Source organism: Myotis lucifugus, unplaced genomic scaffold (genome assembly GCF_000147115.1).
Source record: "Myotis lucifugus unplaced genomic scaffold, Myoluc2.0 scaffold_52, whole genome shotgun sequence".
Lineage (NCBI taxonomy): Eukaryota > Metazoa > Chordata > Mammalia > Chiroptera > Vespertilionidae > Myotis > Myotis lucifugus.
In genome coordinates, this window is record NW_005871100.1 from 996804 (window position 1) to 1058209 (window position 61406).

Consider the following 61406-nt stretch of genomic DNA (forward strand, 5'->3'; position numbering starts at 1 on the left):
AATGGCGGAGTGTGACAGTTATCTCTCTGCAAGAGTGATTTCATTCAGGCACATGCTTCCCAGTAAATATTTGTGCATATATTGCCTTTAGATTGTTCCTTTCCATCCCCTCAAATCTCTTTTAGGAGAAGGAGGGGTATCAATTATAGGAAAGGATATATTGCAACTTCTTTGTAAATGGAAATGGAAGGAAAGAAAGAAGGAAGGAAACTAAGATTTGAGTTTCCATGAAATGGAAAAAATTCTGTTACATATTCTCATTGAATGAATTTAACTCTGTCAACTCATTAAACAACCATGTGAAGTGAACATTACTCTGTTTTGTTTTGTGGTGGTTTTTTTTTCATATGAAGAAAGTCCTTGCTCTTTAACACAGTTACCATTTAGAAGAGACATGATTTAATTCCAAGGTCATGTGGATTTTGAACTCCCTACATTCCACTTCATAAAAATAAGACATTTAAAGAGGAAATTTTTTAATTGCCTTCTCATATGATGAGTCTGTACATGAGAAATAATGACAGGAAGAAATGGAGATGCCGGTTGAGGCACACAGGGAGGAAGAGGCAATGGGTTCCCCTCACCTGGGAGCTGGTTAGAGAAGCAGAGCCTCAGGCCCGGCCCAGAACTATTGAGTGAGAACCTTCAGGTCAGCAAGACCCTAGGTGCTTTGGATGCAAATTAAAGTTTCTGTGGTAACAGAAATATCATGTATTGTGGGCTAGTTATTTAAGGTTAGCTATAAAACTTACATGCATTCACACAATACATTAAGAGGAAGAGATTAACCAAAGAACTTGTATGAATATACGCATAACCCATGGACACAGACAATAGTGTGGTGAAGGCCTGGGGCGGGGCAGGCTAGAAGGGGTCAATGGGGAAACAAAGGGGATGTATGTAATACTTTCAACAACAAAGATTTTTTTAAAAAAGAAAAAATAATTTAAAATCAAGACAGGAAAAATGCAAATAAGAGGATATTAAGAAAAAGGAAAATAAATAGACATAATTAAGTCATAAGGTACTTTCAAGTTAAATTGTTAGCACAAATTTCCATCTAAGTTTCCTAGATGCCAAAGAGAAAAATATATAGTTCATATTGCTCAAGGAGGAAGCAACTATTCTTCATGGGTCTTCATGGGGGGGCACTAAGTGATCTAGTAAAAAATATCTTCATGTGATATTTATCTTTCTCTGACTGGCTCATTTCGCTTAGCATAATGCTCTTTAGTTCCATTCATGCTGTTGCAAACGGTAAGAATTCCTTCTTTTTTACAGAAGCGTAGTATTCCATTGTGTAGATGTTCCACGGTTTTCTAATCCACTAATCTGCTATATGATCTCACTCATTTGTGGAATATAATGAACAACATAAACTGATGAACAAAAATAAGAACCATCGAACAGATTGTCCAACCTATGAGGGAAGGTGGGGGGGAGGGGGTGGTGAGGGGGTAAGAAATCAACCAAAGGACTTGTATGCATGCATATGAGCAAAACCAATGGACACAGACAGTAGCGGGGGATGAGGGCATGTGCTGGGGGGTGGGAGCGGCTGGGGAGAGGTCAATGGGGGGGGGAGGAGACTCATGTGATACTTTAAACAATAAAAACTTTAAATTTAAAAAATATTTTAAAGAAAACGTCTTCAATAAACACCACACCTGAAGTCAAAGACATATTCTGCACAGGTGTCTTAATACCGGCAGGTTACCTAACATCACCAGCTCTAATGTCATCATCTCTAAGGCTGGAATAACACTTTCAATCCTACAAGATTATATTGAGGGATAATTACAGATAGTATATGATATGTTCCATTTCCGTGGAGTCAGAGTAAATTTGCACCTTGTTTTTGCTTTAAGAAAAAGCAGGGACTCAAAGTTTAATCTCAACTAATCTAAATCACAGCTTTCTAATTTTGAAGAATAAAGCTATGCCTGCATCTACCCTATTAGATATCAAATCTTGTTTAACTCTATAATAATTAAAATAATGTTATATTGGTTCAGAGATATGATTAATGGACTACTAGAGTGATCAAAAGCAGATCTATTGGGATATCAATACCTGAAATAGGAGACAGGGGTCAGGACAAAGCATTAGAGGGAAGATGCTCTGCTCCGTGAGGGACACTGGGCCACGTGGAAATCCTACCTCACACATGATACAAGGATAAATGCTAATTTAACTTAAAAATCAAATGTGGCAATATGAGACGTTAGAAACAAACCAAACTCCCTTTAATAGAAAAATAAATTAATTAAATTATATAACATAAAACACTATATGTATTACACATACATATAAAGACAGAGAAATTAAAACAAATAACCTAGATCTAGTTCTGCATCAAATAGATAACTTAAAACATTGATTTGGGGGTAAGTTGAAGAACCCATAGGCTGTGATGACATTTATGTAAATTTTAAACACATCAGTACTTTATCTCATTTATAGACACATACATGTGTAGTGAATATGTAAAAACATGGGTGATAGGATCATGCCACCTCTAGACAAGTAAAAAGAAGGAAGGAGAGAGTTAGGGGACAATAATGGAATCAAAATAGCCTTTAGCTGTAGGAGTAACTTTTTTTGTTTCTAATCTGAAGTAAATATAACAACCTTGATGTTTGTTAAATCTGGACATTAGGGCTATAGAAATGATTTAATATTTTCCCTCTGCCGTTCTGTATATTTTAAATGATTCTTAACATTTTTAAGTGCTCTTCTAAAGACCTCAGATTCTTGGGATAAATCCCAAAAATTTGCAGACTTACCTCTTTCCAGGGGAGTTCCATTAAATCACCGCACGGAAGGGAGGCGGGAAGCGGGAGGCAGGCTTCTTCCCAGGAGTTCCAGGGGAGAGCTGCCCTGGCTGCAGCCACATGGTGTCCCGACAGGCCATCAGCCAATTCAGAGTATAGTTGATGCTTGAACGAAATGGCTATTGTGGTGGGGCAGGGGGGGACGACCCTGTTTGGATGAAAATTTAGAAAATCTGGATATAACTTTTGACACTACAGTCAGCCCTTCACATCAGCAATTGAGGGTTTGACTAGTTTCCAATAGAAAACAGTATTTTCCATTCGCAGTTGGAAATACAAAAATACTCTTTTGGGTCACCCAGTCGGTTGAATCCTCCCATGTGAAACCTTGGCTAGGAAAGGCCAACTGTATTAATTGAGAAAAACAACAACATATAAATGGACCTGTGCAGCTCAAACCCGTGTTGTTAAGGGTCGACTGCAGTTTTCTGCAGAGCCCATGGCACCGCCCATCTGAAACTCAGGCTCTGCTTCCGCCTGGAGGCCACCGTCTGGCTGCAGCCTCTGCCACCCCCATTGCGTGCCACCAGCCTGCAGAGGGCAATGCACTCTGAGATGCGGGGGAAGAACAGTGCCAGCCCACACAACCCGAGAACATCTCAGCCAGTCCACACACACACATACGTGCACAGCCCATCCCCAGCATAGGCCCACGGATGCCCAAGATGTTCTAGTCTGGCTGTCCATCTCTTTGTCTTAGTATGGGCCCATCTCTCTGTCCATCCCTTCCCGCACACCCACATGCCTCAAGTACACTGGCTGCCTCTGCTCCGAAGAGTCCCGAGCCCTATCTCAAGGCCTTCTTCCATTTCTTGTCCTACAAGAGGGGACATCTCCTCCAGGGATGAGAAACCTCAATATTCTACCAAATAAGAAAGGGGTACATTAGCTTAATAATTGTGAAAGCAGTCATTACATATAAAGACAAAACCCTTTAAAAAATGAGAATATACAGAAACAGAAGCAGATCTATAACAGAGTTTGTTTAACCAGCCATAGATGGGCTCCGTGGGCCAGGGGGGCGGGGAGTGCTCAGCCTCTAGTCCCATTTATCTCAGCATTTTCTCACGTGGAAGCCAAAAGCACCTTTGGAATCTTAACTGAAGGCAGCTTTGGACTGGTGCACAGATAGCGTTGGGGACACACTCAGGAGGTACCTCCTGGTGGCAGCCAGGTAGAAGGACCTTGGCTTTTCTGGCCATAGCTCCCTGTCACTCAACACTGGTCCAGGCAGTTCTGCCCTTAGTCTCGGCCCCTCGAGTCACGGAACCTTGTTCCTTCCTGGACCCTGGTGCTGTCCCCAGAGACTGATGCAGCTTTTCAATGAATTAGAGTTTTCTGCCCAGGGGAGCATTTGTCATTTCTCTCTATTCTATTCCTTTCTTTCCTGTTTGTCATTCCCAAAGCATGTCCCTGTAGGCTAGTTTTATGATTGTGTTCGCTGCCATATGACCTCTACTGCACCGTGACCTGAGCTTCTAGCTTCAGTCCAGCCCTGAGTGTGAACAGAGGACTTCTCATCTCTCCTGCGCCTCAGAGTTTGTGATCCCGGCTGAGCCACCAATGAATTCCCTTCTTTCACTTGATGACACTGCTGAGCCACCAATGAAATCCCTTCTTTCATTTGATGACATCCTCCTCTTCACATTTAATTTGCAAAGAGAGCCAGCCCCAGTTCTGACTTCAGCCCCTCTGGCCCCCCTCTCAGATGACCTCGGATGGTCTCCCACAGCTAACCTCTGGGGCGCACCATTTCACCAGAATAAGACTGCACACATATACATAGACGTGTATGCTTCTATCAAAGCAATGTTCTTACTCACCTATGCATTGTTGAATATATATCAAGTGCCAAGCACATAAAAGCCTGCAGTGCTTGTTAGCTGGCTAAATGTTGGAACTATCAGTATCCATAACATGTATGAATGTCAATAACATGGTTGAATGTTAATGAGTCACATACAAATCTAAGTAGTAATGGGGTTGTTTGTGCTTTGATAGGAAAATATCAGTACGTGTGAGAATATGGCAAATGATCATAATTGCAATGCAATCATTTAACAGCATTTGTACACTAAGTAATGTAAGTGTATTCTAAAATGTATATTAAAATGTAGAAAATAACACTGAACCTAAATTTTACATTAACCACAACCGCTTCCAGGTTATATAAGTTGGAAGTCAAAGTAGTTTTTCATAAATTAATTTACCTGGAAGCTATTGTGTTTGTCAGAAGCATTTTTAATTGGTTCCTCCAACCATTTGCAATGCTGTTTTTGACATCAAAGCATGGTATTACGATTCAGCTTATGACTTTGGGTATTCGTCTGGCTTTGCAACTTTCTAGCTGTGTGACCTTGGGAAAGTCACTTAACTGTTCTCTACCTCATGTTCTCATCTTGAAAATGGTGAAAACACCCGACCTACTTCCTAGGGTGCTGTGTGGGCAGTTTGTACAGAGTAAAAGCATTTACAATCGTGCTGGCAAATTGCACTCAACAGATCACTACAACCATTACCACTCCTGAGATTTCCATTTAAAAGGAAGTTGCAAAAACATCTCAATCAATACCCAGCCTCCCCGTGCAGCCCTTGGTAAAGATCAGGAATCAATTCCTGGGGTAAGAGCCAGGAGGAGTCTCTCGGGACCCAGACAGTGGGCTGGCCTTCAGGGAAGAGCTCCAGCCTCGTGGGGACCTGGCAGGTGGGGTCAGGAAAGGAGGCAGAACTCCCAGAGGAGGAGCAGAGTAAGCATCACTGCACCTGGACGACTGCCGCCGGGAAGGGACATAGGGTCATCCCTGACAACGTAGGTACCACCTCTACAGGTAGCAAGTTCAATTTCAAGCCTCACTGGATGGTAGCCCTAACATTTTTCTCTGTTTTCTGCCTTGCCTATGGAGCTAGGCTAAGCTTTGTTCCAGAGAGGAGGTGGAGGGAGGGCAGTTTTAAACAAAAGTCTAAGATGAATAGAACATCATGGTTACAATCACATACCCTGGTGCTAGATGGGCAGGAGTGTGACTCCAAGCTCTGTCACTTTTTAATGGGTGGCTTTTCAAATTGTTGTTGCCAGGATTAAGTAAGATACTCTGTGGAAAGGCCTTTGGCCTATGGAAGGGATGGTAGCTAGTGGGCTAGCTATTGTTACTACTATTAGTAAGATAGCCTGATGATGATGATGGTGATGAGAATGGCAATAAGATGAGATGATGAACATGATGATGGTAGAGAAGATCCAGGGAAGGGAAACAAAGATGAAACTGTCCCTAGTGATGGTATAAGAGGTAAAAACTGAATCAATTTTTAATTAGGTAGAATGAACCCCCAAAAGAGGCAATTACAATGAAATTTTAATGGCCCCCAGCTAGTTCGTCTTGCACAAGCCATCTCCTCCAGACGTAGGTGTCTCATGTTTCTAAATTGGTTTATGGGGCACATTTCTTTCCACAACCATTTAAAAACCTGTTTAGCCACAACCGCAATCGGATAAAAGCCTACATCAGCTTGTGCACTCGGGTAGCAGACTTTAGAATACGGGGAGCAAGGGTTTAGTGCCAGAGCCGGGAGCAGAGAGCTGCATCCCCACCTTCGGCAGTGCGCACAGATCTGTGACATTTCACCAAAGCTAAATGTTCCGCCTCTAGAATCTGACTTGTTCGTTACTATTTTTATTGTGTTGCAGCTTTAAAAAAAATTGCCAATTAACTTAAACTAAACTGTCGCACAATCAGCTTCTATAATTACCAGCAATGGTTTATGATAGGTTCAAGCAAACGGGGAGTTAGATTTTTTTTTTTTTTTTTTTGCCAGAGTTGTTGTTTCTTTTTGTAGAAACAATTATCATGGCAGTGCTTCCCAGCAAAGGGAAAACATAGCCTGAGGCCATTGCATATATCATGCTCCGTCCAGCAGTTTTAGCGCTGGCTTTTCCTGGGGACTATTCAATGGGAGGAAAAGACAACCAGAGGCTCTGGGTAAAGCCTGGTCTCTCACAAAACAGGCAGCAAGGTCACCAGAAGCTGGACAAAGAGATTGCTGCCGGTCCTGGTGCTCCCAGCTTCTGACCAAGTACATTCATCCACAGCCTTGGAATCCCCTATCACAACCAAATTCACTGTCTCTCCAACAACAGATGTCATGATGCATAGGACACAAATCTAACCTTAGAATTGTTAACATTATCAATAAATGGCAAAGGCAGGTAATGAACAGTTGGTAGCAGGCAAAGGAAGGTCTTTGGGTTTGAACCCCTGTTCCTACCAGCTGAACAAGTAACTTACTCTTGTGAATTCTGTTTTCACCAGCAGCAATAGGGTTACCGGTAGCATTTAGCCCAGAGAGTTGCTCTGAAGAGTAGATAAGCTAATAATGGGTTCACTCAACAAATATTCATTCAACAAATATTTTATTGAGCAGTTCCTATGTGTCAGATACTGTCTTTGGTGCTGGATATACAATAACAAGCAAAATCGTCCAAGGAACTTGGAGAAAAATTGTCTAGCACCGTGCTCAGCACATAATAAGCACGGGAAGAGTGTTAGCTATGATTTTTATCCTCCTGTTATTTTATTGTTATATTAGAGGCCCAGTGCATGAATTCATGCACCAGTGGGGTCCCTCAACCTGGCCTGCAGGATCGGGCCAAAACTGGCTCTCCAACATCCCCCAAGGGGTCCTGGATTGCAAGAGGGTGCAGGCCAGATCGAGGGACCCCACCAGTGCACAATCAGGACCAGGGAAGGACACGGGAGGTTGGCCAGCAGGGAAGGGACCAAGGGAGGGCCCCAGGGCATGTGTGGCCCATCTTACTCAGTCCCTATCAGCCGGACCCCAGCAGCAAGCTAACCTACCAGTTGGAACGTCTGCCCCCTGGTGGTCAGTGCATGTCATAGTGAGCTGTTGAGTGGCCTTAGCATAACATTAGCATATTATGCTTTGATTGGTTGAATGGACGACCAGATGACCGGACACATAGCACATTAGGCTTTTATTATATAGGACTGGAGGCCTCGTGCATGACATTCATGCACTGGGGGTGGGGGATCCCTCAGCCTGGCCTGTGCCCTCTCGCAGTTCGGGACTCCTCGGGGGATGTCCGCCTGATGGCTTATGCCCGCTGTCCATGGGACATCCCTTCACCTCTAGAGCACAGCTTGAACCTAAATTTTCATTACACTCGGTGATGAGTATCTGGATGTTGTGGGCATGGTCCTTTTTCTGGAGAGGAAAAAAGGGCAGTGGGTAGAAGTGAAGAAAAGAGAAGATTCAGTTAAACGTAAGGAAGAACATGTCAATAATTAAAGTGATTAGACTTTGGTGTGGGCTGCCACAATGGAATATTCAAGTAGAAGCTGAGAAAACATTGAATTAGAATGTGGCCCAGGGGTTTTAACTATCCATAGGGAACTAGGCTAGAGTTCCTCCTTCCCAAATCTGGCTGATCTTAAAGTGCTTGATGAAAATACAAATTCCTTGAGCTCTCTCCCTGGATGTTGGTGTATCTCGGGTATTTAGTATTGTGCTCAGATAGCTGTCTTGAAAATTAGATAGACTAATATATTCACTTATTTATCTAACAAATATTTCTTAAGCAGTTACTATGTGCCAGCCATTGTCTTGGGAACTGGGGAGATAGTAGTGGACAAAACAAACAAAATTGTCCCTAAAGAAGCCTAGAGGAAAATTGTCTAGCCCAGTGCTCAGCACATACTAAGCATGCTACACGTGTTAGCTATGATTATTATAATCATATTATTTTATTGTACCAACCCCCGAGTCATCCCTTCTAATGTAGCTTGTCCTTAGAGCAGCTGAACTGAAGGATTAGCTCTGAGCATTTCTTGGCCGGCTGATTATTGAGTCACAGTAGTGTTGATTCATCTGTAGTGCTGAGTTGTAGAAAAGCAGAACACAAGGGGAGAAACTGGAACCTTTCTGGAAGTGCCCAGGCTTCTAGGCTGTGAAGTCTTGGAGGGCAGGGTCCATGCTTGTTTCTGCCCTGTCCCCGTGGTCTCTGGCACACCACCTGTACAAAATGGCTTACCAATAGGAGTGTATCTAGGGAGTGGATAACTACCTCAGGGCAGTGTGTTCTAACTTGCCTGATTGTAAAGTTCACTTAGAACCACTTTGTAAAACATGGGTTCTCATTGCCCACCCCAGGCTAAGCTGGAATTTCTAGGTGAAAGGTCCTGGGAGTCAATGTGTTGCACAAAGCCACGCTCCCTGGGTAGCTGTGATGTCAGGAAAGTTAGAGACATGCTGGTGTAGGCTAACCTGCCCTGGCTTAGCTAGACCTAGACGTTCCTGGAATTCAGGCTCCAGGGCCTCTCACATGGGTTGGCCATCCAGGACACTGGCCTGGAGACAAATTCCCATACTTGGTTTTCCCTAGTTCGTTTCTGAAACTGCCTGCCCTCCACGTGGAGACCCTGGGTGACAGTGTCTCACGATGGAGTAGGCACTTGAGGTTAATTCGCTTTGCTCTCCTGCCTCCTTCTCCCCTGCGCTAAGCATCCACTTCAGAGGAATTTCCAAAGAGGCCTCCTCAATGCTCATTTTAAGCAGGAGAGAGAAGCTACCAAAAAAAGTACCTTTTTTCTTTCTTTCTTTTTTTTTGCCTGTTGAAATCAAAACCTGCATTTTCTTCTTCTCCCACTGATTAGGAATCTCAGCATTCCACTAAGACAATCTCCAAAAAAGGAAAAGCAAATGAGCAGGGCTGTTGCCGAGGATATGAAATACTTTACAATTAAATAAGGTACGGCCGGGCTTGGGGCTGATCACTGGTGATGGGTAGGTTTCCGCGAGGCTGCAAATGAATTCAGAGCAGGACAGCGTTCCAAATGGCTCCTACAAGCTTTCTCTTTATTATTTTTATTTGGTTATGTGCTGACTCTCATCCAGAATCGCACTTAATGCCCTCGTCTGGAGTTGTTGAAACGGCCCCCCATGGCATAGTGTGACAGTGAAGGGATATTGCCTTTGGAAGCTGCTAATGGCCCATGAAAGGGAAACAGCAGCAAACAGGAAAGCAATGCTCCGAAATAATGTCAGATAAAAATATGCACGTCTTCGCGCTCACGTCCATGTATTGGGGGAGAGGCGTGATCATGGGGAAGGCAAGGATTTCTAAAACGGGCAAAGGTAGAAAGAATGCAGGCCCCCGGGGTTAAAAATAGACCCACATTCACACATATATTTTTCTACGGTTCATAATTAAAAGGCAGAATTTACATTTGGAAGCCTAATTGAGCTCCAGACTCCAAAGGCAGACGGGAAAGAGCTCTGGAGCTATAATGGTACAAATGGTGGTCAGATGTGGGTAGGTTGTTAATTCATTTATCTAACCGGTCGGCGTGGGCACTTCCTATGTGCCAAGCCATGTGTTAGGAGCTGGGGCTATGGGAGTGAGCAACACAGGTCCCTGCCCAGAAGGAGCCCACTGTTGGCAGGGAAGACACACACAGCACATACCCTACAATAGCAAGTCAGAACAAAACGCTGGAGGCACCCAGGCATGCAGCATTCAGAGAGGAGCTGGCATCGGAGTGTGTACATTGCCAAGAAAAGGTGAAGAGAGGTGTCGGGCAGGAGGAACAGGGAGTGGGAAGCATGTTCCAGGCAGTGGGAAAGTGAGATGCAAAGACATAGGATCAATAAAGGGTTGATGAATTGGGGGAGCTTTGAGAAGTTCATGTGGAGGAAACAAGGGGTTCTCAGTGGAAGGAGGCCCAGGTAAGGCTATGGGGATGGGGGGGATAGTTGGGCAGCACGGAGACTCAGAGACCCCTTGTCAGATACCATGCAAGTCCAACTGGCTCTTAGTGATCAATAAACCCCTTACTAGGGAGAAGGGCCCCCACATACTAGTACTCTGCTGTGTATTTAGGGAATGTTTGACTTTGAGTGCATTGAGTGAGAGCATGAGAGAAAGCATCTGTTGCCTTTTGGCCTCTTGATCTTGACCTCCATTGTATTTGCCTCCCACCCATACGTTCAAAAGGAAGATAAGAAGTCATTCCATCCAGAAGAAATCTCTTCCTTGAAGAGACTAAGAAGTAATAACTGTCATCATTTGAAACTCAGTCATGTGACAATTTGCTCCATCCATAATGACTGATATAGATTAAGTGCTTAATATGTACCAGATTCTACTGTGTTTTTTAATGTCTTATTTTAGTAAATCCCATCAGTCACAGATTGAAGAAACTGAGTCACAGAGAAGTTACATAGATTGAAGAAACTGAGTCACAGAGAAGTTACAAGCCCAGAACCTCACTGCTAGTCTGTCTGGCCTCTGAGACTCAGATGATGGCCTTCACTTAGCCAGAATAGGGGAGAGGGAAGAATGTCAAGGAAGCATAAAAATACTCTGAGCAGCTGAGATAAGTTAGTTCTTTTCCCTCCTCCCCCCTCTACTCATGCATGATTTATATATGTTGTGTAGTGTAGTTATTTTGGTAAGGGTTACAGTTTGGAACACTGACCAAACTCAGGCATCAGTTTGAAAATGCCATAGTTTAGTCAACATCAGTGGATAGAGAGCAGGGAGAACTGGGTCTCAGTTCTGCTACTAACTGTGTAATTTGGTCAACCTGATTGCTTGCCTTTCCTTGATGCACTGCTTCATCTTCTCACGGCCTTTCCTCTGCACTTGCACAAGGAAAGAGAGTGATACCTTGCCTCCTTTTTCTACAAGGACACCAGCTCTATTGAACTAAGGCCCAACCTATGACCTCATTTAACCTTAGTTACCTCTGAAGACCTCATCTCCAAATATGATCATATTGTGGGTTAGGGCTTCAACATATGAATTTTAAGACAACACAATTCAGACCATAATACTCAGTTTGGTTATCCTTTGTTGAGAAGTGTGGGAAAAGTAACTTTGTAACTTTTGACATCAAGTGTTGCCTAGAAAAAAAAATTGATTTTCCAGTGTAACTATAACTTGGTTGTTTTCATCTTCTCTTCTTCCCTATACAATAACAATAATAAAAAATAATAATAACATGTAGGAGGAAAAAATATTACCTTAAACATTAGACAGCCATGTTGACTGTGTGGTAATTTCCCAACAGAAATTAATTTCAAGCAAATTTAGATTCTACATTTAAAGGAGATATAAATAATTCATATTTTCATATCATCAGCACTGTGCATTTCTTACACTGGGGTACCCATAATTTTTTCAGTGTATCTGTTCTAAATTTTGGTTCCATAGCTCATTATCACATTGTTTGTGCTTCTGTTCCAAGGTGGTAATTTAATAGTCTTCCATAGAATTATGTTCAACTAAAATATATTCAGTGTTACCATTCAGATTTTAATTTAATTGCTGTAGGCTTCATTTTTATGTGCCATAGACATACTTTATTTGCTCACTGCACTCACACAAATACCAAACCTTCTAAATAAATGAAATCCTTGACAGCTTTGGGTGTGCTTGACTTTCTTCTGCTTCCATAAATCTGACTCATTCAGGCCAACCTCCTAGAACAAACTGAGTCAGCAAAATTTTCTTCCTAGCATCTTCCACATTTTGATTCCACAGTCCCATTAATGGGTGGCACAGTATAGAAAACTGAGCAGAATTTTTTTTTTACCAACTCCTGTTGCTTTTTTGAAAAGCCCATGCAGCCTATTTCTATTTCAGTGCTACATTCAGCCTGGGTCTGCATATTCCATATTCATAGCATGTATCTAGACTTGCAAGCTAAAACCCAGGGAATTCCAAGCAGTAAATTGTGGAAACTTCAGTGGTTTCTTCACAAACGTTTGCAAATTATAGATGGTGTTATTGTCAGGGTCGCGTCTAAAAGTTGCAGGACCATTCTATCTACCATCTCCAACACACTGAAAAGAGGCTGCAACATGTCTCAAGTTATAAAAAGGTCAAACAGGGCATATAAAAGCTTGAGATGTAAAATTTTAAAGCAAATCTCGTCTATTTCACCTCAGAAATGATGAACATTTTAGTATTAGCCACAGTGGGCTATTTCAAATATTTCTGGCAAAAGTAATCCGTTAGTAATTGGGAAAGCAAACCACCCACATACCTGGTGGGTTGGAGACTGGCACAGCCACTACACCTACCCCAAGGTCTCCAAGAGAACAATGCAAGAGACACCTGCAGGGAAGATTGATTGCTGACCCAGGGCTTCATTCATTATAGATGGTAAAGCCCCTTTCAGATGGGTAAAGATGACTGAGGAAAAGGGAGGTCAGATGTGCGGTGGGACAGTCCTAAAGAAACATCGGAAAGTCAAGGGGGAATGTGATGGTGGCCCCAGGACTTGGAAGCAGGGGATGCACCTCACCTGTTCACTGAAGGCAGCAAACCCACACGCTGACCTTGACACTACAACCAGCCTCATCATCAATGCAGTGATTTCCTTGCAATTGTCTGAGAAAGGATGCCCCCCCCCCCACCACCCCATCCATGAATGCCTGGGTCAGGTTGCTCACAGATCCTGGGGAAGTCCTTTGGTTCTTGCGTTTTATTTGAAAGGCTCAAAAGCCCACAATTTATGTGGAAATAAACACAGACCTTTGAAAATATGGGGGTGGGTGGGCTTAAAGCACTATATTAATTCCATTTTCTTAATCCAAAAAGGAAAATGACAGTAATTAGGCTGAGATGTCTGCCAAGTTTCCGCCTGGAGGGACTATTTTGGCCAAGATATAAACCCTCGAGAACAGAGGCTCATAATGGACACATCAAATCACACTTAACTATGGCAGAACAAGTAGCGGCTTTGTAAGGCAATCACTCAATGATCATGCCTTATGTTAGCATTTTAATTAAAATAAAATATACTTCCTCCTTCTTACTGTCTATCACCCTCTTCTCAGATATTACAACCAGCTAAAACATTTAGATTAGCAAAAAAAGAAATCTGTAAAATACAAACGTGGAAATGAAACAAAAACTTTATCATGCCCCCACTCACAAAATACCTCCATCAAGACGGGCCGGGAGACAAAGCACGTAGATGAGCTGAGCCTCCAGAAAGACACAGAATTTGGTGTCTCCATGCCTTTGCCTGTCTATTCAGAGTGAACCCCAAATTCACTAGGGATATTTGGAATTTCATTCTTAGGGAAGTAGAGTATAGTTTAATTAATTATAGCTGCAGAGCACTAACTGGAACCTTAATAACTTGAGAGAATGAATTCATCTCCCAATGAGCCTAACCTCCTCTCAGGGAAAATTTACACAGAGGGAAAATCAAAATGATTATTAAATGAAATTACTCAATGCAGTCAGAGAGCGCAGCTATAGCACGGATTTTATAGCCCATTCAGTGGAGATTTCCAAGGCAAAGTGGCACCCAGCTTATAGCTCCAAGTCCAGCTTAGATGGAAGTTTCTAACAGCAAAGCTTAGCCGGAAAGGTAATCACATCTTGGTTTCTAGGGGGTGATTGACATGTTTGGTGAGCAGGGTGTTATTCAAAATACTTATCATCCAGTCATGAGCATAAATCAACGCAGACAGATTCTGGCCATGACCAACTCCAATGGTCATAGTGGAGGATACTGGCTGACCCTCAGCCGCAGTTATCCAGAAGGTAGAATGAGGTGGATGGGAACCTACCCATGCTTCAGTCCATGAGACTTTATGAAACCAAATGAGAGCACGAGCAAAAGGAAGAAAAAAGATGCTTGTGTCTCTCCTCCCAACCTGTTTGCTGACCTGAAGACATGGGGCCTACGTCTCATCTGTGAAAGGATGAGAGAGCCACTCACCTTCTGTACCTTGTGAAGTCCTCTGGAAGGTGACTGGAGGATGATCCCTTAATCTTTTCCCTATACCAGTCTTCCCACATCCATCCAGGGGTTGAAAATACCAGAAAAAAATAAGAGAGATAAGAGAGAGAAAAGGAGCTGAGGGAGGGCCGATTGTGCTACAGTGTATTCTGGGAAATGGTCCTCCAAACAAAATATTTCAGAGATACAAGCAAGCAGAAATCTAGGAATAGTGACTTTGAAAAAGAGGAGCAAAGAAGGGGGCCTCACACTTCCTAATTTCAAAATCTATTATCAAACTCTAGAAATCAAGACAACATGGTAATGGTATAGTAACAGACATCTAGACATATTCTGTAACAGTGGAATAGAAGTGAAAATTCAGAAATGCATCCTCACAGTTATGCTCAATTGATTTTTAACAAAAATCCAAGATAATTCAATGAAAAAAGAGTAGTCTTTTCAACAAATGTTACTGGGACAACTGAATATCCACATGCAAAAAGAATAAATTTGGACCCCGACCTCATATTATACACAAAAAATGAACTCAAAATGGATCATAGACTTCAATATTAGAACTAAAATTATAAAACTATAAAACTCTTAAGAAAGAAAGATAGAAGTAAATCTTTGTTACAATGGTTTCTTAGTTATACCACCAAATGCTAAGAGACAAAAAAAAAAAAGACCAAATGCACTTTACCAAAATTATAAACATTTGTGCATCAAATGACACCATCAAGAAATTGGAAAAATCCATAAATAGGATAAAGGAAAATGCTTTCTACACATGACAAAAGAGTATGAAGGGCTAATAGTTTCCATCACCTGCTCATGGCTGCCGCTTGGCAGTAGCTAAGGGGCAGAGGGAGAGAGCCCACCCTGTCTTTCTCCCTCATCCTGCCTCCACTCGGAATGGAGCACGTCAAACACCAGTCTGTCCCCAAAGTACCTCTATGGGAGGCATGAGGGATATCCAAAAGTAAGGAGGCAATTTTTTGTTAAAGGAAGAACAAGGGCCAGCAAGGCAGGAGACTTGGATTCCGGCACTGCCTTTGCTGTGTAGCCTTGAGAGTATCAGTTAACTTTTGTACTCATCCCCTGCTACATAAGGAGTCATAAAAATAAATCTCTAACCTACCAAGCACATCTTTCACTGGCAAAAATAAATGCCATTTCTTGTGAACTGAGCCCAGAAATTGTGCATACCAAAGGCTGTCAAATTATTATTATTATCATAATCACATTATCTTCAAGAAAATAAAAGTCAGTCCTCTTGATCTCTGCTTTTGCTAAATAAAGACTTTTCATATAATCTGTGCTCAAATGTGTTGAGCACTTAGTCATTATCCGAATGGAGCTTTATTTGGCAACTGGTTTAATCAACTGTTTCACAATTTGTCACCCACTTATGCCAGTTGATTTGGTTGTCTGACAATGGGAAACTAGCTTTAAAGAGTGATTATTGTATGAGTGGCATCACCCTTCCGACTCGTAAACTGAATATCACGAATTTGAAAAACAATGCCCAGTGTGCCTATAAATGAGCAAATAGATAAACACATAAGTACCCTTAGCTTTCAGGGAGAAAGAAAAAAAATCCATGTCTTTCCCTCATCAACATCTCTCAATTTCCACATCATAGTCACACAGTAGTATTTTCACAATCATTTTGGGATGCGTGGCTTTGGTGATTATTTATGGGACCCATTTTCAAGCCATTCCTCAATGCACTGTATACACATGTCAATTTTTAACATCACTCATTCTGTTTCTGTAAGAACTTCAGAAGACACTTTGAGAAAACAGCAAACCTTGGAATGAAGGAAATCTACAGAATAATAACATTTCTTCTTTCCCTCCATGAGAGTTTATTGTGGTCACGTTGACGCTTTCAGTGTGATGAGTGGTTAAGAATGCAGACTTGGGAAACAACATTCAATCTGACACTTACTGCCTCTCTGTGACTCCATTTATTGTCTGCCGGGTGATCAAAAAATAGCGTTTGCCTGATGTGGTTGTTATTAATAAGGGCATAAAGGACTTAGAGCAGCAACTAGTCCACTAATGTGAGTGCTACTTTTATGTGGATTATCTCATTTCATCCTCACAGCAGCTCGAACATGTAGCCATGAGGTTCTTCTTTTCACAGTTGAGAAATGTTCAAGGTTAAATGATCACCAGAGGCCACATAGCCTGGGGGATAGAGATTCTGACCAGATCATTCTCCTTGGACACTGTGACTGGTACAGACAGTAGACAAGAGGTCTTACTATTATTAAGATCATAGAGGAGCACAGTGGGGGGCAACTTCCCAAACTCATCCGCCTGGGAACTGCTCCCTTTGTAACCAGCATTCTTCCCCGGCCGGCACAGTTCAACCAGAATTTATGAAGTAAAGTCTCAGTGTGGGAACCTGTGCGGCATGTTGAGAAGAGAGAGAGAACTGCCCCAAGGCAGCTTCATCTAATGGCAGAGATGGATACACAAAGAAAAAAAAAAGATGACCACAAACCACGGAATGAACTCTGGAGTAAAACCTTATATGATGAGCAAGGGTTGCACAGATGAAGTCAGGGGAGATTTTGTAGAAGTGGCATTTGGACTGAGTTTAAATGATGAGGTTCTGAGGCCTGAAAATATGCATGTGCTTGTGCCGAGTGCTGGTGATGGTGCGGGCGGGGGGTGGATTGCTTAAAACTGGGGCTAAACAAGGAGATAGAGGCTAGATGTGAGGGGCTATACACGCCATAAACAAGAGTCAGAACTATTTCAGGCCCAGTGGAGAGGTACTTGAAGACAGGAAAGTAAGATGGGAAAAACCTATATTGTAAAATAAAAATAAAACCAACAGAAACCTATGGCTGCAGTGAGAACTGAAAGAAGGGTTTAGGAAACGATCCGCCCTAGCAGTGAGGAAAGCCTCTATTCTCTCTCTTCTAGACTCTTTCCTGAGGATCCTGCTGAGAAGGATCACAGATGACCCATGGCCTCCACAAGATCCAGAGGGGATGGCTTGCCTCCCTGCTTGAGGGCTTGGGTGGACCAGGCCTCACTTCCATTTACAGACATTGTGAGAGGAAAGGGGTGGGGCAGGGGAGAAGGGTTAATGTCCTGGATAACCTCAAACAGGAGAAGCCCATTACCAGATCTTAAATTCCTTGGGTTAAACTCTCCAATTTCTTTAACTTTTCCTCTGAAATCTTATTTTGAAGTTATTAATTTTGTAATTCTCTGCTAAACTGATAACAATTTTCCCAATTCTTCTATGTTTAGAATCTCAAAAGCAGAGAGAATCCTGTAAGACGCTGAAGATAATCATCTATCTGTATACAGCTTATAGACGACAAATAGCTTTTAGACCAAAAAAAAAATTTATAAGGTGACAATATTTTACTGCTGGATTCCATTGCCTAAAGTTGGCAGGACAATACAGCTTTTGGAATGGGAGTAAGCATTTAGACAAAAAAAAATAGTAATAAATATCTCATTAATTATTTATGACTTTGATCTCCTGGAGAAGAAAAAAGTCAAGTAACTGAGCCAGCATGCTTGTGCTCTACGAGAATCTCAATTACTTGTGAAGAAAAAAAAACACAAAAATCCTGTATTATAAAGATGATGAGTGTGTACATATTTTCAATATGAAATCAATATGACCCTCAGAGTGAAGGCCAACATTAATGGGAGGATTTGGTTAGGAGCTCTGTGTACTCCTGAACTGAAGAATTTGGAAGAGGATGAATGATTTGGAAGGAAGAAGATTCATAGTTAAGGAGGAGAAGGAGGAAGAAAAGGTTTTGTCCTTCTGTCCTCTCCTTGAATCGACTGCTACGCTTCCTCAAAGGACTGCTTGTGTGGCATCCTTGTATAGGTGCATTGAAGGGGAGGGCAGAGCACTGTGCCACAGCTTATGAACATCCCACCAAGATCACCGCCTTTGTGACATCCCCTGGATACGATATAAAGCATCCAGTACTGCCAGGATGGAGACATTCTTCTCTTGGCCTTTTTTTCCAGAATCACTATTGCCAGAGACAATATTTATTAAAACCACTTCAGTTTTACAAGACCGTTAGCTACAAAGAACACATCATAGGAAATGAGGTGTCAGTGTTTGATGCTGCCCTATGGAGTGAAACGTTGTAAAACTTAATCCCATGACCCGAATGATTCCAAGTCAACAGTCATTCTACCTGGTGTTCCGAAGCAACTAGACAAGTGGAGGAACATATCCAGAGTCTGTGAGACACTGGAATTGACAATCAAAGCATATGCAAGCGTTTCTGGTCTATGTACTGTGGAGGGAAAACAGCTGGCTCTGCAGATTTTAGGTATAAACTGTCAGGGCTGGACATGGGGAAATGATAAAATGAATCTATTGTGTCTCCTTCCCTGAGCTCCCTTTACGTCTCAGCCCCCAGCCCCATAATATTCTCACTCACCAAGTTCTACTCTCAGCTGTCCAAAGCCCCAAGAATAAAATTATTTAAGAAACATATCTCAACTTGTATAATTCTAGGCATTGCTGCAGGCACATCTCCATCCTTACTAGACTGGGCTGTTTTGGTTTTCAGAGTGGTTGTACCAGTTGAGAATTCCCCCCAGCAGTGCAGTATGTGAGAGTCTCTGTGGTCCCACATCTCTGTCAAGAATTCATATCCTCAGGCTTTTTGCGTTTTGGGCAATCTGACAGGTGTAGGGTCTGTGGTCTTCTTTGCATTTTTTCTTGATTACTGAACACATTGAGCATCTTTTCATGTGCTTCTTTCCCTTCATTTCTTTACCTATGTTTCTACTTTTTCATTTTCTTCTTATTGATTTGTAAATGCCATATATTCTGGGTGCTAATGCTGTATTTATTGCTTATACAAGTTAGAAATATCTTCTCCAGTCTGAAGGGTATCGTCTCAGTATTTTTTTTTTGCCTTTTGATGAAAAGAAAATTTTAATATTAAAATTATCTCTCTCTTTCTTTAGGTCTTGTGGTTTTGTTTTGTTTTGGGGTTTTTTTTGAGAACTGATAGAAAATTTTTTTTACTATTACTTCATAAAACATGATCACACATTTTGTTCTAAATGTCTAACGTTTGCCCTAGCTGGTTTGGCTCAGTGGATAAGAGAGTCCACCTGCGGATTGAAAGGTCCCAGGTTCGATTCCGGCCAAGGGCACTTGCCCGGGTTGCGGGCTCGATCCCCAGAGGGGGGACATGCAGGAGGCAGCCAATCAATGATTCTCTCTCATCACTGATGTTTCTATCTCTCTCTCCCTCTCCCTTCCTCTCTGCAATCAATAAAAGTATATTTTAAAAAAATAAATAAATGTCTAACTTTTTGTTTCTTACATTTAATTTTTAAATACATTTTTATGCTTGGCATGAGAAAGGAATCCAATTTTATATTTTACTTTATGGGTAATCATCAGATTCTTCTTCTTAGTAAGAACTGGGCTCAATATTTGTGAATGGCTCATTAAGGAAAAACAGGCTAACTACCCTAATTTGTTATAAACAGCAAGATTGGGAGTGAGAGCCCTCTAAAGATTATTTAAAACTACTCAAGTCTCCTCCTATTGAGCCTTTGTCTGAAATCCTTTTCCTGAGACAGAGGGCTAAGTGGCCATTCTCTGCAACCACACCCTGAATTTTCCTACATTAGCAATTATTTCTTTTTACTGAGAGCATCTATGTGCCCATCTCCTCCCCCTCCTAACAGTGGCACCTTGAGGCTGGGGCAGTGCCTTCTGCTCTTTGCATCCCTGGGGCCTGACATGTAATCGACACTAAACGTTTGGCAGGTGAATGAATTAATGAGAATATCTGAAGCACACAGAGGGGTGTTGGAAGAGCCTCAGCCAGCTCGCTTAATCCCGGATGGCGTCCTGGATAAATACTTTACTCTTCTCATGTCGATGTCTAAAAATGGAGGACGAGAAAGATAGTCTAAGCTACGCAATAATTAGTTCTAGGAGTGTCTTGTCCTAGGCTTTTGTGAATTAATTTAGGAAGCAGCACAATGCCCCATTTACTTTCATTTTTCTTTTAAAGAGAGGCAGTGCAACCGCATGCATACAAAAAGCTGCATTAGGCTGAACCCAGCGCCAAGTGGTTAAGGAGTTACAATCCAATCCTGTGCACACGATTCGAATCTTTTCTCATTTGTTTTATCTCAACGATTAGTTATTTCAGACCTCACGTGTTTTTTTTACCTGCCTCAACACATTTGAACTCTGTAAAATTCTTCTTTGCACATGAATTAGTGTGAAATTTATTACCGTATTCTTTCCACTTATTAAAAGGGATGTACTTTGTGAAAATGACTGCAGCACAGATTTATTATTTACACCCTGAGCCCTAGCCTCCATAACTGCTTAATATGGATAAGGTGTTTGGTTTTCCAATGGAGTCCAGCTGCATCACTGGAATCAAACTTGTAATTGCCTCTTTGGGATTTAAAACCATTAGAGTTGTGCTTTTATGTTCTCTTTTGTTTTGCTTGAATCACTTTTTCAGGTCTATGAAGTACAGCTGGCACAATAAAAGTTTGATCAATGCATAACCAATGCAGTGTATATTTCTTCCAGAAATATAAAACCCAGGTGAAAAATGTTAATCTATGAAAATTATCGTTGTCAGCTACTTATTCTTGGAATTTAAATGGGCTTCAATCTTGAGGTACGGGCTGAGCTTGGATTTCCGTGTTCAAGTTTTCAGACTCTGCCTGTATTGTTTTGCTGTGCATGGTAGGGGCTGCAAATAGTGCATTTCAATTACCAACACAGGAACTTGTGATTGCCTCTATAATACTCTAGGTTTAGACTGGCTAAATAGTGGACACCGATTATGTTAAATAGTCTCTTGATTAGAACATGGGGACAATGAAATGAAATTTTTTTTTCATTTTTTTAGAGGGGCATATGTCACAAACATGTCTTTTTAAAATGTAAACATGAATCCCTTCACCTTTTCACTCAGCCATGCTCCTCTGACAGCTGTCAGTTTGCTCTCTGCATCCAAGAATCTCTTTCTATTTTGTTTGAATGGAATAAGCACACACAAAAAACCCCAAAATTCATAGACAACAGCATGGTAATCACCAGAGGGAAAGGAGATGGGGGAGGGAGAAGAGGGTCAAGGGAGGACAAATGGTGGAAGGAGACTAGATTATGGGTGGTGAACACACAGTACAATATTCAGATGATGTGCTATAGAATCATACCCCTGAAACCTGTGTAATTTTATTAACCAATGCCACCCCAATAAATTCAATTAGAAGATGTAAACATTATATTTATCAAGAATCATCTTTCAAAGACTTGGCAATTTAAAAACTCAGTACTAGCAATTTTTTTTTGGAGACAAAGAACTGAGAGGGACCAGTTTGACTGGAAAGTAATATAATTTCAAAATGGTGTGATATTCACTGATTTCTGAGTACAACCTTGGTTAGTCATGGGCAGATGTTCACATTAACCCTAAACTTCTTCTTCTCCAGGAAAATTGGCTATATTTTGAAGGAAATACAAAGCTGTGTCCATGGCTCCTGCTCCAAGGAAAAAACCCTCTTCACTGACAGGGAAACTAAGGCGGTGCTAGCCGTCACCGTGAAGCTCTGGGCCCGCCACACCTGTCACCTGGGATCAACCTGGACGGTGGCACAGGTGTGTCTGTCTTGTTTGTCCCGAGTCTTTCCTGCCTGTGCATTTTCTCCCCCGCAGGGTGACATGTTTACTCTGATCCTTTGTTCCTCCCCTTTATCCCACACCTGATCCTTGGGAAGAACTGATGTTAGTCTTTTACTCAATAGTATAAACTAAGATCACTCTTCTACCTCTTCCCTGACTCAGTAAGTCTAGAATCTGTTATTGTGGGATGAATTGCTTCATCCCTAGAAAAATACATTTCACCAGGAGCCCCAGGGAGCAGGGGTGGAGAAACCATCCCAGAGTTTCCACACCTTTAGGTGGCCATGAGGTCTGCCTGGTGGCAGGAGCAGGACTAGGAGCAAGAAAGTGAGGCACTTGCCTTGGGTGTAAAATTTAAGGGGACACACTCACATGCACACACACACACACAAACTCAGTAATCAAGATATTTTAGTGCAGGACTTAAGCAATAAATTCTGGTGTGCTTTTTTTTATCCCAGATGATGTACCCCTTAAAAGTGAGCCTGAGGTGACTGCCTCCCCTTTGTCCTGACCCTGCTTGGTAGTCCTATTCCAAATATTATTTTAGAAACTTCTCCGCTTAATGACTCTGGCATCAGGGACCGTCTGAACTAGACTCTCCTAGGGATGGGGACATGATCAGCTCATTATATGAACTCTGAGAAAAGTATCTATTACCACAGCATGCCTAGCAAAATTAATGCTCAATAAATATTTTGAAATAGGATTGAATGAATGAATGAATGAATAATTTGGCATTATTAGTGGCCCGATGCAGAGGAGACTGTTGTAATGCATTCCCTACATGCATGCTTCTTTCAGGCGGTCCTGCTGCACCTCTGGGGAGCAACTTAAGTAACAATAAACTTTAATACAAAATCTTCTGCTTCGAGGCACCATAATATAAGTTCATCCTGAATCTGGTAGCTTAAATACAGTTTAAAAATGGTCTTCAATTTGTTATATGAAGCAAATATAATAAGTGATTATTTTGAGTAACCATGTTGCTCTTTAACCTTGGGAGGAACTAGGATAATTTTACTTCTTGGAGGGAAAAGGCTCTTCTTTGCTAGCAAGTTAAAGTGTAGACCTACTGAGTTGTATACCTATGGAATTACGAGAGCGTAGCTTCTGGACACCCTGTTCAACCAAAATCAGTTCCAATTCCTACCTGCCTTGAAAAATATGTCAAATGGTGTTGGGTTGAATATTAAGGAGGCAAAGTCTGTCTTGGTTCATCAGTAAGAGCACAGACATATTCCTGTGCCTCCACCTTCTGTCCCAGGGCCTTTCTGCTCTACTCTGTGCAAAAGTGCATCACCCTCAGCGGCCACATTCAAGGCAGGTGGGTGGAGCCAGTGGGTAAATGCCCCAGCCGCCTGTCCTTCTGGACACTTCTGGGGGGCACTCTGTTCCTTCCGAGGAGGTCCGCTGGAATGGAGCCCCTGCAATCCTCAGCAGCCCCTCCATAGCATACCCTTATGTTGACTGTCCTGGTTCCGGTCAGACTCCCCTGACCCTCACTCCTGCTCGCTATGATCCACACTTCCCAGTGAGCCGATACCCAAGTCCTGGCATCAGGCTTTGTTCGGAGGAATTCCAACTAAAAGAACTCTGTCTGGCGCACAGTAGGTCCTCATCCCATGTAGCACTCTTGACCCTTTCCTCTTCCCATTGTAAAAACAGCACTCTGAGGAGCAGGGGCCCTGAGCAACCTGCCCAAGACCACAGGGCCCGAAAGGGCAGAGATTTCAAATAGAAGCTTCACTCTGGTGGTTTCCATCTCAAACACCTTTGGCTCTGTCCTGAGCAAACCAAGGAGGACCCCTAGTGGCTTGAACAGGATGGACATACAGGAGCCAGAGGCAGGGCCTTGAAACAGTCCAACACCATCAGGAAGGAGGCGTGAGGTCCGAGTCTGTACCCTGATTCCTGGGAGAAGTTTGCCCACGCAAGTGACAAGCAGGCTTCAAACGAGGCTCCAGCGAGGGTGGGTCCACACGTGGGAGCGGCCTCCCGCGGTGCTGTTTCTCTTTCTTGTAGGGGCAGGTGAGCCTCTACTCCTGGGTTTCCAAGGGAGGTTTCTCTCCAGATCTTCAACCCTCACTGGTCAGGAAAATTCCTAACCTTTCCTGTCTCCAGGAATTGCTTTCTTTGTCTATTCCTGAAGCTAAGGAGATTCCTGCTCCCCAGATGGAGCACAAGTGAGGGGTAAGGGACAGCAAATGGGTTCAACACCAAAAAGGGGTCAGGCAGCAGGGCTGTCGCTGAGCATCCTGTGCTGGAGCTCACAGGCTGGGCACAGACACCCCAGGCCTCCTACATGGCAGCAAATTCGAGAAACTGCGGGAGTCGCAACACTGCTCCTTCCAGAAGCCCTTGTAGCCCGCAAGCGTTCGTGCAGAGCTGTGTGGTGGGCGTCTCTGTCTCTGACATACTCACACCTTTCAGCCCCCCAAAGCCAACCACACTATTCCTAGTGTGGGACCCACATCCTATTTCAACAGGTTCCTGTGTCGGGCGTGCCCTCTGGCGAGGGGCCACCGTCTGGTTCTGGGGAGCTTGGGTGTATGGAGTCACTGTTCTGGGCAGACTCCACCAGGAGCTGTGGGAGGTTGCTCCGTGGCGAGGAAGTGGGAGGGACAGATGGAGACGCGGCGGCTGAGCCAAACCCAGGAGTAGAGATAATGGGTGCTGGACCAGCCTGGCACGGGGTGAGGGAGGAAGGAGGAGGTGGCATTTGGCTTTCCTGGTCTTTTTATCCCAGCTGGTGAAGTCCGCTTCTTTACCTGCTCCCTACCCAGGTGCCAGGAGCCCACAGTCCCCCGAAGTGCAGGGTGATCTCCCCAACTCCCCCTCCCTAGGACTGACCGCCTGCCTAGAAGCAAGGCTGCTTACAGACAGCTAACTTGGGAAAAGCGTAAAACAAAATAAGCTAAGTGCAAAGGGCAGATACGAAACAGATTTTTTTCAGAGCTCCAAATGTGGTAGATAGAATAAGCAGAACAGATTTCATATGGAATACATTGACGAGGAATAAACATAGCTCCCAAAGCTAGCATTTTCAAAGATTTGCTTCTTTGAATGTAAGCAAAAAAGAAAAAAAAAGGAAAAAGAACCACATTCTTATCAAACAATAGGCAGCAAAATCTCTCCCCCAAAATGGCAAAGGCAGATCAAGGCCAGGTATGGGTTACCTGTGTTTGCAAGACCAGCTTCCAAACTCCCATTTCGATTTGCTCAGTGGGGCCCTGGCTTTCTAATCTGTGTTGAAAGCTCAAAGGTTAAAGAGACTTGGCTGAATTTGTCTTAAGATATATCCTTTGTTCTGATTCAATCATTTATTTGAATTTAATATTTTAAAGGACACTTCAAACAGACTTCACAAAGCCATTTAACTGAGGAGATTTGTCAAAACCCTTAAGAATTAATGGCTGCAAACTTGTGGAGTTTAAAGGTTTGAGGGGGAAACCATTTGCTAGTTTAAAGGTTTGAGGGGGAAACCATTTGCTAACAACAGGGGTCCATGCATCCCTTGGGCTGGGCCACCACCAAAATGTGAATCTCTCCCCAGAAAGAGCAGGAAGTGCTATTGTTTTTAAATAAATATTCTAAGGCGCTTACCTTCTGAACTATCAAGCTCAGTGTATACCTTAACCAGGGAGGCAGAGAGTGAGAGCAAAGCAACTTGAAAGAAATTTGTAAACAAACTGCTATCTGTAAACAGGCATCGGGGTCAGTGCAAGCCCATTGAAATGTACTCTGCCTGAAAGACCTTAGGACTTGGGGGGAATGTTTTCTGATCGTCAGGATCCGTGGATGGTGTCTTTATTTTTATGATGCCAAATGTCAAGAAGAAAATTCGAAGTCTGAATGTCTGTGTAGAGGAAAATGGGTCACATCACAGAGATGATGGAGATGGTGGTTACTGAATTGTTCATTCAGACATTTCTGTGTTATACACCGAGAGTGTTGGGTGGAATTTGTCATATCTTTTATATCCTTGACAGTGGTCCAATAATTTGATTAATTGCCCCAACTGTACAAATTCCCAAAAAAAAAAGAAGGTGAAGATCTATCAGCTATAGGCAAGGAATTCCTTAGAATATATGGCCGACATCATGCTGACCCAGTCCAGATGGAAGAATGGGATACCTGGGCTGAAATTTCTATCTGTAAAAGGACGTACTTTCCTACAGAGAATGCAAATCACCAGCAGAACCTCACAAACACCTCCAGGCTGAAAAGAGTGGGGCCTGGGGTCAAGGGTTGGCCATGGGAACAAACCTCACTTTTATGAATGATTCTACAAGGGCAGCTTATGAGCCACATGCCTCTCTCTTACACTTGGCCAGTTGGAGGGCAAAACTGATAGAGGAGGCAGTTAAACAGGTGTGATCAGAGCAGGAACAATAGGCCAGGTATAAATGTCACCAGGGTATGAAGTCCTGGGTGCCTAGCCATAGGCAAAAACTAGGAAAACAAGTATTGTAGGCTGGGACCTTATCCCGAGGGTGACTTTCCTCCCCTAGCATGCTGCTGGTCATGCTGTTAGACACCCTTAGAGGAGGAACCAGGGGCCACAGAATAGCCTCATATGATCCCATACGAGCCCTTGCACAACCACTCCCTTAAGCATTACACCCATAGGACATGGAGGCTCTGAACCTCAAACAATCACAGGAACAAAACCTCAAGTGTGTTGACCACAGAGACAGAGTTTCAGTTAAACTAGAGATAACATCTAGGCCTCAGTTGTGTTTCAGCTCCAGGCCCAGAAAAGCAACAAAGCCAGACAAAGCCACTCCATGGCTGACATGAGGACCAGATGCAATGACCAGTGACCCCAGCACTGAACAGTCGGTAGAGACCATGATCCTGGAAGGATGAATGCAGGCTCCTTTTCCCACCCCTTCTTTCCTCAGACCCATTATCTTTGCCTTCTTTTTCCTAAGTGCCAGGGGCCCTTCTTTTGCCTCTGTAACTTGTTTCTGAGTGTGTGCAGCCCGGCCAGCCGGCTCACTTCTTCTACTCCTGTGACTTTCTAAATAAACTTACACCAAAGTGCTTGGCTCTGAATTCTTTCTCGGCCAAACTCCAGAACCGAGGTGTTAACAAAACCAATCTGAAGTAGCTATAAATGACACCAATGCAGAGCATGGTGGCCTAGGGCTGTCTCCCAACTCTAATCTAGGTCCTCCAGGCAAGAGTGAGTGACAACAGCATGAAAAGACAGACCCTGCCAGTGAGGTTGGGACTGACAATGGGTGTTATCCTGTTACCTGGGCCACACCTGACCGGCCAGGTACTAAGTGACACAGAGAAGAAAGTCTTGGGTTCCAGAATGCAAAGTGCTTCTGGCTCTATTTCCCACTCTCTCTTCTCAGGCATCTGGAACCTTTATCTGCCTAAATAAAACCACAGGAAATGTCAGCTGTTTGAATTTCTTTTGTCTGGAACTAAAATACATGTGCACAGCGATCTATAAAATTGCCAATAAAACCATCATAATACTTTAAAGTAAATAAATATTTATCTCTGCTCCTACCCAAAAGGTGAAAATTCACCACACACAGGGAAAGGGGCACCTGAACCAAAAGGAGAATCAGAATCAAATTTCCCAAACAATATAGATTTAGGACAAGAAACTTTTAAAAACTGTCTATTCCAGTTACATATTTAAAATATATGGCCATGCACACTGTTGTAAATTCAGCATGCTTCAGACTTGCATCTCTGCAGAGAGAAAAAATCTGCTTCCAGGAGAGGAGGCTTTCAGATGAAAAACAGAATTTTCTAATGTAAAGGTGCAAGTGCAGTGGGGACTCGCAGAATAGAGAGCGCAGAAACCCACCCGGGAACCGGAAGACCAGCTTCAGTGCTTCCCCATGAACTCTGTGTAAGAGAATAAATATAGAACAAGGGATAAGCAGGAAGATACATGACATGATGATAGATCCACAAGATCCACATGAGCACAATATGAAGAATCGAAGAGAATAGAAAATACAGGAGACATGATTATCTGAGAGAGTGATAATAACAGAAAGATTCCTGGGATGAAAAAAAAAATGCTAGACGAGTCTTGATTTCATGGGTCCACTACATAAGGTAATGAAATGAGGCGTGTGCGCGCACACACACACACACACACACACACACAAATTCTAGTTATGGTTTTCTACTTGAAAGACAAAAAAGAATCTCTACATATTCAGGCATGAATAATCTTTTTAAAAACAAAGGTAATTTAGTAAGAAAAATTAGATTAAAACTCAAAGCAAGAAAATAAATTGGAATATGTAAGGAATTTTGCAGAACAACTTAAGGGGAATTAAAGTCAGGAACTAGCTCTCAGGGAAGAAAAAGAACAACTTAAAAAGCAAATCGTGCACCATTTATGTTTGAAGAGAAAGATTTTTTTCTGATACATAAGAACTAAAAATGTTTAGCACCCACATACCCTCTCTGAAAAAATGTCCTCAAAAAGGATTTAAGTTCATTGAAAATGGTATGAAAATAAAGAATTTAAATATATGTAAAATGTTATTTAAAAGAAATGGTAGTGAGCAATAAATGCAGTCAAGTTCAGAGTTAATAGCTAAACAATTTATATATTTAAAGGCTAATATGCAAAGTGTCCCTTCAGGAGTTCAACCGGGAGACCGGGAGTTCGATTGCTTGCTATGACATGCACTGATCACGAGGGGGCAGTGTGGAACATGGAAGGCAACCAGCGGTGGCGGTGGGGCGCTGAAGGAGCGAGGGAAGGAGGAGGCAGGTAGGCAGGGAGGTGTGGGGGGGAGGACTGCACAGTGGTGGTGTGTGGGTGGCCAGGGAAAGAGGAGGTAGGGAGGTGGGGAGGCAGGGTGGCTGGGAACCTGATTGGCCCTGATTGCCGGCCAGGCCTAGGGACCCTACCCGTGCATGAATTTCATGCACCAGGCCTTTAGTTGCTAATATGATTATAAACAATGCAAATGTCAAACACAATCCTTGAGAGAAGAGACACAAATTGTATTTCAAAAAATGAATCTAGCCCAGCTGGCATGGCTCAGTGGTTGAGCATCGACCTATGAAGCAGGAGGTCATGTTTTGATTCCCAGTCAGGGCACATGCCCAGGTTTCGATCCCCAGTGGAAGGTGTGCAGGAGGCAGCCAATCAAAGATTCTCTCTCATCATTGATGTTTCTATATCTCTCTTCTTCTCCTTTCCTCTCTAAAATCAATGAAATATATATTTTTTAAAATGAATCTAAAAAACCCAAATTATTTTAAAAATAACTGAGAATAGGACATGGGAAGAGATAAGAAAAGCAGAAATATCTACCCTCATAGGAAAGTAGAGATGGAGAAATTAGCAGAAACTGATTAAATCCTAATGCTGATAAAGATTGATTCAAATATTTTCAACACAAAGATTATGACTATTAGCGAACAATAAGTGTAGAACTCTCAAACCACTAGTAGAAAGAATTGTAAGCAACAAAGATAACAAAGGAAAAGGGAAGATCAAAAATATAAAATAGCCCTAGCCAGTGTTGCTCAGTGGATAGAGAATCAGCCCAAGCACTGAAGGGTGACCAGTTCAATTCCCAGTCAGTCAAGGGCACAATTTGGGTTGCAGGGTCAATCCCCAGACCTGGTCGGGAGGCAACCAATCAATGTGTCTCTCTCAAATCGATGTCTATCTCTCGCGTTCTTTCTCTCTTTCTGTCCCTCTCTCCTCATTCCCTTCTACTCTCTCTAAAAGTCAACAGACAAAATATCCTCAGGAGAGGATAACAACAACAATAACAAAAAACAAAATAGGATTACATAAATATAAAAGAGATTGAGTTGAAAACAATTCAAAATGTCCCATAACATAGGACTGGTTGAATAAATGTGGACTCTCCATCCCCACAACTGAGTACTCAGCACCCATAAAAATGATGTGCATTCTGGAAAAAAAAATGGCACCAGTAAACAACGAACATGCACATGCACACACACACACACACACACCAAAACAAGTATGGAGAGAGGTTGACTCTACTTTTATTAAACAGGTACTAGGTGATACTCAAAGTATTTATCAACCTGAATGGCACTGACTCTGACCAATCAGAAGAAGCCTTAAGCAACTGGTCCAGCGAGAGCAACTGTGCAAACCCTAGAAATGTCCACGATGTATCTGTAGAGAAGTGTGAATGAATGTAGGCACTAACAGCTCTAGACGATGTGGCTATAGATAAAAGTCTGGAAGGGTATAGCCCAAAATGTTTGCAGTAGTCATCTTTAGATTGTAAGATTAAGGGTGATTTTTCTTTTTCCTAAAACATAAATATAAAAATTGCTTTTAAAGGACATGTATTTTAAATTGTTTTTCCTGAAATGCATTTCTTCTCACATGCAGTGGCACATGTGTTCAGGAGAGGCGGCTACAGTGTGGGCATACAGAGCACAAAGTCTTACAATAAGTCAATCGGTCATTTGGGTCCACAAAACATTCAACCTCAACTCATTACATCATCCTTAACTACAGCTGATTGCCAATTAATGTGAGACCAAAAACAAAACCCCATAATGTCTTATCTAAAACACTGGTTAGGAAAAATGTGGCTCAAATATGTAACACACATCTAGTATATGGCATAGGTTTCTTAATTTAATTATCAGAAGGAACATGTTTATGTTGTTTTTTCCATTTTGCCTTCATGAAGCATTTATTAATAACATTTGTTTTTTCTTTCAGATGGAATTTTGAAGGTTCAGTCCTCCAGAATTTGAGCCATACCCTTTTGTATTCTTAAAACCTGCCTCACTACTCCCTTTTATCAGTCTACTAGAGGCCCAGTGCACAAAATCCGTGCAGGGGTAGGGATCCCTAGGCCTGGCCAGCGACCAGGGCCAATCGGGGCCTTCCAGCTGCTGGCTGGGGCCTTCCTTCCCCAGCTGCCAGCTGCCGGCTGGGCCTTCCTTCATTCCGTGCTGCCCCCTGGTGGTCAGCACACATCATAGCGAACCATCGAACTCCCGAGGGGACACTTTGCATATTAGCCTTTCATATATATAGATGGTCTAAGATAGTTGGCGGTCTCAGCCCAGTCTCCCCTTTGGGCCCCATGTGCACAGCCACATGCCCTACAGAATGGAAAGGTAGTCCTCTGCCCCATGCAAACCCACAGCATAACTCACAGGCCTTGCTCAAGGTTGTTCTGAGACCAGCAGTTTGGAGGATTCTGCCAAAGAATTATTTATCATTCAGCACAAGCCACGGTATGTTCAAAAGATGGATATTGTGTTTCATCTTTGAGAAAATAATCTGCAAATTGTGTTCAGGTCACAATAGAAAATAAGAGTATGGCACTGGGGAAGATAGGGGCTGTCCCAACCATGGGCAACACTCTTAGGTCCACCAGTCAATCAACAAGCATTTATTGTGTACATACTATTGGGCAACATTGTTCTTGCCAACAGGTATATAAGAAATAAGAAATACAGGAATTAGTGATTGCCCCTGTGTGTGTGGAGGGGGGAGGTGCGGAGGCAGGAAGACTTTGGGTCAAGAAAGGAAAATTGCTTTTTACCTAATCACTTGTGTACTTTTTGCATTTTGTAGCAGGTACATGCATCCTATATTCCAATTTTTCAAAAAATTCAATGATAAACAATTTTTATAAAGAATAAAAAGTAAAGACTTATAATCACAGAGAGAGCAGTTGGGGTGGAAGGGCAAAGAGTGGGTGTTGAGCTCCTGACTGCAAAGCCCTGGCTTCCACCGCAGTGCCCTTGATGAACCCATCACTCTTGTTTTCACAATGAAGAAACCAACTCCATGAGGTCCAATGGTTTGCCTGACATTACAAACCAGTCAATGGGTGAGCCAGGGCTTGAATGCAGGTTGTCCAGCTGTAATGAGAGCAGTTTCCTCTTTATTGCTCAAACATCAAACCTCAGATGGAGAAGGCATAATAGAGAGGGAAGAGTATGAGAATGAAAGTAGACATTTCTTGGTGAGAAGAAGGAAATGAAGGGACATTTAACACGTGAGGATCTAAATCTTAACCACCATGGCTCCCTCCTCTCATCTCCTAATCATTGACTATCACATGGCACCTACTACATAATAAAGGCAAGACTGTCTATGAGTAACAGTTACTGTCACCTTAACTAGGCTTGAGGACCTTAAAGGCTTCAGCCATTCATTCATTCAATCATTCTTCATTCAGCAAGTATTTACTGAATGTTCCATCCCGGTAAAGAACTGGGAACACAGTGTTAAATCAGACATAGCCTCTTAATCTCAAAGAATTCACAGCTTAAGCCTTGGCTGAGCAGCTCCGTTGGTTAGAGCATCGTCCAGATATGGGTTCAATCTCTGGTCAGGGCACATCCAAGGATCAACCAATTAATGCATAACTAAGTGGGACAACTAATTGATGTCTCTGTCGCTCTCTTTCTCCCTCTTTCTAAGACTAATAAACAAATACAATTTAAAAAAAAGAATTCACAGTCTAATTGGAAGGGAACATTTCAGTATGTCACTCTCTCCCCCACAGTGGGGACGCTGAAAGCATAGATTTCCAGTAAGATTTATGAAGTAAATAAATCTGCACCACTCTTATACATTGTGGAAGACAGCTTCCTCTCTTCCGCAGGCCCCTCCCACACGATAGAGTCCTTCAAGGCCTCTCAAAACCTGAATAATAAAACTTTTCATTCTAGAGCAGGCAAAGCAAGATGCTAACTTTGCCTTAAAATCGCATCACAACAAAACCCCTGAAAACCCTGGACCCCATGCTATAGTGTTTCAGCAAAGAGATGCGATTCCCTCTCTCGATGCTCATGTTACTGGTAAGTGTTCCGCCGCAACGTGTGTGAACTGCGGAGCTCCATGTCACAGCCCGCAGCACAGCAAACTGGCTTTTTCTGAAGCTCATCATGTGATAATTAAATTGCTAACAGGCACCTTAGTGATGGCATTTGCTGAGGATGGGAGAGCCCTCTGCGATGGCACCTTTCTGGAGGGGACGGGGGAGCACCGCGATCAAGTCGGGGTGTCGTCTTTGAAAATACATTTTCTTCCATGTGTACATTAAATTTTTATGTGGAGTGAAATGGGACAGGACTTGTTTCCCTTCCACTGCACAATGATTTATTACCCAAAAAAAGACCGCAGAACTAATTAGCAGAGTAATTAATTAATATAAATTTGCATATTTGCATTTGCAATTAGTGCAGCCGACTGATTAGTCTGAAAATGAGAAGTTTGACTCATTAGATGTTAGTGTCTGCTGGACCAGAAAGCGGCTGCCAGATGAGGCGGAAAAGGGTGGAATAAGCATGTGTGTTTCTTTTGTTCGAAGAATGGAGAATATGCTCCAATATCTGGGGCTCGACATCAGGGTTCACGATTTAAAAAAAATAATAATAAATTATTCGCTTCCATTTCCGCGACTCAATGTTCCTTGCCCTTTTGCCTACAGCAAGTGATTCCAACCAACTCTGGAGCCCCTGCCCCCTCAGGCCCGGCGCCGCCTACTCCCCAGAGGCAGAGGGGCCTGTGTTATTTGTGGGCGAGCAGAACATCTGTCCCGGCTTGATGTCCCAGGAATTTGACTTCTGCACCCAATTCAGTGGTTCTGTCAAAACAGTTCTCTCCTGCTGATGGAGACCCTCAGGGGACTGCCTGGGTAGACTACCTTCCCTCCGGGGGCTCCCCTGACTGCACCCGCTTTGTTCCTCCAGCTGAGAGCTGGGCTCAAAGCTCTCAGATCTAGTTGACTGCGTGAATCCATTTCTGCAGAACGACACAGGGCAAACGAGCAGCAAACGCACACACAGGCGTGCAGACGCACAGACGTCAAGTAACACGTCTTAAGCACCCGCAGTAAAAAGAGGGGTTTGCCCACAGTCTTCCGGGGGGGGGGGGATCAGGGTGAATGAGAAATAGCGTCTTGAGTTGACCTCACTAAGTGTGTTTTCAGGGTGAGGACTCGCATGGCTGTGGAAGATAGGCTGACCTGGTGCGAATGCTTTCATAGCAATAAGGAATCCTTTTAGTCTCAAGTCAAACCCAAAAGGGAAATAAAATTATTTCATTTGTTTTCTTAACAACCTTTGCAAAACCAACATAAATTGTATATGCTTTTCCGGGTATTTGCATAGCTTTTATAGATGCCAAAAGGAATTTTTGAAAAATGTTATATTGGCTCAATCCTATAGATTCTTTGTAGGTGAAAATTACCAGTGAGGTTTGCTAATTTATGAAATAGCTTTATAAGCCACACAATTAATTACAGAGTGGGCCAACTCCTGTCCTCGGGTACTGGAAGGACTCTAGAAAGGAAACATTCCTGCATCTTACATCAGAGTTGTACTTTGATTTGTCCCATTTCTTGCTTTTGCATTATATTTTCCAGGTTCAAAAAAAATTTCAGATGCCTCCCATCACCTCCAAACCTTAAGCCAGGGCCACTGCATTGCATATTCCAGGGATAGCAACCCCATAGCGGTCCTACCTGTCCTTCAAACCTCACCCAGACCTCACCGCCCCAACCCTGCCCACAGAGCAAGCCCCTGGTTCACTTTTTGTCTTCTGAAGCACCTTGTAATTGACCCTGACACAGTGCTTGCCGGACAGTGTTACAACCATTTCTCTCTCCCCTCACCCCACTTCTTGGACTGACAGCTTTGTCTTACATATGTCTCTTTGTATCCCACAGGCTGGCATGCTACCTGATACCCAGTAGATAATAAACAAATGCTTGTTAAATCCCTGCACGGATAAATTTAGGAAGGCATTTATGGTTTGACTACAGGATAAATTCACTTAAAGATTTGCATAAAAGAAAAAAAAAGCAGCTACGAAACATATGCAAGGAAATGGGTAACTCAAAATGCAGTCAAAGACGAGAAAAAAGACCAGTGAGTCGGTACAGTCCCCTGTTAAAGTTTTACTTGGCGTCTGCACTTTGTTAGTTTGGTTTTTCCCTCTCTTGATGCTTTAAGAAGAATCTCTGGCACTTAATTTTTTAGCATTTTACAAAAAGAACACATATACTTTCTTATTCTTCACACATAGGTTAAAAATAAAACTTCAACAACTAGCTGGAATATTATTTTTAACCTTAACCTAAAGCTAACATTTAACTAGTAGTTCTGAAAAAATTGGGCCTGATGAGGAAGGTAAAAAACAAGGGTAAAAATGTAGTGGCAAGGCAAAAGGCTTCATGTGCTATTTGAATCCCAAATGACAGGAAATAAGTCTGTTTTGATGAGTTACCAAGTACTGTTTTGGTTATTTGTTTGTTTGTTTGTTTTGCTGTCACTTACACAGTCTTTGCTAATAGAGCCCAATCAGGTGTTTCCAGCAGTGTATTCTCCTATCCCCAGGGCTGGCTTCTAGCAAAATGGGGAGAATAAGGCTGTCTCTTGATCCAGGAGAAATGGAATTGAATAAAACCACCTGGAACTTAATGTTACTTCATAACATCTATACAGATGTCACCATGTATCCCAAGAAGCAGTGGGAGCAAGTTCCAGATCATAAGCTGCTTTTTTTTTTCCTACAAATTTTTATGTACAAATACTACACTGGTAGTCACTCTCATTTATTTGTTGATCTGTCTGCTTTAAATTTATTCTCCACTTACCTCCAAGAAGATTTGAGGTAGCAATTGAGTTGAACACTTTTATATCCTTTGCAAAGCAATTCACATCTAAAGAGATGCGTTGTTTCCTAACAGTGCCATAATACATATGATGAAATATATCTTTATATTTGCTTTCTATAAACGGCACAGTTTATTCTCTGGAAATGAATCGCAGATATATTGAGAGGATACCAGCAACGGTAATGGATAGCAATACCTTCTGTCTTTATCACTGGAAGAGAGGGGAGATCAAGCCGTATCTCAGAAAACGTACGGTAAGAATGGCTATAATTGTCCATTCCATATTTGCTGGTGGAGAAAACAAGGAGTGATTTTTATACTCGTCTGAAAACATAAATTAGGACTTGCTTATCCATTTAGTCATCTCCAAATGAGACTCGAACAATATGGAACTCTGACAGTCCCAACACGGCTTCTTTCGCTCTAAGACTGTCTTCATGCCGAATCCCCTGTTCATTCAAACAGTGACCGGAAATAAGAGAGGTTTCATGGCCGGGCTGCTTCTTATAGTTAGCAAGTTAAAACCCAAAGGGACACCCAGCTTCCTTAACAGCAGAAACTTTTGTGTGCCCTGGTAACTTAAGCACTCTTTTTTTTTTTTTTTTTTTTTTTTTTTTTAAGAATCATTCCAGATCACTAGTCCATTAGGTGAATTAAACCATTTGGCTATTTTTGTAAAATGCATTGCAGACTTTTAACATTTTTTGAAAAGGGAGGCACTTAGGCCCCTGCTGGCCCAGGTCTGCAGCAATTCCCCTCCCCTCTGGGGCTGGACTCCCCGGAATAAATACTCCCTGACCGCGGGATGCTTCTGACCACGGACCTTTAACATTTAAAATCCTATTTTGTGAATTCATCCTCTCCGTTTCTTTCACAAACTATAAGGTTTAATAGCGATTAACAGCACAGCACTTTCAAATTAGCGATAGCCCTGCCAGTTCTAATTGGTATTCTAATTAGCCCAACTGATTCAACTAATTAAGAACATTAAACTTTTTAACAAAGGCTATCATGCTTTGTGTGTTGTAAAATGGAATTTAAGAGGGTGGATGTGGTGGTAGTGGTGGTGTTGGGTGGGGAGGGGAGGGTGAGGGTGAGAACAAGCCTGGATTTCCCTTACAGACCTGGAAGCAGCCAAGAGTTTGGAGAGCAGGGGGAACGTGCTACAGCGTGGTGAGTGAAGGTCAGAGCAGCCTTGACCTTCAAGGGGGGCACAAACAGGTTCCTGTAGAGATGCAGCCCTATGGTCCGGGTGCCTGCTGAGACTTCTGGTAAGTGGTATTAAGGACCAGCCACCGCCTAGCTTTATACACAGTATGACCTTTGTTACAATGGAGATTGGGGCTTTGCAATCGAATCCCTGCAATTTCAAAGCATGTGTAATTGAAATCTACTTTTAAGACAAATCTGTGCTCTGGTAAACTCGACAGTGGAGCAAGAGGAGCAGTGCAGGCTGTCCTGGGGGCTGGCGGGTTTACAATGGAAATAAAACTCGTGGTGTCAGACTCGACTTCCCTCTTCCTCTCACACTGCAGACCCAGTCCATCAGGAGATTCCCTGGGTTCTTCCTTCAAAATATATTCCAATGCTGGTGACTCCTCTCACTTCCTGCACGGAACCCCTCTTATCCCAGCCCCCAGAGCCAACATTTAAGGAGGTGCTGACCCCCAGGATTGTACAATCTGAGAGGCACCTTCGCTGAGAAATACAGGTGCCTCCCCCACATCAGGGCCCATCCCCACCATCATCTTTCACCCCTATCTGCAATAGCCTCATGGCTGCCTCAGTTTACTTGTGCTCTCCTTTAAGCCTGCTCTCCATCAGCAGCTCAAAGCCCTCCAGGCCATGACTGCCCATCACACTGAGACAGTTTGAATCCACACCTGTGCTTACCAGGCCCTACACGATCTACAACCAGATCCTTCCTGGTCAGTCTCTGGGATTTTTCTCTTCCTTGGCCCTTCCATTCCAGCCACAAAGGCTTTCAGGGGGGAACCCAAGCAGGGGAGGGGGCCACCCCAGGTGCAGACATAGGAGGTACATTGTCTGCAGATAATTTAAAAACATTTAAAACACTAATATAGTCTGCTTCTTAAATCACTGTTTACAAGCAATTCCAAGCCATGTGTGTGAAAACACTCCCCTCAGCAAAAAAAGTAAGCAAAAATTAGAAAGAAATGTTTTTAATCTTTAGTTGTTCCAAGTCTGTGCTGTCCAATACCGTAGCTATTGATCACTTAAAATGTGGTGGTAGTAACAAAAATTTTAATGAACTTAAATTTTAAAACTGTTAATGTGATTCAACTACAGGAAAACATTTAGGAATTTTTTTAAAAAACAACTTGTGTATGTGAATCTATTCTTCTACCATGAAGTTTATGAAATCTAAATACAAGTCAAGTATTTCTGATGAAAATGTAGCGCCCAAGTGGTGGTATACTGTAATATAAAATACACACCAGATTTCAAAATCTTTGTACATAAATAATGTAAAATTCATCAGTAATGAATTTTTATATTAAACTAGAGGCCCGGTGCACCACATTCGTGCACTGGGGGGAGAGGATGATCCCTCAGCCCGGCCTGTGCCCTCTTTCGGGGAGCGGGCCTAAGCCAGCAGGCGAACATACCCCGAGGGATCCTTAGTGCTGCTGGGGAGATAAGAGGCTCCCACCACCTCCGATGCACTCACCAGCTGTGATCCCGGCTTCTGGCTGAGCAGCACTCCCCCTGTGGGAGTGCACTGACCACCAGGGGGCAGCTCCTGCATTGAGCATCTGCCCCCTGGTGGTCAGTGCACCTCATAGCAACCGGTCTTTCTGCTGTTTGGTCGATTTGAATATTAGGGTTTTATTATATAGGATACATGTTAAACTGGTAATATTTTGGTTATATTGGAGGAAGTCAAGTATATTACTAAAATTAATTTTACTTGTTTCATTTTGTCTTTTCTTACTATGGATATCAGAAAAGTTTTAATTACATATGTGGCTCACATTATATTTCTATTGGAAAGTGTGGGTGTATGTTCTAAACCAGGGTATGCAAATTACTGCTTATGGGCAAAATTCAGCCCACCATCTGTCTTTGTACAGGCCAAGAAGCAAGGATAGTTAAAAAAAAATACCAAAGAAGAAACAATATTGTGTGACATGTGAAAACTGTATGAAATTCAAACTTCAGTGTCCACAAATAAAGTTTTATTAGAACACAGCTAACTCATTTGTTTATATATTTGTCTATGCTGCTTTCAGATTACAATAGCAAAAGAGATCTTACGACCTGCAACGCCTTTAAATATTTACTATAAAAGTCTTCTAGAGAAAAAGTTTATCTACCATTTTCAAAAATTGATTGAGTTGCTACTGAGTTTTCATATATGTTCTAAAGAGAAGTAAATTTAAAGAATTAGTTACAGAGTTGGTCCCTGACACACACAGACAGAGCTACAAGTCAGGCACGTGGGTACAAGTTAAAAAGGCACAGGGTTTTTATAGGACTACTAGAGGCCCAATGCCCCAGCCTCTGCCTTTTCCTCGGCTGCCTCTGCCTTGGCCCCTGCCCGCTGCGGCGGCCAGGGTCGTCCAGAAGGACATCCGGAAGGACATCCTGTCTAATTAGCATATTACGCTTTTATTATTATAGATTGTGACAATTAGATACTGAATAAAAGCACCCACTAGACCCTAACACTCGGTAAGCACCAAATAAAAGCCTTCTCCACCCCCAATAAATAGCCCCCTAAAGGGGTTATTGTAGTCCAGAAGAGAAGGAGGACAGGTGTCAGACAGTCTACAATTCCTCATGGCAGTTGGAGCCGTTTGGATACCCATCAGGAGGCATCTGGCACAGCATGGGGAAAGGTACCAATGAAGGGACCTTGAGCCTGACTGGTATTATTGAGAGGCCACCTCTGCAAAGCCACCACCACTCATCTCCAGTTCTGACATTTCTGTATGTCATGTTTATCAGGATGCTTAGTGATAAGTGACAGAAACTCAAACCAGAATTTTTTTAAAAAGTGAATGTATTGTTTCCATAACTAAAAGTCTGGGATAGGTACTGCTTTGGACATGGCTTGATCCAGGTGCTCAAAATGACATCAAGAACATGCCCCGGGCTATATCCTGCCCCCTCTCCTTCTGTCAGTCAGCATCTCCTCAGCAGTGGCCAAGATGACACCAGCAGCTCCAGGCCAGCACTGGTCCAGCTCAGCACTGGTCCTCTCCTTGGTGGAGAGGAAGTGCCTTTTTCTAGTAACTCATCAAAGCCTGGGGCTGACTCTTGCTGGGCTCTCATGAGTCCCACGCTGATGCCAAGTAATCACTGCATCCAGGGGAGAGAATATCCTGAGCAGCCAGGGCTGGGCCCTGGGTCCAGCCTATCTTGTGGGGGTGGATGTGGACTGAAAGTGGCAGAGGGCTCATCCGCTAAGGAAAAGAAGAGCATTTTTGCCAAAATATGAAGACATGACTCTTGGCACTCAGAAACAGATGGCCACTACTAGAAAGCAAAAATTTAAAACAATGTCAACTCTAATCTATAAACTTAAGAACATAACTGAAGCTGTGATTTGTTAAATAAGGACACATCAATGTTAAACAATGCTTTAATACACTTTTAAAAACTCAAAATCAGCCTGGCTGACATGGCTCAGTGGTTGAGCTTTGACCTATGATCCAGGAGGTCACAGTTGGATTCCCGGTCAGGGCACTTGCCTGGGTTGCAGGCTTGATCCCCAGAGAGAAACTCCAGAAAGAAAGGAAACGAGTCAATGGTCCGGAAAGTTTGGGACATGCTCCTACCACCATGCCCTGCTCTTGGACACTCATGATGCGCATTAGCATATAGAAGAACCCAGGAGAACATGCCTTACGGGAAATGTCTCTGACCATGCAGCTCTTAAGTGATTCCTGTTAATAGTCTGCAGAGCCTTCTTTTACAAACACTGAGGTAGTGGGTGGCATATTAATCAGAAAGCACTTTAGGAGGGAAAAGCAACTCGGGTTCTAAGAATAAAGGAAGCTCACAGAGCTGCCAGGTAAAATACAGGATGCCCAGTTAAATTTGAATTTCAGATAGACAATGAATACTTTTTAGCATAAGTTGTCCCGCACATAAATATGTCTGAAATTCAAATTCTGCTGGCCATCCTGCATTTTTATTTGCTAACTCTGGCAATCCTAGTAGTATACCCGTTCTGCCATGTCCCCAAACCAGGTGTACTTCAGATGGAGAGTGGGTGGCTTATGAACACTGGAAGTTGAGGAAGCAGAAGAGGCAGACACCTCCAGAAATTATTCCTAAGATTCTTGTAGGTTAGTGGGTAACTCTCAAAGCACAGTGATTCTCAACCAAGTGGAGGTTTTAAGAATGCTGTTGTCCAGGCCTTATCCTAATGGATAGAGGTAAACTTATCCATTGGGCACACCTTAGATTATATTCTCTTTATGCCAACACAATCATTAAATACATTTATTATTATTTTTTATGGAGAACAAGGCCTACAAAATCAAAGTGTCTAGGGCTCACTAAAGTCATAATTTTATGCAACCCAGAGATTCTGAATTAAAGCCACACACCCTCATCTATACAGTTTGCACTTTTCATTTAGCTATGACTAGAATCCCCATAGAAAACAAAAATAATCTCTCCAGTTGAGAAGCAAGCACTCAAAGGCCTTAAGAGTTACATTTTAGAATTGTCTTTTCAGTCCATCCTTTCTTATTATAGAAACACTAGAGGCCCAGGGCACGAAATTCATGCACGGGAAGGGTCCCTAGGCCTGGCCGGCGATAAGGGCCAATCAGGGCCCATTGGGGCCTTCCAGCTGCCAGCCAGGGCCTTCTTTCATTCCATACCACCCCCTGGTGGTCAGCGCATGTCATAGCAAGTGATTAAACTCCCAGTCAAACCCCTGAGGGGACACTTTGCATATTAGCCTTTTATATATATAAATTGTCATTCTTCCAGGTAAGAATGTTAATTTCATTAAAATTTCCAACAGGCTATTGTTGTCATCACCAGTAAAAACGTCTAGGGTTACTTCAGACTTAACAGACTTAAAAGAGACAAACTTTATCTATGGAGCTTTATGAACTGACGCTTACCCCACTATTTTAGGGATGTGATTACAGGAGTCTAGATTCCTCTAAAGACCAGGATCCTTCACGGGCAGCACCATGCTCTATTCATTTACCACCCTAGACAGTCAACAACTGCAGCTAAGTACCTGCCATCTTTAGGTGTCCCTTCGGACCTTTAATTCCAAGTACAGACCATATTCACTTATTTCTATTTTATTTTCTCCACTGATTTTCTCTCAGCCCCTCCCAACATGGGTAGTTAGTAAGAGAGATGCTAATCTGGTGGATTTTTGCTTTGCAGAACAGAGGATTCTTATTAATATCGTGAATTCTCCATTCCTTATCAGTCCACCAAACGTATGTGCTGTCTCCATGGCCAAATACCCAGGAGGGCCAGATGGAGAATGTTCCCTGCCTTTTTTCTTCTTGTTTTTGTTTTTGTTTTTTATGTCAACCATCTCCAAAAAGCAGTGGCAGTGGAAAAAGGAGAGGTAGTGGAATATAAACTATCATTGCCACTAGCAAGCCAAGCCTACATCCTGTGACAAATAGGAAATCCAGCTGGGGAACGCTCAGCCTTTAAATCAAAAGGATGATGGTATATTTCCTCCAGAAAACGACACTGGCCAATAATGGAATCCAAAGCCCCGTGCCACAATCTTAGACTGGCTCTTGTACCAGTACTGCTGGCCAAATGAACAGCAATCTACTTAGTGAAAAAGTGACTTGAGCTCTTGAAAGAAATAATTAGCACTGGAGCAGCCCTTTTGGATAAAAAGGCAGGAGGGGGAGAGCTGGGTTCCGTTTTCACATGCAGACTGTATGTAACTATGGATCATTATTGTCATTACATAGTTGCTCACTTTCCAAACGATTTTGCTGCTTAAGGAACTATAGAATCGCCCATCTAACTCATGGCATGTGGGGCATGAAGCTCTTGGTCACTGACTTACTACCTCATTGCTTAGCCATGGTGTTAATGAAGCAAAGATCACAGCTTTGAGTGACAGACAGGCCTCATTGCTCTAAGGTGTTTTGCAGCCACATGAGCTATAACTGCAACTGATCAAGTGATCGATCCAACTCTACTATGAATATTTATTGAGTCCCTCCTATCCTCAAATCAGTGTGTTGTGCGACTTAGGTACTGCAAAACAAAATGAAACAAGCAGAAACGCAAGATTGTTTGGGGGTTGTTTTTTTTTGTTTTGTTATTTTTGTCCTCACTATCAAGTTGGGGAGACAGATGCATTCACAAATAGCTATGCTACAAAGCAAATTATGCTAAGCACAATAATAGACACACAAAGTGCAGTGGGAAATCAGAGGAGAAAGATTAATTCCAACCCATGAGGATGTGAATGGATCGCCACAAATTTATCACCACCCCAGGAACAACAACTTCGACATATGTTATAATAACAGTGGGTTAGGATTGCTATTTAAAAACACAAATGAAAAAATATTGTAATTAGATGGGGTTTGCCAGCCAAACAGAGCAAACCAACCAGAAGTGTAAACTACAATGAGACAAATAATGATTTGGGCTTTTCCATTTTGCATAGGATTAGTTATCTGCTTATTTTATTGCCACTAAGGGTAAACCATGATTTCTTTGAAATGTGATGTAGCGCTTATAAGATCTAGCTGCCCAGGGCAGAACCCAGGACAAGTATGCGAATTCCCTGGGGAGTGACTGGATCCCACTTCTGTGCATTTGCATCTGTGGCATTAGCCAGGTTAGCCTTTCTATCTATGTTTTCGTCTCCAAAGTCCTCTCACAGGCTGATGTCTGCAAGCATGCAAACATTAGGGCTAAACATGCTTTCTGTCTCTCTGCTGGGTGTCCAATATATTTATCCATCAAAGCCACTAAGAGAATCAAAAGTAGGTTTGAGACCAAGAGCAAAGACTTCAGTGTTTCTCCGGGAAAGAATTGGAGTGAACACAGCGAAGGAGTTCAAGGTCCTGGAAGCTCGGCAGCCCTATTCAACCTTCACTCAGAAGTTATTTGTCCTTAAGATGTTGCCATGTTTTCTGACCCCTAAGGTGCTGGAATTGCAAGCAGAAGCCTACAATATTTTCAGAATAATTGGTTTCGTTGCTATCATAATATGTGTGCTCCATCTATACTTCAAATACTTGGAGGACCAGAGGATGTTGCCATAGACACGAGCCTTTTGACAAAGAATTGAGAAATTATTTCACATAAATGCCTTTTACTCCATTCTCTCCCACTCTTTTATTTTACAAGAATCCATCAAATAATAATGCAATGCTTACTAAGCACAAATACCATTCTAGCCATTTGCATTTAACAACCTATGAGGAAGGAATAGTTCCCATTTGACAAATGGAAAAACTGAAACATAGGACCTTGCTCAGAGTCAACCAGCTCAGAGTTGACCTTGCTCAGTGGTAGAACCAGGGGTTCTGGCTCTAGACACCACGCTTTAACCACTATACTGGTCTGCTGATGTATATAAACCTCATATCGCTGTTGTAAGAATTATATCACCTGTGCAGAAAAGCTGACACAAGAGAGTGTTCAAAGTTATTAGTCAGTATTAACACTGATAAAATATAAGTCAGAGTAAGTTAGCTTTGGGTTTTAAAACTTAAAGTACAACTGAAGTACTCTTTAAGTGCAAGCAGTTTGATATATGTTCTTTCTCTTTCCAACTCTTCTCTCGGGAGCAGCCAGAGTGATCTTTGGACATCCCAAATTGTCCTAAACCCTCCGATGACTTCCTTTGCAACTAATTCCAACATTTCACCATGACCTACACAATCTCCTATGACCTCATCCTTACTCCCACTGTGCTCGGATCCTCCTGGTCTTCCAAGGACATCAGACATTTCCCATGCACTCTTGTCTCTGCAGCTCATCCTTCGTGTCTCAGCTCAAAGATGACTCAGAAAGGGCTTCCCAGATGCTTTAATCAAGTAATCTTCCCATGAGTCTCTGGAGCCACAATATGTAAATTTCACATTTCTGTGTTTACCTGTCTATTATGTGTTCCTTCCTCTGGATTGTAAACTTCCCCACAGCCCTGCCACACTGTTCTATTACTAACCCAGTGCCTGGAACAAATGTCTCCTTTCAACAAGTATGTATTTACTGTCTTTCACATGTAAGCACTGGAACTGTGAATTAATACACAGGATAGGTAGGCAATGTGGTGCGTTAGCAAGTGGTAAGTGCTATGGAAAAAAGCAAAACTGGAAGGTGGAGAGGGAGGGAGGGATGGGTACAGGGGTACAAAATAAATTAGGGTGGTCAAGGGGGACCTCCCTGAGAGGGAACATTTGAGCAGAGACTTGAAGGATGTGAGAATGGGCCATTAGGGATATCCAGGAAGAATATTCCAGGTGGAAGAAAGTGCAAGGATCCTGAGGTGCAAGCATGATTGAGTGTGCAAGGAACATCTGAGGACCAGTGAGGCTGGGCTGAGTGAGAGGAGGGGAGGGGAGGAGAAGATGAGATCAGAAAGGCCAGAAGAAAACTGTGGGCCTTCGTACAGACTTGGCTTCGACTCCAAGAGAAAGGGGAAGTCGCAGAAGAGTTTTGAGCATCGAGGAGCCCAATCTGATTTCTGTTTTAACCAGATGCTCCGGCTGTTGAGTTGAAGACTTTGTACAGAGAGTAAGGGGGCAGAGCCATTTAAGCCCGGGGAGAGATTGTGGTGCTTTGGATCAGCGTAGGAGTAGTGGAATTGCCCAAAAGTGGCTATGAGAGGATTTGCTGACAGTTTGGTTCTAGAGTGTCAGAGAAAAAGGAGAGTCAAAATCTTTGTTGAATGGATAAATGGATGAATAAATGAAAAGAAAATGACACACAGCAAATCCTATTAAACAGCAGGATTGGGATTTAAAGCAAGGGTAGTAAGGCATCAAAATGCTCATAGAGATCTTAACTTTCTAGAATCTGACAGTCTTTCTTTAGAAAAATGCACCTATGTAGCCACATGCCAACTTTGCATATAGTCGTAGGGAGCTCCAGAATCTCTTGAAATCCATCGAGGAATCCCCTGTGTTAAGAGTGCCCGTATGTCATCACACAAGCAGTGAACATAAAACTTGATTTCCAAAAATGGAGTTTGCAAAGGACTTTTGTAAAAACATCTCTTGCATAAAGTGCCCACTTCAAACTTACAAAATGAATTAATGTAACAGGAAAAGGCAAATTGTGCTTCTGTTTTCTATGTTTAAAAATAACCATTACAAAATAAATAAATAAATAAATAAATAAATAAATAAAAATAACCATTACATTGTAAACATTTATGCACCCAACATAGGACACCTAAATGTATGAAGCAAATCTTTATGGACATAAAGGGAGAGATCAACAGTCATACAGTAATGGTAGGGGATTTTAACACCCCATTGACATCAATGAATAGACCTTCCAGACAGAAAATCAACAAGGAAACAGTAGAATTAAATGACACACTAGATCAGATGGATTTAATTGATATCTTTAGATCATTTCACTCCAAAGCAGCAGCATATACATTCTTTTCAAGTGCATATGGAATATTTTATATGGTAGAACATATGTTAGGACACAAAACAAGTCTCAATGAATTTAAGAAGATTGAAATCATAGCAAGTATCTTCTCTGGCCATAGTGGTATGAAACTAGAAATCAATCACACACAAAAAATTAAAAACACACAAAGACATGAAGGCTAAATAACATGTTTCTAAACAATGAATGGGTTAACAATGATATCAGGAAGGAATCAAAAGATACCTTGAAACAAATAAAAACACAACAACCCTAAATTTATGGGACACAGTGAAAGTAGTTCTAAGAGGGAAATTCATAGTATTACAGGCCTACCTGAAGCAATAAGAAAAATCTCAAATAAACAATCTAACTTTACACTTAAAAGAACTAGAAAAAAAAAAGCTCAAAGTGAGAAGAAAGGAAATAAAAGATCAGAGCAGAAATAAATGAAATAGGCTCTAAAAAAAGATCAATTAACCCAAGAGCTGGTTTTTTGAAAAGATAAATAAAATTAACTAACCTTTAACCAAACTCATCAAGAAAAAATGAGAGAGAACCTCCCTAAAAAATAAAATCAGAAACAAAAGGGGAGAAGTAACAACTGACATCAAAGAAATACAAAGGATTGTAAGAAAATATTACAAACAACTATATGCCAAGAAATTTGACAATCTGGACAAAAATGGATAAATTCCTAGAAACATACAGTCTTCCAAAACTGAATCAGGAAGAATCAGAAAATCTGAATAGACAGATTGCAATTAATGAAATTGAAGCAGTAATAATAATTTTAAAAAAAAACTCCCAACAAACAAAAGTCCTTGCTTGGATGGCTTCACAGGTGAATTTTACCAAACATTCAAAGAACTAACATCTATCCTCAAACTATTCCAAAAAAAATCAAGTGATGGTAAAATTCTCAAGTCCTTTTACAAAGCCATTATCCTAATGCCAAAACCAGATAAAGACCTACAAAGAAACTAATTACAGGCCAATATCCCTAATGAACATAGATGCTAAAATCCTCAACAAAATATTAGCAAACTGGATCCAGCAATACATTAAAAAGATCATACACCCTGATCAAGAAGGATTTATTCTGAGGATGCAAGGTTGGTACAATATTTGCAAATCAATAAATGTGATGCACTGCATAAACAAAATGAAGGATAACATCACATTATCATACCAATAGGTGTAAAAAAAGCATTTGATAAATTCCAGCACTCATTTATGATAAAAACTCTTAGCAAAGTGGGAGAGAGGGAACATACTTTAATATAATAAATGCTATATATGACAAACCCACAGCTAACATCAGACTCAATGAGTAAAAACTATAAGCATGTCCATTAAGATCAGGAACAAGATGTCTGCTTTCACCACTCTTATTCAACATAGTACTTGTAGTCCTAGCCACAACAATCAGACAGGAAGAAGAAATAAAAGGCATCCAAATTGGATAGGAAAAAGTAAAACTGGTCATTCTTTGCAGATGACCAGATGACATGGATATTGTATAATGAGAACCTTAAAAATTTCACCAAAAAAAACTACTAGAACTGATAAACGAATTCAGTAAAGTAGCAGGATACAAAAAAAAATATCCAGAAATCTGTTGCTTTTTATCATTCCTATATAATAAAAGCCTAATATGTAAATTGTTCTTTTGGGCAGTCATTAGACCGGGAGTTCAACCGCTCACTATGACGTGCACTGACCACCAGGGGGCCGCGTGAAATATGGCAGGCATCCGTGATGCGCTGCGACCTCTTACTGGCTACCTAGGGGTGGGGGTGATGGGGACAGAGGTGCGGTGAGAATGCAGGGTGTCTGCCGAGCTCGCTCTCACTCCCCCTGCTACCCTCCCCCAGGACGCCAGGGCTCGCGTGCCAGGAAAGCCCCCACACTCAGGTTCTGGGCGCCCATGAGGAGCCCACCCCACACCCATGTGGCCCCTTCCGGGTGAGCTGGGCCGTAGCTGCTGGGACCACGGGGGCCGGTCAGGCTCCCCAAGGGTTCACACAGGAGCTGGTCTGCGAGGCTGGCCAGGAGAGAGCACGCTGCCCACTTGGCTTCCATGCAGTGCCACTGGGCGGCCCAGAGGCCCATCCTGAGCCCAGCCCACAGCGTCTGGCCATGCTCACTGCACCTCTCTGTTGGGACTCAGATGCTATGACTCAGGTGGAGGGGGACACACGGGGGCCCCAGGGCCCAGGTACCACCCAGGGCCTGGAGGTCAGCTGGGACCTGCCCTTCCACGCCAGATGCTCATGCTTCGATCACCAGCCAGGCCTAGGGACCGCACCTGTGCACGAATTTCTTGCACTGGGCCTCTAGTACACCAATAATAAACTATCAGAAAGGGAAACTAAGAAAACAATCCCATTTACAATTGTATTTAAAAATAGCTTGAATAAATTTAACCAAGGACATAAAAGATCTGTACTCAGAAAATTATAAGACACTGAAAAAGGAAATTGAAGAAGATACAAAAAAGTGGAAGTATAGACCATGTTTGTGGATAGGAAGAACTAACACAATTAAAATTTCCATACTACTCAAAGCTATCTATAGATTCCATGCAATTCCTATCAGATACCAATGGCATATTTCCCAGAACTAGAACAAATATTCCAAAAATTTATATGGAACCATAAAAGACCCCAAATCTTAAGAAAGAAGAACAAAGTGGGAGAAATCATACTACCTGATATCAAACTATACTACAAGGTCATAGTAATCAAAACAGCATGGTACTAGCATAAAAAAAACAGACATATAGATCAATGGGACAGAATAGAGAGCCAAGAAATAAACCCATGCCTTTATGGTCAATTAATTTTTGACAAAAAATTCAAGAATATATAATGGGGTAAAGATAGTCTATTTAATAAATGATGTTGATGTTATGTGCAAAAAAATGAAACTACAACACCTTCTTATACCATATACAAGAATAAGCTCAAAATGGATTAAAGACTTTCATGTTAGACTAGAAACCATAAAAATCTAGAAGAAAACATAGGTAGTAAAAATCTGAGACATTTCTCGTAGCAATATTTTTTCTAATGTATCTCCTTGGGCAAGGGAACAAAAGGACAAATAAACAAATGGGACTACATCTAACTAAAAAGGTTTTGCACAGCAAAGAAAACCATCCCAAAATGGAAAAAATAAAAAATAAAACACTGCATGGAAGAATATATTCACCAATGATACATCTGACAAGGGTTTAATATCCAAAATTTACAAAAAACATATACAACTCAACACCAAAGAAAACCCAAACGATCCAATTAAAACATGGGCAGAGGACCTCAATAAACACTTCTCCAAAGAGGACATACAGAAGACCAATAGACATATGAAAAGATGCTCAATGTTATAAATCATCAGACAGATGCAAATTAAAACCACAAGGAGAGATCTTCTCACACCTGTCTGAATGCTATCATCAATAAGTCAACAAACAATAAATGTTGATGAGAAAGTGGCGAAAAGGGGACCCTTGTGCACTGTTGGTTGATGCAGCCCCTGTGGAAAGCAGTATGGAGGTACCTCAAAAAATTAAAAATGGAACTGCCTTATGATCCTCCGATTCCACTTCTGGGAATATATCTGAAGAAACCTGAAACACAAATTCAAAGGAATATATGTACCCCTATGTTCATTGTAGCATTATTTACAATAGCCAAGATTTGGAAGCAGCCCAGGTACCATCAGTAGATGAGTGGATAAAAGAGCAGTGGTAAGTTTACATAGTGGAATACTACTTGGCCATACAAAGGAGAAAGTCTTATCTTTTGTGACAGCATGGATGGACCTAGAGAGCATTATGCTAAGTGAAATAAGCCAGTCAGAGAAAGAGAGAAGTACTATATGATTTCATGTACACATGGAATCTAATGAACAAAATAAACTAACAAAGAAAATAGAAGCAGACTCATAGATACAGAGAGCAGTTGACAGCTGTCAGAGGGCGGAGATTGTGGGGCTGGGTGAAAGGTGAAGGGATTAAGAAAAAACAAACAAACTCATAGACACAGACAATGGTATGGTGATTACCAGAGGGGAAGGGAGTAGGGGCGTAGAGGAGGATAAAGGAGGGATAAGTGGTGATGGAAGGAGACTTGAATTGGGGTGGTGAACACACAATGCAATATACAGGTGATGTGTTATAGAACTGTACACCTGAAACCTATCTAAGTTTAGTAACCAATGTCACCCCAATAAATTCAATAAAAATGTTTAAACCATTACAATGCATGTGATTCAAATATAACAATAATTTCTAATTCAGTATCAAAGAGTGCTAATTAGAGACAATAAATAAGTCTTAATATCTGTAAAAGTCTAAAGGAAACTACATTTGTTTACAGGAAGATAACAAAAGTTAATAAAGCACCATTTCTTTTATATATATATTTTTATTGATTTCAGAGAGGAAGGGAAGAGGGAGAGAGAGATAGAAACATCAATGATGAGAGAGAATCATTGATTGGCTGCTTTCTGCATGCCCCCTACTGGGGATCAAGCCCACAACCCGGCATGGGCCCTTGACCACAATCGAACCTGGGACCCTTCAGTTGGCGGGCCAAAATGGCTAGGGCTTAAAGCACCATTTCTTTACCACTGGATGGAATTATAGTAAGTCGGTCCAATAACACCGGTTTTCTCAAACTAGTATAAGCTTTAACTGGCCGGTTTAGATGACTATTGAATAACACACTTTAAAATGCATTCAATAAATTCGGTTTGGTGATAAAATAAAGACTATGCTCCATGAGGCGAAATAATGAAAGGTAGTTCTGGAAAGGACTGCGGTGCTATTTTGTGTAAAGGCTAAAATAGAAGACGGGATGTTGCAGTGTTTTGTGAGCTGTATAAACAACAATATGATTTACTGCATCATAATAGTACAATTCAGTCTCATCTTTGCCCTGAAGTAAAGGCAGAAAAGCAATCCCAGTGTTGCCCTCAAATTATTTCCAGACTGTCTGCTTAGTCTAAATAATCCTTGTGTGTAGAGGTATGGGTAGATACGCATGTATGTACATACAAAACATTTAGACATCTATGTGAAAATCACAGGCACACCTTCTAAGGTTTCAAGGGGAATAAGGTTGCTCTGTTTTGCCTTGTCATCTCAATACCCGTATTCAAATCCCATGGGCTGTTTTCCAACGTGCAAGGCTTGCCACAGCCGAAAGACTCTTTCAAGCCAATGGAGATGACGGAGTTAAAACTCTGGGGATTAACAGGGGGCTGGCACACAGCTTCCTGCTACCCTGAAGCATTTGTCTAGGAGCTTAAAAGGGAGGTGGGCAATCGAAAAGTTGTCCAAAATCTATCTCAGGAAGTACCCTACTTCTCAGAGAACACTCTTGACTTGAGGTTTTGGGGCCTGATCCTGCCCGGTTCTACATTCTGTTGACTCACCTTCTACCCTCAGACAGCTAAAAATGATGCCTGTCATGTCTCAAACTGATCTCTTCAATTATGAGGGGACCGTGGGAAAGGGAGTCGATAGAATTCCCATTTTCCAAGACACGGGTGCCAGCTGGATGACCTAAAAATAATAGCGTTTTCATCTTCATTTGGACTTTTGGCTGCAGTTGCCTCACAACTGAGTCAAATTATATCCAAGTTCTCAGTGGGTCGGTTTTATAAATGAAATATGAATATTTACCCAGCGAAAGCAAGAGAGAGGCACACGGGCAGACACTGGGCACTTTAAAGAAAATCTACTATAAAATGTCATGGCCCCAGAAGCCAAGATCATATCTGTTAAATTAAGATCAAATTGAGTTATAGATGTAAACTTTGGTGTGCAGTGGCTGCTGTAAATGAGAAAACACAGGAAATGATGATAACGCACTCCCCATACTCGGAGTATTTGTCTGTAATTCAGAATGTGTCTCTGTTTGGAGCACTGGTGTTAGCATGCTTTCTTAGCAGAGACTAGCACAGCAGTTTGGTGTATGTTATGAATGCATATTAACAGCACAGGCATTTGCATATCTGGAACTATCGTAGAAAATGCATAACAAAATTTCTTTTGAAAGATTATTGTACAAACACACCGAATCCTTGTTAAATCTTGACATAACAACTTTTTGTTTTCCTCCTTCTGGGGGGAAAAAAACAACTCTAAGATATTCAAACAATAGATTACTGCATAGAAAGCCTCCACACAGAGTCTTTCTGCACGCGCCCCCCCCACACCCCAGCCCATCACCACCAGCACCAAAGGATTTTATTTCATGTTCAAAGGCAGAACTAGAACAGCCCCAAATGTTTTCATCAGAAACTGTTTCTCATTTGTCTGCGCATTGCAAAGATCAAATACAAAATCTCTTCTTGCTCTGAGCTGCGTTGGTGATCATTTTCTACTGACATGTCATGTTCTCCATTCCTTGGATTTTGATTGTCTCGTTCCTGAGGCCTGTCATACAGCGCGGCTTCTGGAGAGTTTGCAAGTTTAGAATATGGTGCCACATGCAGCATTCATGATAGGGCTGTCTGCTTTGTGGCTCGTGACTCTGATACTTATGTTGCTTTGCATTTTAAAAATTAAACCACACGAGAGAACACACAAAATTCTGCCCTTGGTCTTCCTAGAGAAATTCTCCGTGCTGACATTAAAAGTGTGTGCAGCTTGTAAATCAAAAGCTCTATGAAATATACTCAGTGCACCCATTCCCAGTCATGTTCCCTGAAGCAGCACATTTTGAAATGCCTTGGGGATGTCCGATTTTTAAAAACCATGAACGAGGTCAACCTACCTATTTTAAGTTATGGATTTATGGCCTTCCTTTTATTTTCAATTTGCATTTGTCATTAGATCATTGAGGGGATAAAATTATCCTCCTTTACTTAGCACGAGTCTCCTTTTCCTCAACTTCTCCATCTTTTCTCGGACTGTCCGGGCAAAGGCGAGTCACTGCGAGAGGGCCGGAAGTGAGTGCGGTATGACAGAAGCAAAACCGAATTTAGTTCCAGGTCCCCGGTGCCCATCTGGAGCCAACATGCATTAAAGCAGCAGAATTCTAAACCTTTCAAAAACCGGGATTTATAAGGGGAATGCTAACACAGATTCAACAGTTACAACTCTGCCAGGGATTACTTTAATACCAAAAGCATACTGTCTCACTTTGGAGAAAGCTTACTCCGTTGTCAAACAACAAAGGTGCTGTTGGTCTACGTTCAAACTTTTCTTTTTTAAAAGCACCCTTTTCTCTTTACTGACAGGCAATCTGGAAATAAAATGTCCTTTTTGGGTGGGTGGGTGAACGGGGGATGCGGCAGGGGAATAAAGGGAAAGAGGGGAAGGTGGAGTTTGCCTCTGGCTTCACAGTTTGTTTTCTTTATAAAGCTTTGTCAGCCCCGCTGAACTGTTCTGCCTGCTTTTGTTAAAAAAAAAACACACCAAAGGGAGGGGGGGGAACATGGGGAAAAACAGATAAATATGAAATAAATCTGGCAGGGAAAAACAACTGGATGCGAATATAAGAATGACAAGCTATTTAAGTAGATGTTGGGCTAGAGGGAGAATAATGTGAGAAGATTTTTAGGAGAAAGGGAAAAATCTGGAATCTCAAAACAAACAAACAAACAAGAAAGCTAACCTTTGATTAAAATACTCCGCAGAATGCCAGGGAGAGACAGACAAAAACCTAAGGGATGATTTTTTATGTTTATGGTGCCTGAAATGAAATGAGAAGGAACAAGCGAGTTCGTGCTGGAAAGAGATAGGGGCCAATAAAGAGTGAAGTTGTGACTTTGGGGAGAGGACACGAGGTAGCTGGAAATTGTTCACGGTGGACTCGGAATTGCCTCTGCATTTGAGACACAGACATAAAGCATCTCTCCGGGAGAAGTTGTCGAAAGGTACCTGCACATGTAGAAAGGGGAGCCCCTGCGGGTGCCTCTCACAGACCCCAGATGGAGACACTGTTCTTTTATTCCAAATTCCCGGGAAGCACGGAAGTCTTACATGTTAGTGAGAGAACACACAGACACGCACCGGTAAGTTACACGCCATGAAACAAAACAAGGAAATAAGGAGACCCCCGTCGGTCCCTGTTTGCTTACACAAATCTTAGTTTGGTTAAGTATCTCAAGACCATGTTCTGATTTCAGCTCCTTTTCACAGCGCTCTTTCCCTGGGTACCCAGGTGCACAAATGGGAGGGTGATCTTCACAAACCGTCCACAGCAGTGACAAAAGAAACCCCTCGCTCACACAAAAGCCCACCTTGGAAAGGAATGGAATATTAACGACTACCTAACAGTTGCACCGTTGGCAGGGCAAGGCTGAGCACCAGCACAGCTCTTCCTCCAGATTGCCCGTGGAGCCGGAGCAGCCCGAGGAGAAAGGCACCTACTGTCTGTGAAAGGCTCGTGCGGATTTTTCCCCCTATCAGTCTAACCTTCTGTGTTGATGCATGAATGCTGGTACCCACTTACAGGGATGCCAGATGATCAGTGCAGAATGAAGGTCCCAAGAGAGAGGATCACATGGTTCTCTCTGCCCTGTGACGTCACTAGCAGATGGCATGGGTACCAGCTCTGGCAGTTGGCATCAATGTCACTTTTTAGAGATCAATGAGATAGTGCAGATACACACACACAGATCTAGAGACTCCAGGCGACGATGCGACACTCAGCCTGAAAAGATTTGGAAGATCCAAAATGAAAACTGATTATTGAATGAAATTAAAACCTAAGGTAATATAAATAAAGATATGCTTCCATTGATGCTGGCTTTGCATGCAAGTATTTAAAGATACAGTGTCACTGTCTTATAGTATTTATATGCTCTTTGCCATTTATAAGTTATCATATTTCATTCTTAGGATGTGATTATCACATACTTTCACTGCTACTGTGTAACACTGCAAGTATGTGGACAGGACATTACTAAGAGTGTGTGTGTGTGTGTGTGTGTGTGTGTGTAGATTGTTAAATTGAAAAGTGTCTGTTTTATTTAACATGTTTATTTGTTTGTAGACTTTAGATGAAAATACTTGCTGTTTCACCAAACGAAAGCCAAAATTGCATTTGAAACGAATGATTTTCCCCTTTCATTCAGGATTCTGAACACACGTGCACAATTGCAGTCAGAATCCTTGGACCGCTCCTGTCAGAGATTAGCTAGAGGGAGACTTCCGTGGCTTGCAGAACAAAAACACTACGCGAGTGTTTTGTGTCCGGGATAATTTGAACAGCAGTAAACAGACAATTATGTGTAGAAAAAAATGTAAATGTAAAAGCAGTCTCAACATTTTCTTTGATTTAAAAGAATGCCAGTGATTTTTATTTGTTTAATTTATTTAAGGAGTTTATTGCAAATTAGCCCAATCCTCCCCCACCTCCTTTTTTGTGAGGAAGCTGGGAAATAGTGCATTTTTCTTTGCTGATCAGAAAGAAATCAGTTTTAAAATGAGCTCTGGTTAATTTTTTCTTAAATTTGTGTATTGCAACGGCCACTTATCTAAACCCACAGTTACATAACACAGCAAATAAAGTTAAGGCTTTTATTTTTAAAACCCACAAATTCATCAGCAAATGGAAAGATAACACTTTTTATTTTAAAAACTGGTGTCTCCTCTCACTTCCTACTCGGGGGGGATTGGAACTAATGAAATTCTGCATTGCTATATCATGTTTTGCATTTGCTTAAATTCCACAGTCTTTTTTATGTATTTAAAAAACAGTAAAAATTCAAAGAGAAATGGAGATGGGGGTGGTATTACTATACATGCCTCATGTTTTATTTTCTTTTGCTAATTTGCCTGTGTAAGTTAATCCTATTGCATGTACTAATGTTTGTTATAATTATTAGTCTGTCCCAACTAGAAAATTATATTTAATGTAAAAAAAAATTAGTCCCCAAATCGGTCTTTTTCACGTGGTGTGTTTATTTTTGTATTTTTATGATTAAGTCATTCAATATGTTTAAGTGTAAAAATGCAAACACTTTAAATATTGTGCTGGCATTTTTTCAGGTAATTTAAGATAAGAGAGCCATGCTAACACTCCCGTTTGATGAGTCTGTTATGATGCCAGAACCCCAGATGTGCAGAAAGTTTTCTAGAGAATGCGAGGACCAGAAGCAAATTAAGAAACCGGAAAGCTTTGCCAAACAGATCGTCCTTCGAGGAAAGAGCATCAAAAGAGCGCCCGGAGAAGAGACCGAGAAAGAGGAAGAGGAGGAGGACAGGGAAGAGGAAGATGAAAATGGGTTGCCCAGGAGGAGGGGTCTTAGGAAAAAAAAGACGACCAAGCTGCGCCTGGAGAGGGTCAAGTTCAGGAGACAAGAAGCGAACGCGAGGGAGAGGAACAGGATGCACGGCCTCAACGACGCTCTGGACAATTTGAGAAAAGTAGTCCCCTGTTATTCGAAAACCCAAAAACTGTCCAAAATAGAAACTTTACGGCTGGCCAAAAACTACATCTGGGCACTTTCGGAAATTCTAAGAATCGGCAAGAGACCTGATCTGCTCACGTTCGTCCAAAACTTGTGCAAAGGTCTCTCCCAGCCAACGACAAACTTGGTGGCAGGCTGCCTGCAGCTCAACGCCCGGAGCTTCCTGATGGGGCAGGGCGGGGAGGCCGCGCATCACACAAGGTCACCCTACTCCACCTTCTACCCTCCCTACCACAGCCCCGAGCTCACCACCCCCCCAGGACATGGGGCTCTGGATAATTCCAAGTCCATGAAACCCTATAATTATTGCAGTGCATACGAATCCTTCTATGAAAGCACTTCCCCTGAGTGTGCCAGCCCTCAGTTCGAAGGTCCCTTAAGTCCTCCCCCAATTAACTATAATGGGATATTTTCCCTGAAGCAAGAAGAAACCTTGGACTATGGCAAAAATTACAATTACGGCATGCATTACTGTGCAGTGCCACCCAGGGGTCCCCTTGGGCAGGGTGCCATGTTCAGGTTGCCCACCGACAGCCACTTCCCTTACGACTTACATCTGCGCAGCCAATCTCTCACCATGCAAGATGAATTAAATGCAGTTTTTCATAATTAATGAGGAAAATGAAAATAAACAGTGGTCATTCACCTCCCCCGTCTAATTAAGACAAAGCAGATGCTTGTGGGCTGAGTAATTGGCACGGCTCTATCTAAGGTGTTTACTAGTTCCTGAAGTGTGTTTCAACTATTGTGAGAATTTTCTATGTCATAATAAATCTCTTTTCTTATGAGAGCTTCTTTTCCTTTCCTTTTGTCTGTAAAGCACTGTGATTCTGTTTCTACTGGAAGGATTTTTTTTCCTTGTTTTCTTTTCTTTTAAATTCACTTAATTTGTTTGAAAAAAGGGTGTCTAAGAATATACTGTTGAATAAAGACATGCACACAGCATAACTCAATGTCTATTTCAGTTGTACAGTAACTATAAAAATGCATGTGATTAAAATAAGACGAATAAAATGATGTGTTTATAATGATTAGGAATTATATATTATGTATCTCTGAAAAATTGGAAATTTAAAATATGGAGAATAACACCCAGCTGACAATGATATTGGAAGGTGCATTTGAGGATGGGCGACAATATGAAAAAGCTATGCAATTTTCTCTTTATTAGGGACAAGTCTAAATGCATTCGATTGGTAACCATTCCTCTTCAGGTGTTTGCAGATGGGACAACATGATATTTGGGTAGGTGCTGTCATCATTTTGGAAAAATTATTTCAATCACAAAGACAACATTTTCAGCACTTGTGTTGTGTTGTTCAGAAATTATCTGTACAGGTTTGTTATCACAATGTATACTTGTGTTTTCCACACCACATTTTTAAAGCAATTAAACATAGATATTTACACTCAGAGAAATCATCTATTAGTGGTGATATTTCTGCATGATGCTCATTATTTCCTGGTGCACAGCTGCTTTCTGTCTCCAAAACTCCCTCCTTCCTATTCCAGAAATATTTCTGGATTTCAAAACCGTAAGAGATAAAACTAATTTCTTAAACAAAATGGCCAAAGCGCTTACAATAATTTTTTTTTAAAGTATCTTAAATGAAAGGAGAGGAGCCCATGCACATTAAACATCCTGGGGAAACAATGATAAATCCTGGTAACCTTCAGCTCCAGCCGAAATTCGGTGGCAAGTTTCCAGCAAACACCAGAGTGGATGTTAAAAAGGGAGGGTTGGACTCTGTGCCCTTTAAATAAGTCTGGACGATTAGAGGCTAAATTCTGTGTGATTAAAAGTTTCTGACAAAAGGCCACCAAAAACCTACTTGAATGGCGCCTGGCGAGCTCCCCCTCTTAAGCAGAACTGCGCCTCTCCTAGGATCAGAACCAAGGTGGCAGTGCCCTCCCTCCAGAGGCCCCTGGTGTGGGTTTGCCTCCCGGGGGCGGAGGAGGCGCAGCTGCGACAGCGGGTCCGGGCAGCTCACCCTCTGAATTGAGTCCAGCGGTGGCGGGAGGGAGCCTGCTCGGACGGGTCTGGGCAGGGGGTCCTGCTCCACAGGCAGGTGACTCGGGAGGGGAAGGAGGCTGCTGCCCGCCGCCCCTCCCGCCTCCGGGGTCACAGGCTGTACCTGCACTGCTGTGTCCCGTCTGCAGTGGGCGCCTTGGAGCCCGGGGTCCCAGACAAGGAAGGGACTGCGCCATCTGGGAAGCGAGCGGGTCTAGAGACCCCACTCTGAACCGGGGCAGAGCAGACCTCCTGGGGGCCAGGACCGGAGAGGCGGGACAGGGGGTCACCCCTTCTCCCGTCTGCCAAAATGGGGGACACGGAGTCAGCGGCAGTTTGCACTAAGAGCTGTCCCCGCCCTGCTGCCCTGCTGTTCCCACGGCTGGTGGGACATCTTGAGCCAAGGCTGGGAGGCGCGCCCCATTCTGCGGGGATGAGGGGTCGGCCGCCCAGCAGTTCCCGCTTCAGAGCCGGGCCTTGGGCGCGCAGCAGCCGCGCTCCGAGGGGCAAAGGCACCAGGCGCCTAAGGCACCAGGCACCGAGCAGCTGCTGGCCTGGCGCAGGACGCGACAGGTCCTGAAGGCGCCCTCCGCGGGTGTGTGAGCGCCTGTTCAGTCAAATTCCAGGCGGGCAAGGGCAGAGGGGCCGGGGAAAGAGGGGGAAGAGTGCCTTCCAGGCACGAGGACAAGTGTGCCCGAGGTAGCGAGCCCTCTGTCCCCTGTCTCCACGCTGGAGTGACTCTGCGTGGCTTCCTTGCAGATGCGCACAAACCTGCCCCGTCTGGGACTGCGGCCAGGATGGCCCGGCCTCTCTAAGGCCACTCACTGCTCACCGCGTCTGAGCAAAGGACAAGAAAGTAAGGAAGCATCTGCACCTGGGAGAATATGGCTTAAAATAAATGTTAAAAGCAGTTCTGTTTAGTCACTAGCAGAGTAGCGTCGGTCTCTCTCCCCACCCCCACCCCGTGCCGCAAGGTGACCTGGTGCCCCGGACTGAGATCAGCATTGCGCGTGCTCGGTGCTTTTTCGGTCCAGACAGCCTTTGAAATCCACCTAGACTTCCCAGGGTCACAGATCCATGTGGGAACCAGCGACTGCCACAGGAGATGATTCTCCCGGCTCCTTCTGGCAGCGGGGAGAGCGAGGGAGAGAAGCAGCTGGCTGAACGTCTGGGGAAAAGACAACCGTTCAGATGGAGCGTCTCAGCTCAGAGCTTTGTTCCCAAGGAACTCAAGCAAAAGAGTGGGGTTTCCAGGCACAGACCCTAGAGATTATGAAATGCCTTCCATATTTGGATGCACGAATCCCATGTGTGCTCTCTCCTTCCGCGGCCTGATGGAAGCTGGGATACGAGGCTGTGTGTGGGACTGATCCCTGTGGCCTCACCAGCCTTCAGACCCCACTGGTGACTCCTGGCATGGAATCACCCAACCTCCACGCTCATTGCTCCTGACCCAACATCCTCCTTCCAGCCCATGTCCCAATGCCAATGCCAATTTCATCCTCCCGGCCTGCTTCCATACACCCGTCCCTTGGAATAACACCTTTTGTGGTTCTCCTTTTAATTTTTCACTCAGCTACATCTTCCCTATCAAAACTACAAACAACTGCTAACATATAGCACACTCGAATTTACATAACATTTCTCACCTATTCACCCATTTAGCCCCAGGAACTTTATCATGAGGTAATCAACCGTATGACCCTGTTTTACCGGAAACAGAATCAGCAAAACCACGTCCCTTGTCCGTGGGCACAGTGCTAATGGCACAGCTGGACAAAGCCAGTCCTCGGGCCTTCCTCCTTCACTGGCTCCCAAGACCTGATGCATGGGGTCTCTAATCCCCTTTTGCAACCTGATCTCCCATTTCATTATATCAGTAGTTTTCACCTACTTTTTTTTTTAAAGCATCAGTGCACTTTGTTCAAATAATATGTTAGAAGTTAATGTACACATGAACATGTTACTGCTCTGATGAAGATAGGTGGGGAGGGTCAGGAGCCAAGATACCCACCCTGCCCAGCTCCTGAGATGTCTCTGAGGTTGAGCCCATTTATTTCCTATCTGTCCACCTTTGTGTCTTGCACTGTTCATCGGTTTAAGATATCCGCATTTCTATTCTCCATCTTCTCCAATTCATGTGTTTCAAGGCCACCTCCTACATGAAGCCTCCGATCCCTCTAGTTTCATGCTGTACACTCCATGTGAGCAGGGGCTCTGTATGATGCTCTTTTTGTCTCTATGGTGCACTCACTCATTAAGTCCTTGATTCGTTTATTGCAATTAGGATACAAGCTCTGGTTGTATTAGAGAATAACCTCAATTCAAAGGCAAAGAGGCATGGGCCTTTCACATCCAACAACAACTGACACTGAGCAACCACCGCAAGGTTCAGATTGTCACCTTTAAAGTGAGAATATTATCACATATGTGATAGGT

The 61406-nt window shown here is 42.6% G+C and overlaps 1 protein-coding gene across 1 annotated transcript; it reads left to right on the forward strand.

Moving 5' to 3' along the window:
• Positions 1-54917: 54917 nt before the first annotated feature.
• NEUROD6 (neuronal differentiation 6) lies at positions 54918-58368 on the forward strand. The gene is made up of 2 exons (XM_006088726.1): positions 54918-55254; positions 56535-58368. The coding sequence occupies exon 2, from the start codon at positions 56556-56558 to the stop codon at positions 57567-57569; it is 1014 nt and encodes a 337-aa protein (XP_006088788.1). The 5' UTR covers positions 54918-55254; positions 56535-56555; the 3' UTR covers positions 57570-58368.
• The last annotated feature ends 3038 nt before the right edge of the window (positions 58369-61406 follow it).

Excerpts from the sequence above, each read along its gene's own strand:
- NEUROD6 (XM_006088726.1), top strand. The coding sequence starts at position 56,556 with ATGCTAACACTCCCGTTTGATGAGTCTGTTATGATGCCAGAACCCCAG.